The following is a 72,089-nucleotide window of genomic DNA, read 5'->3' as shown; positions in this document are numbered from 1 at the left end:
TTGGTTCTCCATTTTCCCAAAAATAAAAAAAAAATAATATAATAATAAATAATATATACAAATGAATTAAAAAAATTCAAAATGTTCTTACCTTGATTAGAATGTGGATTATTGCCGGAAAAATACGTGCCGCCAATGAACACAACACTCACTTCTCACTTTAATATTATTATATAATATGATATATTAAAAAAATATATATGTGTATATATATATATATTTTTTTTTTATATTAAAAAGGAAAATATTTTTTTTTTTTTAAAACGCACTTTTTCACTTCAAATAAAATATTTTTTTTTAACACTAACTATCACTGTTACTGCACTCGCGTGTTTCAAAAACTACGGGGTCACCACTGATAAAAATAAGACGCGTTTGGTTCGGATTTAAAAATGTACTCAGCCCTGGTTGCCCAGAGCTCCTTTATTTATAAAATTTCTTATCCTAATTTGTGTATGCACCACATGCAGAGTACATACACCAATCTTAATACTAATCTATTGTACATACCGAAGTATGTACACATATCTTAAACATAAGTGTTCTCAACGGCATACACACTATTTCTTATCTTTTAATAGTTTAGGATCATTTCCGTTCCCTTACATTGAGTGCATTAAATATTGCAGTCTCTAATCAATATGCCTGATCAAATATATTGAACAGATACATATACATATAATACATTTATATGTGGCACGTATGCATTTATATGCAATACGTATGCACTCAACAATTAACAACAAAGATATTTACTTATGATAACATATTGACTTAAGATATGTATTTAGGCAATTGAATACAAATGTGCATGTGCACTTGAAAACAACCCTATACCATGTAACATAAACAATACCCGAAATGGGTATTTGTACATATTTATATTTATGACTGTATTTTTATGTGTTAGCTATAATGCATACAAATATTTGACATATGAGATCCGTTTCTATACAGATTTATCTCATTTACAATTGTAGCCGTTAAGAACTGTTCAGAAATCTGAACACTTCTCCGATGTTATGTGGTTTGCCTTTTTGAGCAATTAACAAAGAGATATTGTACGAAGCTCGAAGTCCGTCGTCATCTTGCTTAGCAGCCGCCGAAAATAGTTTTGCTACACTTGGCTGAGTATTATGCTTCTTCTCTAGGTCTTGAAAATATGCTACATTCTTGTCTCTTATCTGGATGCATTTTATTCAAATGATCTTGCAGTCTTGAAGGCTTCATTGCTTCATTCGAAAATACACACAGATACATAGAAGAAACAAAGGCGAGGATGGGTTTGTGGGATTTTCAATGAATCCGAATTTAATGTATTCCGCACAGTATTGCCGTATCTTCTTTTTTACTTCCGACATTGTTTTGCTTTGAGAAATACGTTTAACTTCGCGAGTATTGTAAAGGAGGCGTAAGTAATGCTCATCTATTGCGCGCAAAACCACAAATGAATAAAAAAATAAATATTACATTGTTTATATAGGAATGCTTAAGCACAATTATTATACAGTAGTCCAAAAATATGAATTCTTATTTTTCCTAGAAATACATTTGTAAAAAAAAGGATCTTTCTCCTTTTCGAATTATCTTATTTTTCCCAGAAATACCTTTGTAAGAAACGATAAAGATCCTTTTTTTATTTTCCACATAAAAGATTTAAGGAGTTCAAAAGCTCAAAACGTGCCCTACATCAGCTACTTACCCGACGTCATTTCGCAAGTGATAAAATAAATTATTCAAGAGCTCAAAGCATGCGCTACATCAGCTCGAACCTACCTACCCTAAACCTTTGCGCAAATGATTATATTATGAATACAAATGCCCACATACAGATTTGGCAATGGCAATAGCAATACGTTTGACAGTTAGTATTCTATAAATTCTATCCTGTCGAGATGCCCCGTTATGAAACGGAGCGACCGATTGACATGATTTTCATTTTTTCTATATTCAGTAAAATAGGACAGATATATGAACTACGCGGAGAGAAATATAGAACCGAGTTTGAGCAATCTTTTAATTCATATTAGTTGATGTTCACAAGTTGTTGTTGAGAGTCGAGTGCTCATGTAGTCGTTGTCAAGAGGCCTAACAAGCTAAATAAAATTATAAATAAACCCCAGACCTCTACACAACGAACCCATTTGCTTTCTGGGTCTCTTACCGCCCCGCTTGACACCTGCAGCGCACACAAGGGGGCGTTATCGCCCACTTTGGGAAACACTGGCTTAGAAGGTCATGAAAAGTTGTTCTTTTCAATCTGCGCCTGCTATTTTTAGTCCCTCCTAGTTGTCGGGCTTCAGCGTTTACGTGGTTTTGCAACCTTGTGGCATGTTTCGATGCCGTTTCGCGAATGACTTCCCGCACTATTTTTATGTGAAGATCACGATGTAGATCTGAATTCCGTATGTACCACGGGGCATTTACAATTTTTCACAGAACTTTATTTTGAAATCTTCGCACCATTTCGATGTATAACGGTGCAGCGCATCCCTATAGTTGAATTCCGTATGTCCAAATCGGCTTTAATGTTTGATTGTAGACTAAAACCTAGGTTGTTAGGTGTGATTTCTTGCCGATTAACCAATTTATTTTGTTGTATTTTAGTTTCAGTTCTGCAACTTTTCTTTGTATAGTATATGCTCCTTCCACTTTATCTTTGCATCCAGCGTCAAACCAAGATATTTCGCCGAGGTGGAGTAAGGAATTACTTCATTCCCAATATATAAGGGGATATACATAGCAGTTTTGTTAGTGAACTTTATATGTATAGGCTTCAACTCGCTGAGAATAATGTTCCATTTTTGTGTCCATTCTACAATTAGGTTGATTGAAGACTGCATTCTGTTCGACGACTCTATTTCATTTTTACCAGTAGTAATGATGTAGGAATCATCTGCAAATGTGGCGATTGTGCTGTTTGGCGCCGTAGGCATATCGCTAGTAAACAAAATGTATAAGAGTGGTCCCAGGACACTTTCTTGGGGTACACTTGCTTTTATTCGCTGTAACATAGTATATGATTGTCCCTGTTTGATTCTGAAATAGCGATTGCTCAGGTAAGAGGCAAGTAGTTCAGTTAGAAGCTCTGAAAAGAGAAGTCTTAATTTATGTAGTAAGCCATGGTGCCATACTCTATCGAACGCCAGGGATACGTCAAGAAAAACCGCTGTGCAAATTTGCATCGCATCCTCAATTATATCTGTTATTCGATGAACTTGATCGATTGTGGAATGTTGCGATCTAAATCCAAATTGATGAATTGGTATAAGGCCACTTTCTTCAATTATGTTCTGAAATCTTCCTATAATTACAACTTCAAGTAGTTTGGACAAAAGATTGGACGATATGATGATGCTTCCTGTGCGCTTTTCCCGGGTTTTTGTACCATAATGATTTCAGATACCTTCCATGACAATGGATGTAAATTTTTCTAATGCTTTTCACGTTAGATTTTTTAGTACATCAGCTGTCACCAAGTCGTTTAGATCAACTTTTAATTATATTTTCCACTTCTTTAATTGTTGCTGGCTGAATTTCTTCTACGCATTGCGATCCTTCCAGATGCGGTAAAGTTTCATAGAACAGAAGAGGACTAAACGTTTGGGTGAGTTTCTCTGAAAAAACTTCCGCTTTTTCTTCTTCGCTTTTGTCCCGGGATCCGTTTGGCTTTCTGAGAGGTGTATTCGACAATATTGGTTTCCTAGCATTTTTTACAGCTTCCCAAGAAGAATAATCCGTATGTTTGTTTGGCGTTAATTTCTGAATGTAATTAGAAAAATTTTGATTTGTAAATAATTTTATTTTAGTGCTGAGAATCTTAGTTAAATTGTTCAGTTCTGTTTTATATTGGGGAAATCGCGTGATTTGCCATTTTTTACGTAGCTTTCTCTTTTTCTTTATGAGATCTAAAATGTCTGATGGATATTTAGTATAAAAGTTTTTTTGTTTAGGAACAGGAGTACTTTTCCAAGCCGATTCCTGAATAGCTTTCGTAAATGTATGAACTTCATCTTTTAACATATGTTGTGTTGTTATATTTACTTCAAAATCAATATTTTTGTCGAGCATAACTTTGAAATACTCCCAATCCGTATGTCTATTAGAATGATAAGGTGGTATGTCCATTTCAATTAGATGGGCATTTAAGATTAGATATATTGGCGATTGGTCCGAATTTAAGTCCAATCCATTTTCCATGGTAATGAAGGTCTTGGATATTTGGCGAGTGATGAAAAAGTCGATCAAGTCAGGTAATTTTCTTGTGTCGGAAAGCCAGTAAGTCGGCTTGCCAGTAGACCTTAAGTCGCATCCAGTGGTTATAGCAGCTTTAAATAGCTCTCTCCCCTTCGGTGTCGTACCTCTTGAACCCTATTGTGAGTATTTTGCGTTAAAATCACCATTCATGATGAATTTCCCATGGTGTTTTTGTATAAGTTCTGTGTACAAGTCCATTTTGATATTGTGTCTAGGTGGGCTATATATTGCTGTAATGCTTATTTTTTTGAAACTAGATTCAACCAATATGGTCGTGGTTGGGAATTCTGGGACACTTATATTAATTTTTTCGTAGTGGGGAATATTATCTCTGATAATTATGGCACTCCCCGCTCTCGCATTGTTATTTGGGTGGTTCGTGCTATACGTCTTGTAATTTTTGAATCTAACGAAAGTCTCATTTGTAAAATGAGTTTCTGATATAAGACTAATTTCAATTTTTTTAACATGGATTAATGTCTCTAATTCTTTACTACGTTTGAGCAAGCCATTTGCATTTCAGGTCATAATTTTCATCGGTTTGATTTTTGCGCCCTATTTTCGTTGTGCTGTCGCTCTAGTTTAGTAAGACGTTCGTGGGTAAGTCTATTTTGCTCTTCTGGCTTGTTAAGCTTGTTGAGGATTAACGAAAAATTACCGGTAATATCACCAGTGGCAATCGTATTTGTTTGATTTTCAGACATATTTTATTGAACTTTATTAGCACCTTTAGTTATGCTGGCATATGAGGGCTTTCCAGATTGATGATTTATATTAGAGACTTCCTTCGGAGGAGAGGCGGAAGCGGTTGTACTTAAGCGGTTTGGTTCATATTTATGCTGTTTATTTTTCTCAGTCGCGTTATTAATTTTTTGAAGTTGCTTTGCAACTTCACATCTCCTATAGTTCGCATGGTGATTTTGACTACGGTTACAGCATTTGGGCGGTAGTTCGGCAGGTTTTGTGCTGCTTGGTGTTGTATGATTTCCGGCGCACTTACATGTTAGCCTACTGATAAATTTAAAAAACAATGAACGTGAAATACACTCTTTACTTCAAACAAGCAAGCAGAACCGGTCTAAACCGGATAAATCCCTGATCGTATAAAAATAATATTGGGTTGTCGAAAAAGTCTTTTCGTATTTTTAATAAGCTTCAACTTATTTTTTTTATATTTATAATAATAAATAAATAAATAAATATGTACCATTTTGGTCGACCACTTTTTCAATTTTTCCGCTACAGACATTATTCCATCTGTGTAAATCGAAATTTCCTGAACGGAAGCGAGCGAACCATTGTTGAGCTATACGAACTGAGCAACGTCTCCGTAAACTTCACACATGTCATTGGTGGCTTGGGTGGCATTCTTCCCTTTCTTATACAAAAATGTCAAAATATAACGAATTTTTCATTATTTTCTTTTATTATCGAACAGCTGTAACTTTTTTTCAACTTCCCCGAATTTAATTTTTTTTCGGTTAAATGAAGCTTAAAATCTCACCTTACCAACACTATATGGTATGACACAATGTGATTGGTAGCACTGGAGATATGCGACTGCAACATCTATTGACAAAATACAGAAAGACTACCCAGCCTACATATGCACATATGTCCAATCGTATAACACAACTTTCATTATTTTCTTTTATTATCGAACAGCTGTAAATTTTTTTCAACTTCCCCGAATTAAATTTTTTCGGTTAAATGAAGCTTAAAATCTCACCTTACCAACACTACATGGTATACAAAATACGGAAAGATTACCCAGTATAAATATGTACATACATATGTATGTCCAATCGTATAACACAACTTTTATGGGATAGTTTTACTACAATCTCCTGTTATGCTAATCTAATCAAACCATTAAGGTCCATTCAAACAGAGTTTTAGAGAAATAACATCGTGTATAGTCCTGCCGCTAAGGGAAACATGCCCTGTACAAAATATTTTGTCTTAATGAATATTTTATGACAGTTGATACCTTTTCATTGGGGGCGTTTTTTATGTGGCGGGTCCCAAACCCAGTGCTCAACCTTGTGTAGGGGATATTTCGCCTTCTCACTTTAGCTCGCCTTCGGACGGATGTTCTTAGGCTACCCAGAGGATACTTGGTCTAAAACCGGAAGTCGTGAATGGCGATCAGAGAACTTTCCTCACTTGCGTAAACTTCTACACATGACTCCATCCTCCAATATCAACTACCTCGGATGAGAGAACCCCCTTTTGATGACGACCACAGCAAACGAAATAAGGATTATGAATTGAGGGCATGCACCTGGAAAGTCCGGTCCCTTAATTGGGAAGGTGACGCTGCCCAGCTGGTTGATGTCCTCGTTAAAGTGAAGGCTAACATCACCACGGTCCAAGAAATGCGATGGACGGGACAAGGACTGAGACGAGTAAGTCCTTGTGGCGTTTACTAAAGTGGCCATATAAAGGAGCGCAGGTTTGGTGTGGGATTCGTGGTAGGAGAGAGACTCCGTCGCCGAGTACTATCATTCACTCCGGTGGATGAACGTCTAGCATCAAAGCGAAGTTCTTCAACATATCGCTGATTTGCACCCACGCTCCGACGGCCAGGGTGGGCAAAGAAGGTATCTTTGCGCTACGGTCGGTAAATTCATCCTCCACGACGAAACAACCCCAAATGTGTCGAGGCTGATCGACTTCGCCGGCACCCGAAATATGGTTATCTGTAGTACTAGATTCCAGCATAAGAAAGTTCATCAAGCCACCTGGCTGTCTCCGGATCGAAAAACCACCAACCAGATCGATCATGTTGTGATAGACGGAAGACACGTCTCCAGTGTTTTAGATATGCGTGCCCTCCGAGGTCCTAACATCGACTCGGACCACTACCTTGTTGCAGCCAAGATTTGCACCCGCCTCTGTGAAGCAAAAACGCACGTCAACAAACACAAGGAAGGTTTGACGTCGAGAAGCTGCAATCACAACAGGAGCTTGCACACCTGCACTTTGAGAGCACTCGACAACAACTCGGTATAAGGGAGCTGTGGGACGGCATTTCAAACTCCTTACGTACGGCTGCAACCGAAACTATTGGTTTTCGGAGAATGCAAAAGAACAGCTGGTATGACTGGGAGTGCCGTGTCGCAGCGGAGAGAAAACAGACTGCCTACCTCGAAACTTTACGATCGACCACAACACTTTCGAGATGGGATAGATTCCGAGAGTAGAAGAGGGAAGCGAGATGCATTTGCAGACAGAAAAAGGAAGAGGCCAAAATGCGTGAGTATGAAGAGCTTGACAAGCTGGCCGACATGGCTAATGTTCGAAAATTCTACGAAAAGATGCGGCGGCTAACAGAAGGTTTTAAGACCGGAGCATACTCGTTGTAGAACCCCCAAAGGTGATGTAGCGACCGATGCCTAAAGCATACTAAAATTATGGAAGGAACACTTCTCTAGCCTGCTGAATGGCAGTGAAAGTACAACGCTAGCAGAAGGCGAACCCGATTCCCCAATCGATGAAGATGGAGCAGACGTTTCATTGCCCGACCATGAAGAAGAATACCCGCCTGAAAAACAAAAAATCGGCGGGGGCGATGGATCGGCGAAAACCTGATAAGGAGCATGCATCAGCTTCTTTGTAAAATATGGTCGGACGAAAGCCTGCCCAACGATTAGAATTTAAGTGTGCTCTGCCTAATCCACAAAAAGGGAGACCCCACAATCTGCGCCAACTACCGTGGGATAAGCCTCTTCAACGTCGCGTATAAAGTTCTATCGAGCGTATTGTGTGAAAGATTAAAGCCCACCGTCAACAAACTGATTCGACAGCACGAAAAGGAGCTGCCTTTATACCGCGATGTCTGAATTTGATATCCCCGCAAAACTAATACGGCTGCGTAAACTGACGTTGAGCAACACCGAAAGCTCCGTCAGGATCGGGAAAAACCTCTCCGAGCCGTTCGATACCAAACGAAGTTTCAGACAAGGTGACTCCCTATCGTGCGACTTTGTTAGTCTGCTGCTGGAGAAAATAATTCGAGCTGCAGAACTTAATCAAGCAAGTACAACCTTTTATATGAGTGTACAGTTGCTGGCGTATGCCAATGATATTGATATCTCTCGACGAACAAAAACCAAACTCTATAAGTCAGTCATAATTCCCGTTCTGCCATATATGGTGCAGAGGCATGGTCGATGATGAGTCGACGTTGCGGGTTTTCGAGAGAAAAGTTCTGCGAAAGATTTATGGTCCTGCGCGTGTTGGCCACGGCGAATATTGCATTCGATAGAACGATGAGCTGTATGAGATATACGACGACATTGACATAGTTCAGCGAATTAAAAGACAGCGACTACGCTGGCTAGGTCATGTTGTCCGAATGGACGAAAACACTGCAGCTCTGAAAGTATTCGCCGCAGTACCCGCCGGGTTAAGCAGAGGAAGAGGAAGGACCTGACTTCGCTTGGAATATCCAATTGGCGCCACGTAGCGAAAAGAAGAAACGACTGGCGCGCTGTTGTTAACCTAATCGCGTAAGCAGTGTCTACGCCAATAACGAAGAAGAAGAATGTTTTATGGTGTTATGATTTACAATTTGTGTTTTAGGTTAGTTAAAGACAATAAAATTAAAGTGTTTGAGGTCCAATATATTTATTTTAATCGTACGATATATTTTATACTATTACTTCTTTAAACAAGAATTCGTCAAATTTAAGGTAACAGATATTACCTTTAATTTTGCGCTCACTTACACGAACGCAATTCCTCTCATGTCGCTTACTGCTTTCCACCTGAAATTTGTGCATGTTGCGTGTAAATACGTATTTCTGCGAATATTTGTTTTGTTATTGGGGCATTTGCCAGAGCGATAAAAATTACTATCTTAGATGTAATATCATGTTTTAAGAAATGTGAAATAAGTTTTTAATGTCAAAACCACTTGTTTTATAAATCTGGTCGGAAAAAGGTATTAACCAGATCATAGTTTTCAAATATTCTTCAAACGAGAGATATAAGTTCAGATTTTAAAAGTAATTGATACTGACGACACGTTGAAAATCGAAAATCAGTATCACAATAGAGAAGGAATTCGTACTTAAGCAAATTTTTAAAAAGGGTATGTCCCAGTGTTTTAAGGTTTAATGTACATATCTCACAACTTTTCTGAAACTGTCATGCTTTGTTGTAATTAGTGCATTAAAAAATATTTTAATTAACATTTGAATTAATTGTTTTTGTAAACCTATGAAAATACGGGATTAAAAATATAAAAAGAAAACAAATCACACATTGGGGCCTTCAAAGACTTACAAAATTAACTTTTATTCGTGCTTGGAGGAAAAGAATGTTACATTTAATTTCTTTTATAATTTAAATAAAAGAAAAAACGATACTAGTAATAAATAATTGAAATATAAACTAAAATTTCTAGAAAATAATTAAAAATATCTGGACAAAATAAAAGTTCATCAGGTATATGTAACTAAAAAAATGTACATGTTTCAGTCTCCTATGCCCTCTTTTATTTTGCTTACTTCTTACATCAGTGTCTAGTATATCCACCGTTATTTTTAAGGCAAATTAAGAGAACTCACACCGTTCTTCGAGAACCAATTTCTTACCTACTTCGAAGTATGTTATGGATCGAAGAAGATTGATTTTTGTTCCATCGTTAAACAAGATATTGTACCGCTTTTTTCCGCGAGCTGCGACAGAACAATTCCCATAATTTTTCGCTAATTGTAATCTTAGATTTAATTCTTTTTGCCGCAATAAAGGTATTTTTCACGCCAGGTAAATTAGCACGTTTTATCTTTTGTCGAAGCGTTCGGAAAGATATTATCTAATCGTTTGAGATATTAATGGGTCCTTTTTAGCAAGGCATGACAATACGGTTGTGTGTTGCACTTATGTTAAGGGGGTATCCTGATCTAGAAGCATGAATTTCAGGTAATTTTTAAAGTGTCGTAAAAAAAAGCCAATTAATATTTTTTCCATTTTTTTATTAGTTATTTGTTAATTTTAGAAGAGTACAGAAAAAAATTAAAAACTAAAATAAGTAAAAAATTTCAAAAATTATGAGCTCACGAAGTGGGGGGTCTCTAAAAATTTCCACGTGACCATACCCATGATTTTAACCCTCCTAGTTATCTGAAACCTAAAAACAAGATTATTAATCTAGAATAATGTCGCAATGGCCGGAACTACGGAAAAGTGGGAAAAAAATTGTTTCACAAAATGGCGACTGCCTAAAAAAAAAGTTTTTTTGGATCACTTTTTCTGACTATTTCGATTTTTTTTGAAATAATAAAAATAAAAATGTGGGGATGGGGCTAGTTCCAACTATAGACAAGCCTATAAAGAAGACTCTATAAAAATTTTATTTTTTGAGAAAAACGCGTATAAGGTTTCGCGTAAAGTCGTTTGTTCGATTAGTTCCGGCCGAACCAGTTTGGATGCCGGGTTAGAAAAATGCCTATGTATTTGAATTTTGAAAAATCCTCTTGTACACATATTCTTGAATAGTTAAACTTTGAAAATATAAAAAAATTTCAATTTTTTTAAATTTCTAGACCAGCAAAAAAACTTTATCCATAGGCCTTGTCTCATTGCTAGCCGCGTAAAATCAAAATTTCTTTCATTAAATGGAAAATCTATATATATAAAAATCAATGCCACTTTCAATTCAATTTCAATATAATTTCATCACTCATAAACGGCTGAACCGATTTGGCTGATTTTTTTTGTTGTATTTGTTATTATTAGGAGAAGGTTCTAATGTAAGAAAAAATTACGAAGGTTGCCGGAAAACCCCTAAAAACAGCCCTTTTCTTTTTCCCATACAAACGTTTTATTTTGTATGTATATACATATGTACATATGTACATATGTAAGTTAAAATGATTGTTTGTTAGTAACGCTAACGCTCGAGAACGGCGGAACCAATCTTCATGAAATCAGAAGTTGTTCGTTGTGGATCTGGAAAGGGTTAGATATAAAAAACCGTATATTTTTCATAAGGAAAAGTCGAAAAATTGGAAATTTCCAAAAAGTGACTTTTCATACAATTCTATTTTGTTTTGTTTTTCAATATTTTGATTTGTAAATTATTTTAATCGTTCAATTTCGGTCGCTTGCTTTATTATTCCGGCTATTTAAAAGAATAATTATTGAAATTTATTCAGTGAAAACTTTATGTGTGTTTCAAACGAAGTGATCATATAAGAAATTATTTTAAAGAAAATGCCGGCACGTCCAAAATCAAACATAGGTCGACGTACTCGAAATGCTCGGGGCGTGTTGTCACAAAGAGTCTCACAAAGTGCAGTGCGACGTCCACGAAATAGATTTGAAAAAGCTCATCATGCAAGAAATCGTGTTATTAAGTGTCAGTCTGAACATGGTATTAAGTAATAAATTGAGTGATTCAATACATCTATGGGTAGCTATAAGATTTTTTTCATACCTGCAATCTATTGGAGGGGGTATCTTGACAGGCAATTTAAAATTGCGAAAGATCTGGCATAAAAAAAAGCGGCATAACTGAAGTGTTGATAAAAAGGTCTATTAAAATTTGCGACATACATAAATCTTTTCGAAGCATTGCACAGAGCAATGTAATATTTAAACTGGAACGATGAAGTACATATACATGTGTACAATTTCAAACTGATCCTTCCTGAAATATAATAAAATTGCTAAATGTTGGGAATGGTAGAATAGAACTGCAATCAAATACACAGTGGAATAAATTAAAACTGGCTCATTTATCATTCGTTGAATAATATACCACGGGCATCCCAAAAGACTGATGCCATAACCTTGCCAGCCGATTTTTTGTCTTTCCACGCTTGAGAACCGTTTCTTAATATGCAGTCCACTAGGCTGACAATCGACTAGCGTTACCCGGCGCGTTTCTCTACGCAAAAAATTGATTGCTTAAAAGATTTGATTTCAATAATGAAAAAGAAAAGCAATGTTCAATTTAATACAATTGTATACACAATTTTTTTGTTTTATTTTGTGGTGCATAAATAAACAAATTTTTCGTGGCTCCAACTCTCGAACATGCAACGTACAGTTGACCGTGAGAAAAGCAAGCTTCCTCTAAATTAACTCCACACACCTGAAGCGTTTGCCCTTGGGCTTTGTTGACGGTCATAGCAAAAGATAGCCGAACAGGAAATTGAAGACGTTTAAATTCGAATGGCATGTCCGTTGGTATTAATGGGATGCGCGGTATTAGAACAATTTCACCTTTTGCTTTGCCAGTGAGAATTGTTGCTTGAATTAAATTTGGCATCAATTTCTTCACTGAAAGTCTCGTCCCATTACAAAGTTTCGGTGCATTAAGATTTCGAAGAAGTAAAGAAGTATAATCGATGAACCAACTTTCAAATTCAAATTATGCGGTGGCATGCCTGGTGGTTCCAAAGAATTTAAAAATTCAACCGGATAATTGACTGCGTCTTCATCATTCATAGCAGTATCAATGGATTTATACGTTTCCGAATTACCTGGCAATTTTTCCTGGATGTGGAAATTGAATTCATTGACATTGACATTTTTTGGTGCTAAAATTGCACGTTCTCGTAACCAATCATGGTTCTTATAATTTTGAGCAATATTTGGAAAAACGCGATCAATGAGTTCTTCTTTTGATGATACAATTATTGAAAAATTATTCGGTAACGTGATAAACCCATTTTGATCACTTGCCATTTTTCCATCGCCAATCTTCAGCAATTGCTTTGAAAACTCACGTGCTGAAGAATCATTTTGAAGACGCACACGCATATTGGTCGTCAACGAAAGCATTTGTACGTGTGCCCACAAAAATGAACTTTTCAAACATGCATTAATTTCATCAGCTGGTATTGATCTCGGAATAACAGGCAACGTTTGACGAAAATCACCAGATAACAATATTAATGCACCGCCAAACAGCTGTAAACTCCGTCTCAAATCTTGTAATGTTCAATTTAAGGCTTCCAAAGATTTTTTATGGGCCATTGGACATTCGTCCCATAAAATAATGGATGTTTGTTGCAAGACTTTAGCCATTCCAGAACTCCTTGAAATATTGCATGCTGGTGTTTCAATTGCTTGCATGTTCAATGGCAATTTCAAGGCGGAATGTGCTGTGCGGCCGCCATCAAGTAATGTAGCTGCAATTCCGGAAGAAGCAAGTGCCAATGCGATTTTTTGTTCCGACCGAATCGTTGCCAGTATTAATGAAATCAAAAATGCTTTTCCAGTGCCGCCAGGTGCATCCAAAAAATACAATCCACCAGTGTTGTCATTGTCAGCTTGCATCACTGTGTCATATACATACTTTTGTTGATCATTTAATTGTGGAGTATACGTTTGTACGAACGCACGCAATTCATTACGATCGAATTGCAGTTCGCGTTGCAATTCTCGTTCAAATAAATCATGCATCAAACGATTTGGTGGATTGCCCTAATTGCCCTAATGCCTTATTTGCAATCGTAAGGCACAAATCTTCGATCATTATCAAGGCTTCATTATACATTTCCAATGTCAGCAGCAATGCAGGATCATTGGAACGATGTCGAAGTCGAATCAAAATGTCTTCAGCCATGAACTCTTTGTATTTATTCCACAATTCCAGTGGATTTGATGGAAAACATGTTGATATTATGATCGCAAATAACATACGAATTTGAATTGGTGGAGAAACAATTGATGCATCACGAAGCGTAGCATCCCAATGCGTATCATCTTACAGCAAATGCAAGTGTTGACATGCTTCACGGTATGTTGCGCACAATTGACCATTAACAGTTCGTAAATGTTGGAATGATTGAGGTCCATGTACATTCACCAACAAAAGTCGCAAGTAAAAACATTCAACATTAGCTGGACTAACTGTATAAATGCGTCCCAAAGCATCTGTTCGAAAAATACCTGGATAACCATCAACAGGTGTGCCTTGTTTGCGACGTTGAAATTTTTTTGTTGATGCAAAGTCCTGGAAAATTCATCAGTTTCACATAACTGGAAATAAGCTGTCAGTGTAGTTACTGGTGGCTCTACTACTCTTTGCTCGGCATTTGCCGCAGTGTAGTAAACACGTTGGCAGTTTTCAAATGAACTGCCAAATGTACAACAACCGGATGTCTGTCATGAATTGAAAACGATAAAATACGCCATACAGCTTCATTCGTACTAATATAGCGCCCCATTTGGTACTGCAAAATTTCGTCATGATTATTCTCAGGAGCCACTCCAAAAACAGCCATATCGCTGCCCTTATTCACATACTTGCAAATATATTTGATTGATTTTACAGAACTGCAATATTCTACATTGATGTGAGCGTTGAACATTTTTGACAGCATCGGTGAGTACGGAACTATCCACCGGTTATCGATTTCAACATCTTGATTTTTAATTTTAATTACAGTTGATTTACCGTTGTCTTCAGTTGATCGTCGACGATACTGTGGATATCCATCACCTCCTGTAATTGTTTCAGCAATCAATTGCTTTGGAAAATCGGTACGATTAAAAATTCATCGCACTGACTTTTTTGTTGATTATTGACCTGTATTGCAAAAATTAATTAGCGAATGAAAATGATTTATAAATCATATTTACCACATTCGCGTAAATTGCGGAATTCCCGTCATTCATGTTTCCTTCAATAAAACAATTGCGGGAATTCCCGCGCTATTTGAATAGGGCTTTTCTACCGCTGCACATTTTTAGTGTTGGTAAAGTCGTGAACTACCATCCCTGACAGGCCAACCGCAATTCAAACAAATTTAATTTGGGGAATCCCCGTTCAAAGTTAACGTGCCAGTCATTTATGGTTTGTTGAGGGGAAGTTTCAATAAAACGAAATGCGGGAAATCCCGACAAAAGTGCATAGGAAATACATGTGGTAATGGCGGGAATTCCCTAATTTGTTCAGACTATTTAAAAAAATTAACCTGCAGAAAAAAAGCGAGAATTCCCGCTCTTCAATTTTGTATGGAAAAATTAAGTGATTATTTGGCAGCCACCCGCTAAATTCAAATGAACGCGAACGTGTTAAACAAAATAAAATGTATAATGTACCAGTTGTTGGATTTATCATTGGTATGTTGATGTGATAGCCATCGTCCCCTCTTCAAAACAAAATGGGGTATTGCAATGCATCATAACAGCGATGGAGTTCTGAAATACGTTGTAAATTCTCATTTCTACGATACAAAACAATGTCTCGTGACTGAAACTGTTCGCCAACCACAACAATGGCTACTTCATCAATCGTTGGTGCATTGAATCGTCTGGTGTGCTTCCCAATTGGTGTTTTATCGGCTTTTATTATGATTTTGTGGCCATCGGAGGGCATCCGTTCGAGTGCCACTTTAAACAATTTCACCAATTCATTGTGTTGATGAAAAAATGTTTGCAATTCATTCACGATTGATCTTCTCGTATTCGTCGAAATTGCACAGCGCTTATTTAATTCTCGATTCTCACCATCAATGAAATATATTTGCAAAAATTTATGATCACCATCTGGGAATGGTAGCAAAGACCCAGCTCTATGGTATATTTGACCTTGAATCTGTAACGGTCGAAAAATATATATAGATGATAACGGATCTTAATTTCTAAAAACATCGAACACAGGGACGGCACATAAATTAAAAATGATATTGCTAATTCACACGAAGAAATCACCTTAAACGTCGGCATAAATCCATCTTTTATAATATTTGTAGCTCCAAAAGATGTCATTTGAAAGCATGAATTGTATTTTTGAATATTTAAGAGGAAATGCTTTGACGTTGGCGAATTACCAAAAACCAATGAATGCAAAGGTTCTGGCGGAAGTTCTAGCACCGGTAATTTGACTTTCCCACCAGCACAACACATGCCAGGCGTTTCGTTTTTAAATTTAAATGCTTTGCAATGTATACATTCTATATTCATCTGGCCAATGTAGGCATACATGCTGTAATCAATGGTGGCATCGTAATTGAAAGCCGCTTGTTCCATTTGACGTATATCATAAACGGACGTACGCCCACGACGGTTTCTTGGTGCTTCACTATTATCCAAGTGAGTTCTCCGTCTGTGTCGTTGTGTTTCCATTTCATTTCGTCGAACACGATCTTCTTCACTTTGTGATCTTCGATTTAACGCTGTAGCATTTGATTGACGTGAACGTCTGCCAACGTCTTGAACGTGACATTCTTTCAGTTGTATGACTAATTGAATGTGCAATACATTGAAAATTATTTCTAGAAAAAATTTACATTTAATTCAAACAATGTGTGTGCGTGTATGACATAACTCACACTGGACATAACCTCAATTGTGCAAATAAAGACAGACGAAATTAAGTAACGCTTGAATTGAACTTTGATAATAAAATACACAGCGTACAAATTGTTGGAATTAACGCATTTCTCCAAAATATAATCCAAAAAAATTTTTTAAAACGTGAAATATGTATCTTATTTTTCGTTTTTACAGTAAATAAACAGTTTAAACAATAGAAGAAATATATATTTTAATTTATGACATAATTGAATGTAAAAGAGATACATTGAAAACTTTGATAATAAAATATCACAAAGAAAATAAAAATTATTTAAAAGTTTTGAAAAAAATACAAAAGATCGTTTAATTCAGTCGCGCTCCGGTCGCCCACGGGTCTTCAGTCATAGGGAAAACTTAATTGTGTAAGAACAAATCCCAAAATTAGTGCCCCCAAATTAAAATCTGAAATGGAAAATGAGATTGGAAAACATTGTAGTACCCAAACTATTCGACGTATATTGTATAACGCTGGCTATCATGGGCGTAGTATTAGGAAAAAGTTCGTGAGTACCGTCAACCGACATAAACGGATCGTATTTACAAAAGATTACGAAAAGCATGACCAAATATTCTGGAACCAAGTCATATTTTCAGACGAATGCAAATTTAGTATATGTGGATCCGATGATCGTGAAAAGGTATGGAGAAAAGTTAAAAGTTAGATCCTATGAATATGACTGGCACTGTTAAGCATGGTGGGGGTTCGGTCATGGTTTGGGGGTGCATGGCGTCAAAAGGGGTGGGTAATTTGGTTTTTGTTGAGAAACTATGGACCGATATATTTAAACATTTTAAAAAATAATTTAAAACAAAATTAAATTGAACATGGAGGGGTCATTCATCTTCCAGCAAGACAATGACCCCAAGCATACATCGAATATTGTGCGAGAATGGCTTTTATATAACGTGCCAAAACAATTGAAAACACCGCCACAATCTCCGGATACAAACCCTATCGAGCATTTTGTCAAGTACGTAAACATTCGAGGATCAGCTAAAAAATATCCTTGAAGATATAAAAAGAACTTGGTGAAATCAATGTCAACGACTTAATGCTATTATTAAGTCTAAAGGTTAAACCAAGTATTAGAATATAACTTTAATACAGCCTTTTTCTAACTTTTTCTACCACTTAATCTATCGTATACTTACTTTTGTGATATAAATTTATATCAGATTTTGTATAAAATTCAAAAAAACACTTATTTTAGTCATTCTGTAAATGTTTCTGTACTGGAGATGATCCCTATGTTTCTTTCGAGTAAATAAAGCATTATTTTATTTTATTTTGTGTTATTTAACAAAACTGTTAGGTAAATCCCGTCATACCTAGTGCATAAATGTGAATATAAAAATGAAGCAATTAAAATACAATTAAAAAAGAAACACATGGTATCACCAATGTTCAAAATGAGAGCAAGATATAAAAGAACTCAAAGCACATAAGAAAACTGTCAACTGAATTCCAATGACAGAAAATTAATATTCTGTTCGCAATGAGAGCACGATGTAAAATTGATAAATCGTATTGCAAATACTTGATTTTGGTACAGTGTATTTACTCACAAAAAATGTCAAACTCAGGAACGGCTGCACCGATTCCAAACAAACTTTACACAAACCACCTCCTTATAAGTAAGAACGAACTCTCAAATTTTTGTGTCAATCGATTTGGCGGTTCTTGAGTTATAAGATTACCAAGGAAATGTAACTTCTTTTTATATATATAGATTTCATCATATACCTTTAAATTTCACAAATTTATTTAATTTTCATTGTTTTGCATTTTTGATAAGAGGTCTTGAACGATGCAACAAATCCCTCCGTTTATATATTTTTTTGGTAAGATTTCAATCGCTCGTTTCCAATTGCTAAACGCTAAAACCTCCCCAATCCAGTCAACTGTCAAAGTTTAGGTGGTTTTGACGTTTAGCAATTGTTCTCTCTTTTCCAGTGAGAGAGGAGTTGGGCATCCCATTATTCCTGCAAGTTGCTTCACCAAAAATGCGATTATTCCTTAACTAATACTTATAATCTAACTAATAGAAATCATATAGATGGTATTAGTAGTACTACCACAGTAAAGCGTGGGCGGGTCCTCTATTTTTTTATATATTCTACAACAAATTACGACATTTTCTTGTAATATATAACGATGTGAGTTTTTGAATGTCGAAATCTCTAACGGCAGTGAGGACATTTTAGATTAGTGAATAAATTAAATGTAATCTCATCAAATTATCTAAATTAAAAATTAAATTATCTTATATACAGGGCTATTGCAGAATCTTAAAGTGGTATATTGATAGCGATCAAAACATTTGGTATATAAAATTGTTTTGATGTTCGAAACAAAAATTGTAACAGTTTTGGATAGTATCGTATCCAACTTTATCAGAAACAAGGCTAGAACATAGTCGCTGATAAATCTGAATATAGCGTTCTTATTCAGCTCGTCGTGACGTTTAAAATAAGTCAAGTTAAATTTTTGTTTCCTTTTACGAATTAACTTATCTTTTCTTCTATATGGTAAAACATACTATATGTACAGAACGGAAAATGACATTATTATAGTTTAAGGAGATAAATGAAGATATTTTAAAAGGATTTACAATACGTTATAAGCCGCTTTTAAGATACGTTATGGCGGAAGTTGACAGAATCCCTTTAGCCTGCAGAGCCTCCATATAAATGATTCTATATTCTTCCGCCCATACCCATTTTATCCCCGAACTTGGTGGATGGTATACAAAAGTTTTGCAACCAAATATACTACTACAAAACCCATGTTAACTTTCGTGCCACGAGTTCTTACAAAATTATTTTAACAGACTGCGACCTCACTGTCGATACGGTACAAGTGCGCAAGAGATGCTCCATTGTCCACTTTATCAAAGATAACCTCCATATATATAGTATATATTACATATATGTATATTGACTGGATACTATTCAGAATATAGGCGCTGCGGCCCTAAGAAGCGCGTCTAAGATCTTGTCTAGCGTTTTAAGCAGGAAGGAAGGTAAGCTTATAGACCTTTACTGTTTTGAGTAGGTTATGTTGTTTCCACCAGCCTTCGGTATGAAAGCTACCCTTCTCTCTCCATGAGTGTGATACATAGCTGAACTTCATACATCCTCTAAAATCTCATTTAGACAGGGCACGGATAGACAGAGTCCATTCTGTAGCATTGCTGGAATGATTCCGTCGACACCGCGAGATTTGTATGGGTCGCCCATGGAGTGCCCATTCTATTTTTTATTAGTTTATCCGACGAGTGTTATTTTACCGTGCGATTCTGTACTGTGATACAGTCTCAAGTCTCTAAATTTGAGATTTTAAGTTAGAGACAATTTTTGAGACTTGAGACGATTTTCCTATTCTGTAAGTGTCAATCACAAAATCTATTACATTTAATTATTCAGGGATGTTTCTACACTTGGATGAAAATAAATATGTCGATAACAAATATTAAATTTTCTATAACATAGTCGAAAACATAATTATCAATAAAAATATATGTTGACTCTGTTTCATAATATTTACGAAATTTATGTAAAATTTATTTATTTTTAACCTTTTCGTGTTTGAGTTTCTAACAAAATATAAAAAAACGACAATCGATTAATATCTATGATGATCTCTATGCAGTACATTCAAAATTGCAGACCAGAGTTCTTTTTAGGTTTGTCACCTGCCAACTATCAGATCTCAAATTTGAGGCAATATTTTGAGACTAACGCTAGAGACTGTTTAGTGAGTAGTAACTAGTCACAAATTAAGACTTTGCCTCAAAATGTCTTAAATAGAGACTAGAGACTGGTTACAGAATCCCGCTATTAATAGGGGATGCTATTCGAAATCCCAGCCAAATATGGTGTTGCAAGGCTCTTGTATATTTAACCGTGCGATTCTGTAACTTGAGACAGTCTCAAGTCTCTAAATTTGAGATTTTAAGTTAGAGACAATTTTTGAGACTTGAGATGATAATGCTATTCTGTAAGTGACAGTCACAAAATCTATTACATTTCATTATTCAGAGATGTTTTTACACTTGAATGAAAATAAATATGTCGATAACAAATATTAAATTTTCTATAACATAGTCAAAAAACATAATTATCAATGAAAATAAAAATATATGTTGACTTTGTTTCATAATATTTACGAAATTTATGTAAAATTGATTTATTTTTAACCTTTCGTGTTTGAGTTGCTTACAAAATATAAAGAAACGACAATCGATTAATATCTATGATGATCTCTATTCAGTATATTCAAAAAGGCAGACAAGAGTTCTTTTTAGTTTTGTGACCTGCTAACTACCTGGTCTCAATATTTTGAGACTAACGCTAGAGACTGTTTAGTGAATAGTAACTAGTCTCAAATTGAGACTTTGCCTCAAAATGTCTCAAATAGAGACTAGAGACTGGTTACAGAATCCCGCTATTAGTATAACATTGCATATCTTACAATCCCGTAATATTGCTAGCCAATATGATAAATTCTCTCTGGAATTGTCATAAATGTTGTAAACGTGGCATAACGCTATAGTGAATGATATGATTCTGGCAACAGTGTTATGTGTGATGAAGTATAATAGAGTCCACATGTTGCCGCCATATTTATACGAAGTGTTTTCTACTGTACTTGATCCGAAAAGCTCATAGTTCGTGTTTTTTTTTTGTGTTTTTTTGTTACGCTTTGAGGCAGATTTGTTTTTCTTCACTCATTAATTCACCGCATATTTCCCAATAAATGAGAGATTTAATAATAATGTGTTTACCATATAACAATACTCAAATTGTGATGTGTCGCCTTATTTCATTTTAGGGGATTATTATCCTATTATCGCTGTTACAATGAAGTACATCGTCGCGTCGTTTCTTTAAGTAAAATTTTTATTGATCATAGCCGGCGTCATATTGTTTAATATATAAAATAACCGGATTTTTTACCCTAACCCTATATATGAGCCATACGAAACAATGGATTGAAGAAATTTCTACTATGTAAGCAAATGGTAATATTGTGTACTAATTTTCGCACGTAAATTGTTGAAAAAAAATAGATAAGCATATCAAAAGTTCATTAAGTATTTCTGTTAGTTTAAGTAAACTAGAGAAAAATGCAACTGTTAAACTGGGCGATTCTTCTCAGATTAGCTGTGATTTGAGTACTACGATTAGATTAAAGATGTGTGTTTACTACAAAACACAACACGCAAAAGGGCTGCAATTTAGAATAGTATCCCTCATTTTTGAGGTCAAAATGGGTATGTACGGATGTTGAAGGTCCTCCAGATAAAATGCTTGTTTCGGCTGATATTTAGAATAGCATCCCCCGATTTCGGGGTTAAAATGGGTATGTATGGAAAGGGGAGGTCCTCCATATCAAGAAAATATATAGTTGCCGCTCACTTATGGTTTTTGAAATATTTGCATTTAAAGTTCAAAAAATCAACTATTTAAAATGCGTGTTTCTCCGATTTATATTCCATTTTAAATTTATATTTTTAACTTTTGTATCCACTAACACTTCATTAATTCGTTCCTAATCATTTATTTTATATTAAATAGTGTAAAAATAACGGCTGCCATTTAGAATAGCATCCCCTAATTTCGGGGGTAAAATGGGTATCAATGGAAAGGTGACGTTCTCCAGATCACAAAAATATATATATTTGCCGCTGACTTATAGTTTTTAAGATATTTGCGTTCAAAGTTAAAAAAACCACAACTTTTAAATTGATAATTTGTATATTGTGAATGACTTTTTCACTTATATCGGGTGATTTTTTAAGAGCTTGATAACTTTTTTTTTAAAAAAAAACGCATAAAATTTAAAAAATCTCATCGGTTCTTTATTTGAAACGTTAGATTGGTTCATGACATTTACTTTTTGAAGATAATTTCATTTAAATGTTGACCGCGGCTGCGTCTTAGGTGGTCCATTCGGAAAGTCCAATTTTGGGCAACTTTTTCGAGCATTTCGGCCGGAATAGCCCGAATTTCTTCGGAAATGTTGTCTTCCAAAGCTGGAATAGTTGCTGGCTTATTTCTGTAGACTTTAGACTTGACGTAGCCCCACAAAAAATAGTCTAAAGGCGTTAAATCGCATGATCTTGGTGGCCAACTTACGGGTCCATTTCTTGAGATGAATTGTTCTCCGAAGTTTTCCCTCAAAATGGCCATAGAATCGCGAGCTGTGTGGCATGTAGCGCCATCTTGTTGAAACCACATGAGGCAACATTTAAATGAAATTATCTTCAAAAAGTAAATGTCATGAACCAATCTAACGTTTCAAATAAAGAACCGATGAGATTTTGCAAATTTTATGCGTTTTTTTTTTAAAAAAAGTTCTCAAGCTCTTAAAAAATCACCCGATATTATGCTCTTTTCACTTAGTAACACTTCACTATAACGTTTCTGTATATTAATTTTTTTAATATTTATTGTAAATAAAGCTTTATTTTAATTATTTTATATTAGTTAAATTCTCTGCATTTGCACAATAAGAAAAGGGTTGCATACTAGCAAATAAATGGTATTGCCATATCTGCCTATTTATCAACGAAAGAAAATAAGCAAAAACTTTATACCCCAAATACATAAATGAAAAACGCAAAAATTTTTAGCAATTTTTTATAAAAGAAAAAAAGTTGCAGAAAGAAGTTCTACGCGAAAGAATTCTGAACACCCCGGTGTTGGATCGATTGAAGGTACCGTTGGAAAGAGGAAGTCCTCCTGATTAAAAAATATATGGGGTTATAGGTACCGCAAACGCTTAGTTTACGAGATATTTGACCTTAAAGTTCAAAAATTCGAACATTTCAAGAAGCTATTTCACCACGTTAAACCCACTTTATTCACATTTTTCTCTTCAAATTAATTAAATTACACTATAATCTTTTAAAGAAATCCACATTTTACACTTTTAGCAGGTTTTATATTTAAAAAATCTTTATTTTAAAAATTACATTTTACACTCGTTTGAACCTCATTTGTTTACCAAAAATTACGAAGAAATGGAGCGCTGCCATGTGATGACAAGGCAATTCGCTGAAATTCCTCTTTTTCGCAAAAATTCCTCTATTCATGCATATGGATATTTTCTGTTTTAAATTTATTAAGCAAATAAGTAATATTATATACATGTATTAGTAATATTATATAATAATGTTACGTAATAAATTGTAAGGTTACAGTACAGTACGAAAACTCAAATTTTGTTTCAATATGTATGAGTACATGATAGTACAATTAGTTATATTTTTTGGTTATTATGCACTCAAACTCATATTTTGAATATAATATATATATATATATCGTCACCTAATATACAAACCTATGTATCATAAAAAATAAATGGAAATCGCTGACAGAAATAATAATCAAAATTTATCAATTTTATAACGAAAACTTAAATTTTGTTTGAATATGAGTGCATAATAACCAAAGAATATAACCACTTTAACCACTTTATAACAAAAAGCCAATATTTTTTTTTTTTAACGCAGAAAGGAGTACTACGCGATAGTACCTCAGTTACCTCGGGTATTCGCTTGGCCAGGGTTATTTTTTTAGAGCGCGGCCGAAGGCCGCCAACGCAGAAAGGAGTACTACGCGAAAGCACTTCAGTCACCCCGGGTATTCGCTCGGCCAGAGTTATTTGTTTAGAGCGCGGCCGAAGGCCGCCAACGCAGAAAGGAGTACTACGCGATAGTACTTCAGTCACCCCGGGTATTGGCTCGGCCAGAGTTATTTCTTTAGAGCGCGGCCGAAGGCCGCCAACGCAGAAAGGAGTACTACGCGAAAGTACTTCAGTCACCCTGGGTATTCGCTCGGCTAGAGTTATTTTTTTAAAGCACGGCCGAAGGCCGCCAACGCAGAAAGGAGTACTACGCAAAAGTACTTCAGTCACCCCGGGTATTCGCTCAGCCAGGGTTATTTTTTAGAGCGCGGCCGAAGGACGCCAACGCAGAAAGGAGTAGTACGCGAAAGTACTTCAGTCACCCCGGGTATTCGCTCGGCCAGAGTTATTTGTTTAGAGCGCGGCCGAAGGCCGCCAACGCAGAAAGGAGTACTTCACGAAAGTACTTCAGTCACATAAATTACGTGTTACACATATCCATTTGTAGAAAGTATTTTTTTCATAGTTAAGAAAAAAGAATCACGCGATAAAACAAACCAAGAAAAATTGTTAAAAATCCTACATATGTATTTACTGTTTAAAATGTGGCAAGGCTCGTTTTCCTCATAATTGTAAACAATCTAACCTTTTCAACGATGAGTGTGCTAAGGGATTTTTAAATTAATAAATTTAGGTAAAATATAGCAAAATAAAAGTGAAATGTAAGCTTATTTCAAAGCTTAGGGTGTGTATTTAAATATACAAAGTAAAAAATGTGAAAAAATTTTGTGAAACATAGAGAAATAACATGTTTTCTTAGTGCAAACTTTTAAACTTTTAATCGTGAATATTTTAAAAAATATTAATTATTTTTACATTATTTTTGGATATTCCTCCTCTGGAGAAGCTCCCCTATCCGTACATACCCCATTTATACGGAAATTCGGTTTTTTTTACCCCTCCGCCAAAGTAATCGGAATCGTGCCAAAAAATTAATATACATAAACATAATTTAATTTTTTAACTTTAAATGCAAATATCTGAAAAACTATAAGTTAGCGGCAAATATATATTTTCGTGATCTGGAGAACGTCACCTTTCCATTGATACCCATTTTATGCCCGAAATCCGGGGATACTATTCTAAATTTACCCAAAATAACTTTAATTCCATATTAAAATTTAGTTGAAATCCATTTATTCATACAATAAGAAAATGGTTGCAAACAAGCAAAAAATTTATGTTACCATATTTTGTAAAGGAATAAAAATAAGACAATAGAATGATTGTTACATCAGTACAAAAAACATTATCGTGTAATGAGTAATAAAAATTGTTCAGAATTTTTATTATCTTGATAAATCCCAGTTTTGGATCGGTCAGGGTTATTGTTTTTGAAGCGCGCCCGAAGGCCGCCAACACAAAAAGGAGTTCTACGCGAATGAACTGACACTCCCAGGTGCTGGTCCGCCCAGGGTTATTTCTATGAGCGCAGCCAAAGGCCGCCAACTCATAAAGGAGTACTACGCGAAAGTACTTCAGTCACCCTGTGTATTAGCTCGCCTAGGATTATTTTTCTAAAGCGCGGCCGATAACCGTCAACGCAGAAAGGAGTACTAACCGAAAGTAATTTAGTCACCCTGGGTATTAGCTCGACCGGGTAACTTTTTTAAAGAGCGGAAAGAGCAGAAAGGAGTACTACGCGAAAATACTTTTGTCACCTCGATATGATATAAATTTTATAATATTGTCGTAGAGTTTTACTTATTTGTGCATATTAAATATAAATCACATATTATACATATACATATGTATAAGGAAAAATGTACACCTCTGTACGGATAGAGGAGGTCCTCCAGATCAAGAAAATATATATATATGTATGTATATAGGGTGCCGCTGACTTATGGTTTTTGAGATATTTGCATTTAAAGTTCAAAATTCAACTGTTTAAAACGCGTGTTTCTCTAATTTATAAATACTTTTACACTTATATTTTTAATTTTTGATATCCACTAACACTTCACTAATTTGTTTCTAACTATTTATTTTATATTAAATAGTGAAAAGATAACTTTAATTCCTTATTAAACTTTAGTTGAAATCCATTTATTTATACAATAAGAAAATGGCAACAAACAGCAAAAAATTAGTGTTATTATTATATATATATCATTATTTGTAATGGAATAAAAATAAGACAACAGAGTGATTATGACGTCAATACAAACTTCATTGTCGTGTAATGAGTAATGTAAAATTTTTCAGAATTTTTATTATCTTAATAAATCCCGGGGCACGATTCCAATTACTTTGGCGAGGGGTAAAAAAACCGAATTTCCGTATAAATGGGGTATGTGCGGATAGGGGAGCTTCTCCAGAGAAGAAATATCCAAAAATAACTTTTATTTTTTAAAATATTCACGATTAAAAGTTTAAAAATTTGCACTAATAACACATGTTATTTCTCTATGTTTCACTAAATTTTTTCACGTTTTTCACTCTGTATATTTAAATATACACTCTAAACATTAAAATAAGTTCACATTTCACTTTTATTTTGTTATATTTTACCTAAATTGTTTAATTTAAAAATCACTTAGCACACTCATCGTTGAAAAGGTTAGATTGTTTACAATTATGAGGAAAACGAGCCTTGCCACATCTTAACCGTCCGGTCAATGACCGCGTACCCGTGTATCCATTTCAATCTACATGCCAATTTTTCTTAACTTCTCAAAAAAATTTTATGGCCGCCTGGATCCCCAAAATTAAAATTATTTGTCACCCATTTTTCGTCAAAATTTTTTAGAATCAATTATTTAATAAAAGTTATTAACTATCAAACTTGATACCTCCTCCGTTCAATAACCAGGTACCCGGGTACCCACTGAGATCTATATATATGAATGACAGGTTTACACACACTTAAGAGATTGTTTATCAAAGTATTCAGATAATTATATTTTTAAATTAATAGTAGACAATATACATAGTTCACAATTTCTTTTATTTTAACAATATACTTATTATAAAAAATAACAGAAATAGTTAGTAAGAAAAAAATAACTCCGTTTTTATTTATTTTAGTAATATTATTTTCTATTTTTTTACTTTGTTTATTTATATTGTTTTATTTATTATGATACAGTGCTATATAAGAATTAAAATATATTAAATTATTTTGTACATCCTTCACATGTCGTGGTTGTAATACAGTGTTCATCACAAATAGGTTTCTCACATACTGAGCATATTTTTCTAGTTTTGCGACGTTTTTTGAATTCACTTTGAAGACATTCATAGCATACACCAGTAATATTTTTCCTTCCAGTTGAATCACGCTGCTTCTGAGGTCCCAATGATACAGATCATGTTGGCTGCGCATTTGGATTGACAGCTCGACCAAGACAATATTCAATCGCCACTTTTGTTGAGAAATGCCTCATAATTTGTGCATTATTCGCACGGTTTTCAAAGAATGGAGTATATAGTTCTCTGCCCAATTGCCGATATAATAAGTTCATACGATTTTTTAACAAGCATTTTATTATTCTCATAATACAGAATATATGCTGCAAGACAGGCAATATCGAGAATATTGTAAAAAATCGTTGAGTTGACCTTTTTTTAGTATATCTACTAAGCATTTTATTTTTTTCTGTGCACTACCACTAATTTTTGCTTCGTGATGCATTGATGATAGCATAATTACTACTTTGTTTTTTTTTGGCACATAACTACATAGGGTTACTTTTTCATGAAAGCCAAACACAGTGGATAATTCTTCTCGAGTTTTTGAAACAGCCATTGCGGGTGGAAAGTATGCTTTATTTTTCTTCAGAGTACCAACAATCGTCAAGTTCCAGGATAGTAAAAATTTTGCTAGTGGAAGAGTTGTGAAGAAATTATCCATTGTAATGTTTCTACCGGATCCTTTGTATGGTGCCACCAAGTCTTTAACAACTCTTTCACCAACATTTTTCTCACGACCATCTTTCGATTTCCCAGTGTAAAGCTGTCCAGTAAGTGGATACGAATTTTCAGCATCACATATCCACCATACTTTAATTCCATATTTAGCTGGCTTTGATGGAATGTATTGAGTGAATCTAGTTCGACCTCGGTATGGATAAAGTGGCTCGTCGATTGTTTGGTATTCTGTTGGTTTGTAAATGTCTCGTATTGGAGCAGCTTTATCACTTTCTACGCGCTGAGCTCTAGTATTGGCATCGTCAAATCGAATAAAACGAAAAATATTCCAGAAGCGATTCATACTCATTGCTGCTCGATATAAAGGATATGAATACAGCTGCCACATTTTCCTTCATTGTCAGTATTTGAATTATTTGCGCCAGAAGTAATCAAAATAGCCAAAATGCATAAAATTCCTGCAGCTCGAGATTTTTCCACTCCAATTTGTTTTTTCTGGATTTTTTTCAGTATATGCTGTATACGTTGACATTGCCTTTTTATTAGTATGACGTATAATAATAATATTTATTTTGTATATTTTTTTTACTTATCTCTGTATACTTTCTACGCTGATCACTACGCTTGTAGAACTCCAACTGAACTGAACTGAACTGAAAGGGGAGAGGGACGGCTTAGGTACCTAAATATCCATCGACCTTGGCACTCCGCTTTCGTTATTTCTACAAGAACTATAGACTATGTCCCCATATATAGTTATTTCCTATGCCATGTAGCCAACTTACACAGAAAAAAACATTTTTATTCAGTATACTAATGACTTCTACATCTGCTCAACCTGGGTACCCGGGTACCCGGTCATTGAAGGAATGGTGAAAGTTTGGTCATTGATCGGCAAATATGTAGGATTTTTAACAATTTTTCTTTGTTTGTTTTTTCGCGTGATTCTTTTTTCTATATTAACTATAAAACAAAAATACTTTCTACATATGTATAAGTATGTGTAATACGTAATTTATGTGACTGAAGTACTTTCGCGTAGTACTAGTTTCTGCGTTAAAATAAAAAATATATATTGAGTTTCGTTAAAAAGTGGTTATATTTTTTGGTTATCTTGCACGGATTTTGAAACAAAATTTGAGTTTTCGTTATAAAATCGTTAAATTTTGGTTATTATATCTGTCAGCGCTTTCCATTTATTTTTGATAATACGTTGTTTTGTATATTAGGTGACAATACTATTTTAATTGTAACGGGAAGGTTCTCCTACATACAGTTTTCTATTTTTTCTTATTATCAGATAGAAAAATTTATATCTCGCTTCCAACTACTTGAAAAAATATCTTGTTCCTTGGATTTTGTAGGAAATTGATTGCTCGACAAAAAAGGTCTATTTTTGGGAAAATTTTTTATTATGAATTTTATAACTCAATGAAGAAAAATTATTATGAATGATAAAACTCATAATTTTGTAGGAAATTTACTGCTCTATAAAAATGGTCTCATATGATTTTTCGATTAAGTTAAGCGTTTACGAGATATTCATCGTCAAACATCAATGCATATTAAGGTGGATCTAAAAAAAAAAAATTTTTTTTTGAATCACTTTAATATATATACATATACATATATTATTATATAATATATATATATACATATATATAATTATATAATATTACTTATTTGTTTATTAAATTAAATAAAGAACATATCCATATGAATGGATAGAGGAATTTTTGGGAAAAAAGGCATTTCAGCGAATTTCCTTATTATCACATGGCAGCGCTCCATTTTGTCGTAATTTTTAGCACACACATGATGTTCATTACGAGTGTAAAATGTAATTTTTAAAATAAAGATTTCTTCGGTGAAAAAACTGATAAAAGGGTAAAATGTGGATTTATTTAAAAGTTTATAGACTACTTTAATTAATTTGAAGTGAAAAATGTAAGTAAAGTGTGTTTAATGTGGTAAAATCGCGTGTTGAAATGTTCGAATTTTGGGAATTTTTAAACTTTAAGGTCGAATATCTCGTAAACTAATTTTTTAATCAGGAGGACTTCCTCTTACCTTCGGTACCTTCAAATCGCGGCGCCAAAGAAATCCGAATTGTGCCAATCCCGAGGTTGGATCGGCCAGGATTATTTTTTTTTTGAAGCGCGTCCGAAGGCCCCAAACGCAAAAAGAAGCTCAACGCGAAAGAATTGATCACGTCCAGGTGTTGGTCCGACCAGTGATATTTTTTTGAAGCGCGGCCGTTTAATATTCAATAAAAGTTATTTTTGCACTATATAATATAAAATAAATGGTTAGAAACGAATTAGTGAAGTGTAAGTGTATATAAAAGTTAAAAATTTAAGCGTAAAATTCATTATAAATCAGAGAAACACTCGTTTAAAATAGTTGAATTTTTGAACTTTAAATGCAAATATCTCAAAAACCATAAGTCAGCAGAAACTATATGTATATATTTTGTTGATCTGGAGGACCTCTTCTATCCGTATATACCCATTTACCCTGACATAGGGGGTTGTTATTCTAAAATTTACCCGTATCTTTTATTATAGTTAAAGAAAGAACAAGGAAGATGAAAAAGAATCACGCGAAAATACAAACAAAGAAAAATCTGTGAAAATTGTACATATTTGGCGTTTAAGATCTGGCAACGCTCGTTTTCCGCATAATTGTAAACAATCTAACCTTTTTCAACGAAGAGTGCGTTAAATTTATAAATTTACAAATATAGGTAAAATATAGCAAAATAAAAGTGAAATATGAACTTATTTCAATGTTTAGAGTGTATATTTATTTTATTTTGTACAATGTGAAAAATGTGAAAAAATTTAGGGAAATATTGTGAAATACTAAGTGTTATTAATACTTCTTCTTCTTAATTGGCGTAGACACCGCTTACGCGATTATAGCCCAGTTATCAACAGCGCGCCAGTCGTTTCTTCTTTTCGCTACGTGGCGCCAATTGGATATTCCAAGCGTAGCCAGGTCCTTCTCCACCTGGTCCTTCCAACAGAGTGGATGTCTTCCTCTTCCTCTGCTTCCCCCGGCGGGTACAGCGTCGAATACTTTCAGAGCTGGAGTGTTTTCGTCCATTCGGACCACATGACCTAGCCAGCGTAGCCGCTGTCTTTTAATTCGCTGAACTATGTCAATGTCATCGTATTTCTCGTACAGCTCATCGTTCCATCGAATGCGATATTCGCCGTACTTTTCTCTCGAAAACTCGCAACGTCGACTCATCAGTTGTTGACATCGTCCAAGCCTCTGCACCATATAGCAGGAAGGGAATTATGAGTGACTTATAGAGTTTGGTTTTTGTTTGTTGAGAGGACTTTGCTTCTCAATTGCCTACTCAGTCCGAAGTAGCACCTGTTGGCAACAGTTATCCTGCGTTGGATTTCTATTGTTGGTGGTGTTTACACTGGTTCCAAGATAGACGAAATTATCTACAACTTCAAAGTTATGACTGTCAACAGTGACGTGAGTGCCAAGTCGCGAGTGCGACGACTGTTTGTTTGATGACAGGAGATATTTCGTCTTGCCCTCGTTCACTGCCTGACTCATTTCTTTTGCTTCCTTGTCCAGTCTGGAGAAAGCAAAACTAACGGCGCGGGTGTTGAGGCCGATGATATCAATATCATCGGCAAACGCCAGCAGCTGTACACTCTTATAAAAGATGGTACCTTCTCTATTAAGTTCTGCAGCTCGAACTATTTTCTCCAGAAGGAGGTTGAAGAAATCGCACGATAGGGAATCACCTTGTCTGAATCCTCGTTTGGTATCGAACGGCTCGGAGAGGTCCTTCCCGATTCTAACGGAGCTTTTCGTGTTACTCAACGTCAGTTTACACAGCCGTATTAGTTTTGCGGGGATACCAAATTCAGACATCACGGCATAAAGGCAGCTCCTTTTCGTGCTGTCTAAAGCAGCTTTGAAATTGACGAAGAGGTGGTGTGTGACGATTCTTCTTTCACGGGTCTTTTCCAAGATTTGGCGCATGGTGAATATCTGGTCGGTTGTTGATTTTCCAGGTCTAAAGCCACACTGATAAGGTCCAATCAGCTTGTTGACGGTGGGCTTTAATCTTTCACAAAATACGCTCGATAGAACCTTATATGCGATGTTGAGGAGGCTAATCCCACGGTAGTTGGCGCAGATTGTGGGGTCTCCTTTTTATGGATTGGGCATAGCACACTTAAATTGCAATCGTTGGGCATGCTTTCGTCCGACCATATTTTACAAAGAAGCTGATGCATGCTCCCTATCAGTTCTTCGTCGCCGTGTTTGAATAGCTCGGCCGGCAATCCGTCGGTCCCTGCCGCCTTGTTGTTCTTCAGGCGGGCAATTGCTATTCGAACTTCTTCATGGTCGGGTAATGGAACGTCTGCTCCATCGTCATCGATTGGGGAATCGGGTTCTCCTTCTCCTGGTGTTGTGCGTTCACTGCCATTCAGCAGGCTGGAGAAGTGTTCCCTCCATAATTTAACTGTGCTCTGGGCATCGGTAACTAGATCACCTTTGGGGGTTCTACAAGAGGATGCTCCGGTCTTGAAACCTGTAAGCCGCCGAATTTTTTCGTAGAATTTTCGAGCATTACCCCTGTCGGCCAGCTTATCAAGCTCTTCGTACTCACGCATTTCGCAGCCGTCTTTCTTCTTCTGTCTGCAAATGTGTCCCGCTTCCCTCTTCAACTCTCGGTATCTATCCCATCCCGCACGTGTAGTGGTCCATCGTAACGTTGCGAGGTGGGCAGCCTGTTTTCTCTCCGCTGCGAGACGGCACTCCTCGTCGTACCAGCTGTTCTTTTGCACTTTACGAAAACCAATGGTTTCGGTTGCAGCTGTACGTAAGGAGTTTGAATAGCCGTCCCACAGTTCCCTTATACCGAGTTGTTGACGAGTGCTCTCAGAGAGCAGGAGTGCAAGCCGAGTAGAAAATCGTTCGGCTGTCTGTTGTGATTGCAGCTTTTCGACGTCTAACCTTCCTTGTGTTTGTTGGCGTGCGTTTTTTGCTACACAGAGGCGGGTGCGAATCTTAGTTGCAACAAGATAGTGGTCCGAGTCGATGTTAGGACCTCGGAGCGCACGCACATCTAAAACACTGTAGACGTGTCTTCCGTCTATCACAACATGTTCGATCTGGTTGGTAGTTTTTCGATCCGGAGACAGCCAGGTAGCTTGATGAATCTTCTTATGCTGGAATCTAGTACTACAGATAACCATATTTCGGGCCCCGGCGAAGTCAATCAGCCTCAACCCATTAGGGGATGTTTCGTCGTGGAGGCCGAATTTACCGACCGTAGTGCCAAAGACACCTTCTTTGCCCACCCTGGCGTTAAAGTCGCCAAGCACGATTTTGACATCGTGGCGGGGGCAGCTCTCATAAGTGCGCTCTAAGCACTCATAAAAGCCATCTTTGGTCACATCGTCCTTCTCTTCCGTCGAGGCGTGGGCGCAAATCAGCGGTATGTTGAAGAACCTCGCTTTGATGCGGATTATGGCTAGACGTTCATCCACCAGAGTGAATGACAGTACTCGGAGACGGAGTCTCTCTCCCACCACCATTCCCACACCAACTTGCGCTCCTTTATATGGCCACTGTAGTAAATGCCACGAGGACCTACTCGTCTCTGTCCATCGCATTTCTTGGACGGCGGTGATGTCAGCCTTTAATTTTGCGAGGACATCAACCAGCTGGGCTGCTGCACCTTCCCAATTAAAGGACCGGACATTCCAGGTGGATGCCCTTAAATCATAGTCCTTAATTCGTTTGACATGGTCGTCATGAAAAGAGGGGTCACTCATCCGAGGCTTGCTGTTTCCTTTAATGGGGTTTGTTTTTTTACGTGGCGGGTGCCAAACCCAGCGCTCAACCTTGTGTAGGGGATGTTTCGCTTTCTCACTTTAGCTCGCCTTCAACGGATGTTCCTAGGCTACCAGAGGATACTTGGTCAAAGACCGGAAGTCGTGAGCTGCATATGTAAAAGCATCGTTTCTGGCCACTCCCTAGTGAATGGCGATCAGAGAACTTTCCTCACTTGCGTGAACTTCTACACATGACTCCATCCTCCATGTGTTCTTAATACACATTTTTGGATTTTGGCTGCGATTTAGAATAGCATCCCCGGATTTCGGGGTTAAAATGGGTATGTACGGATAGAAGAGGTGCTCCAGATCAAGAATATACATATAGTTGCCGCTGACTTATGTTTTTGAGGTATTTGCATTTAAAGTTCAAAAAATCAATTATTTAAAATGCGTGTTTCTCCGATTTATAATGCTTTTTACATTCATATTTTATACTTTTATATCCACTAACACTACACTAATTCGTTTCTAATCATTTATTTTCTATTAAATAGTGCAAAAATAACTTTAATTCCATATCAAACTTTAGTTAAAATACATTTATTCATAAAATAAGAATGTGGTTGTAAACAAGCAAAAAATTAGTGTTACCATATTTTGTAATGGAATAAAAATAAGAAAAAAGAAAGATTATGACGTCATAACTATCGTGTGATGAGTAATGTAAAATCTTTCAGAATTCTTATTATCTTGATAAATCTCGGGGATCGGGTAAAAAAGAGTTCAACGCAAAAACACTGAGCACGCACAGGTGTTGGTCCAACCAAGGGTTTTTTTTAAAGCGCGGCCCGGCCGAAGGCCGCCAACACAAAAAGGAGTTCAGCGCAAAACGATTAAGCACGCCCAGGAGTTGGTCCGACCGACAGTAATGTGTTATATATTTCCTGTCATTGGGGTATTATTTGCTTTCCTTATTTCTTTTGGTTATTCTGTAAAATATGAACGTAAGGTAGCACTGATTATTAGTTAGAATGCAACCCTTTTGCTATTGTACGAACAAAAATTAATGAACAAAAGTTAAATGTTGATTAAAAGTTATTTTTGCACTATTTAATATAAAATAAATGGTTAGAAACGATTTAGTGAAGCGTTAGTGGATATAAAAGCTAAAAATATAACCATAAAATTTATTATAAATGGGAAAAACACGCATTTTAAGTAGTTGAATTTTTGAACTTTAAATACAAATATCTCAAAAACCATAAATCAGCGGCAAATATATATATATTTTCTTAATCAAGAGGACCTCCTCTATCCGTACATACCCATTTCAACCCCGAATCCGGGGATGCTATTCTAAAATTTACCCTGAACTTTTATTCGGAAATAGTTTCAAAAATATAAGTGTTAGCAACGTTATTTTTGCATATTCCTCCTCTGGAGAAGCTCCTCTATCCGTCCGTTCCCCTGTTCGTGTTTTTACCCGACCGCCAAAGTAATCGGAATCGTGCCCTTAAATCATTCCGAATTTTCATTATTTCGATATATCCCGGTGTTGGATCGGTCAAGGTTATTTTTGTGAAGCGCGGCCGAAGACAGCCGTGACGGCCGGTTATACGCACAGGAATTGACCCGGATTTCATCTGGCCAAGGGCTGTTTTTTCGGCAACCTAAGCCCGTTTGAATAGGTAAGTGTTAATCTTTGTTTGTCGTCATTAGGGCAATGCCTTGCAGCAGGGTCCTCCTGACTCGTGCTGGCATTGAGTCCAACTCGGGCCCGGAGCAATTTTTCTGCTGCGTTGGCGCTAAAAGGTTCCATCAAAACTCCACCTCAAACAGCCCCCCACCTTCATCCCGCACCAATCACCAACTCGCACGGTCTGTTTCGTGTGTCAGACCGCCATCCGTCTGAACGTCACATCATTTAAGTGCAATTCATGCACTGGCTGGTGTTCCTTGCGTGTTCCGGCCTACGGACCACGCGTGAGTGCTGCAGGAGTCTTACCCCCGCAAGACCACAGTGCAACAAACGCCCCTGCGGGTTCTACAGCTGCAACAAAAACCACCTACACGCCACTCCCTCACCCGCGGAGATAGTTCCACTTATGAACCGGGAACGCGTATCGATAGCTGCGGTCCAAGAAACCAAGCTAAACAGCCGCTCAGATCTTCAGAATTGTGACGGTTTCAAAGTCATACGTAAGGATCGCGAGCGAGATAATGGTGGTGGTCTAGCCTTCATATTGCACAACACCGTGCAGTATCGTGTAATCGATGAAGACATTGACCGCAAGGGTACTACCCTAGAATGTCATGGTATAGCAATTCGGTTAGGCGATGTCGAGCTCGAAATTCAGTATAATATTGCCTTACAGGGTATCACCCGAATATAGGTGCGCTACTTCGTGGTGAAAACCGTTTGGTACTAGGCGACTTTACGCGCTCTACGATCTTTGGCATTCCTGTCTGTCAAACGATCGTAGGAGGATGGAGCTGGCGGAACAGATAGATGATTCGACATTCTGCGCAATGAATGACGAAGCCCCCACCTAAGTTATGGGCACCTGTAATAGCTCGTCCGATATTACCATTGCTAGCAGTGGTCTGATAAACAGTGTAAGCTAGTGACCTATGCTAATTCTTGCATCAGACCATCTGCCCATAGTTATCTTGATTAAGAAACCTCTCGACTTTATTTCTGTGGACAACCGCCCCTTCGTTAATTTTAACAAAGCTAACTGGGTCGACTTCACAGAATTTACCGAGAGCACCTTCAATGCTGTACCCATTCCTACGGGCGTATCCGTTGGCGAACGTCCTTTCCGCAAGGTGATCGCAGCAGTTACCGCTCGCTTCATCCCGGCTGGAAGAATAGCGGAAATCCGCCTCAATTTCCCAGCCGAAGCAGCCGTTTTAGCTAATGGGCGCGACACCTTACGCCATGCCGATCCCGGGGATCCCCGAATAAGGGATTTCAATTTGGAGATTCGGTGATTGGTAGACCTTTATAAGCGGACGAAATAGATAGAGCACCTGAAGTCCTGCAACCTCTCCACCGGTGTGAGTAAGCTTTAGGCTACTGTCAAGGCTTTGTCTAACCCGAAGAGACATGACGTCCGAGTTGAAGTTCAATTCATTGGTCATTCCTCTTCGGACCCGAAGAAGTGCGCGAGCTATTTTAACCGGCAATTTACATTGCACACTTCGGTAGACAAAGCTAAACGATGTGTTTACCGGCGGCTGCGCAAAATGCCAAACGACTTCTCGTCACTTACTTTCACCGATGGGGAGGTTCAGTATGTCATCAACAAATCGAAATCTTCCAAATTCATTGGCCCTGATAGAATCAACATGCTTATGCTTAACTCTTTATAACTCAACTAAGTAAAAACGGAAAAACTGTATCGTTTCTAATAGATTTAAGATAGAAATGAAATACGTGTTTTATAGTTTAAACAATTTTTTTTTATTTGGGTGAAAAACAACAAAAAAGGGTATGTGACAGATATGTCACGTTATGTAACAACGTCTCTAAGCTCATTAAATAATAATATTTGTATTTCGTGAATATTTACATTTTTTTTTTAAGAAGTGTGAAATTTTTTGAAGCAGTTGTTTTGCTTGTTGTAGCATAAAGCCACACCATATTTTTCACATACCGTTTGTGATACTCCAATACATCCTGGACGCTTGCAACGAATTCGTTTTTCGGCCCATACCGGCCAGTGTCCAACTTGATCTTGCCTAACTGCCATAGGAGGAACATGTTGGGCTGGGCCCTATGCTTTTTAGATTGTATCTCCGCTTCAATTCCTCTTCGTTTCATTGGGGACTTTGTACCCAATTTGCATAACACCATGGCAACTTCTAAACGAAAATCAGCAGATGACAACTGATTGCCTTCTAATTTTTTTTCTTTATGAGCTCTTTTGTATAAGAGGCAAGCATTAGACATTGCAAGGTCTAAAAAGTGATAAAATAGACGAATGTGCCATCGCTTGCTTCTTAGCAATATCTTATAGGGGCCCATGATGCTGTCAATGAGATCAACCCCACCCATATGCCGATTATACTCGGCTACAATATAAGGTCTTTCAATATCTATGTACCTTTTGTTTGCTTTATCATAGCGGCGTATTGTGGACTTTGGTAGCTCACCAGCGAAATTAGAAGCAAGAGTTACACTTTTGTTGTCTTTCCAGACAACGGTGGCTATATCTATTCCTCGCACATTTCCAACATATTCTTCGCTGTGACCACGGCTCTCATCGAAATATCCTTATCTGTTGGCAGTTTACAGTCAGGTATCCTATTTCGTCGTATTGTTCCTAAACTAAGAATTCCTTCCTTGGCAAGTATTCTATAAGTGACAATGACGTGAAATAGTTGTCGAAATAAAGTTTATAGTTTTGGTTCTTTGGAATATTTCTGGCCAGTCTCATGACAACATTTGAAGCAGCAAATGTTTCGTCACTCTCGGGAGGTGCACCAAAGACATCATGTATGTTATCCCAATAAATTGTTGAACGTCGATTTCGGATACATGGAAACTATTGTTGGGATCCTTTTCCCTTATGTATAGGTTAGTTTGTTGCGCAATATCTTTGATTCATTCAAGAGGAAATATTTTTAGGAAAAACTGTATGGGTGTTTCACATCGACTCACTTGCTCCCAGCAAACTACTAGAATTTATCGATTTGCTGGGGCTTGGTGAGTCCCTGTGAGTTAGAAGAGGGCACAATAGACCCAAGGTCGCAGTGCATACCTCAATTAAATTCTATTCTATTCTATGGGTGGCTTTCCAGTGAAACGTATTTGATGTTCATTTAGTTCAATATTCTTTTTCTTCCAGACTACATTCATTTTTGGTTTAGGGCGATGTGACGATCCTTTCTGAGTGGCATTTGTAGGCATGGCTGATTCCTCTAAGCGAACGTAAATATCTTCCCTTTCGTTTTCCAAAAGAGCGTCATTTTGCTCACAATCGAGTTCAAAGTCTGAACTTATATCGCCCTCAGGATCAAAATCGGGATCTGTAACGCTATTATCGTCAGTGTCGAACCCATCTTCACTACTTTCATAATTCATCAACTCTTCAAGAATTTTATCAGCAGATAAGTTACGAGACGCCATTCTGGTGAAGTATATAAGAAATCAACACAAACAAATTTTTAGTGACCCTTATTACTCAATGTTACAGAAATGGTACAAACCTAAACTTCACTATATATTGTATTAGTGAACATTTTTCGTATTATCTTATAGAAATTAAACATAATAGTGAACTTACCTGGACTTTTCCACTAAATATTTTATTAAAACACTGAAAATTTTCTTATTTTTATCTTTTCGGTAATTGCAAGCACGTGCATTCACTAACTTTACCACAGCGAAAAAGAAAGTACCGTTTTATAAGTGATGCCAATACATAAAAAACCAAAGAATTTTAAAATTGAAAAATACGGAGTGTGACAGTGCTGCTACATCATACTAAAAATGGAAAAATTAATTTTCCTATGTTTTGTACCCTCTAAAAGGGTTTGTAACATATCTTTCAAATGATGCTATAAAGGGTTAAGCATCTAAGCTCGACGGGAGTAAGCTGTCTTACCAAGGTCCTCAACCTGTCGCTGACCACTCTTCAAATATCCGATGAGTGGAAAGTCGGAAGATTGATCCCACTACGGAAACCTGGGAAACCCGCCAACAACGGGGAGTCCTATTGTCCGATAACTGACCTCTCCCCAGTAGTGAAGACACTTGAGGCCTTGCTATTCCCGACCTTCACTCACCACCTGAGCCTGGCCAGCCACCAGCATGGATTCAGAAAAGTGCACAGCACCACTACAGCACTTAGCATCATAAACGCTCAGATAGTTCGTGGTCTCAACCAGAAACCACCCTGTGAGAGAACGATCCTCGTAGCGTTGGACTTGTCAAAAATTTTTGATACAGTCAACTACCCCACGCTACTGCAGGACAAGGAGAAAACTACGCTTCCTCCAGGACTAAAGAGGTGGACCATGAACAACCTGAACGGTCGCCAATCATCCGCACTATTTCGAGGCGAAAGATCTAAACGGAGAAGAAACAGGAGGTTCCGTAGAGTGGTGTACTCACCTCCATACTGTTTAACTTCTACATCTCGAAACTCCCACAACCACCTGAGGGGATTTTCATAAACTCGTACGTAGATGATTGCATGATATTGCAATGGAATCAATGGTATGTGTTCAAAAGTAAACAACTACCTTTCCGACCTTTCTAGTTTCCTCACTGATCGGAACCTCAGACTTTCCCCCACCAAATCTACAGCGACCATTTTTAGGAACTGAACGAAGGAGTATAGACCTGAGCTTAATATTGCAGTCGATGGCGTCAAAATTGCGACTGTCAATAATCCTAAGATTTTAGGTGTAAGTTTTGATAGTCTATACTCCTTTGCTCCCCATTCGACCGCGATTATCGCCAAGGTACAAAGCCGCAACAAAATCCTCAAGTCGCTAGCCGGCAGAACATGGGGATAAGACAAAGAAGCGTTGTTGGCAACACACAAGACAATCGGCCGGCCGGTAATAAATTACGCCGCACCAATATATTTTTTATTTACACTGTACACATTGAAATATATCTAAATTTTACATTTATTGTACATTTAAAAAAATAAATAAATATACTTTAAAAACTATTTAGCGCACCTACAGTTTCAAAAGATTTGTGACCTTACATTTATGAGAAATATTGGTGTTGCCACATTTGTGTAGTCAAAAAGCATCAACAGTTTTCTATTTATTATCTTTATTATTATTTAGTACAGAAAGTATTTCGACACAAACGAACTCTGAACACCCCAGTTTTGGACCCACCAGAGTTATTTTTTTGAACCGCGGCCAGTGAAGAAAGAAGTTCGACAAGAAAGAACTCTGAACACCCCCGTGTTAGACCGACTAGGGTTAATTCTTTTTTTTTTTTTTTTTTTTTGAAGTGCGGCCGCGGTCGCAGAAAGAAGTTCGACATAAAAAACGGGTAAATTTTAGAATAGCATCCCCCGATTTCGGGGATAAAATGGATATGTACAGATAGAGAAGGTCCTCCAGATCAAGAAAATATATAAGTATACATAGTTGCCGCTTAACTTATGGTTTTTGAGATATTTGCATTTAAAGTTCAAAAATTTAACTATTTAAAATGCGTGTTTCTCCCATTTATAATTTATTTATTTATTTATTTAATAAACCATACGCCAATCGGCTTTATACATCGAATAGTTAGTAAATATACAAAATTAAAAATGATATAGAGGTAAGAATGTGGAAAGTGTTATATATACACAATCGGTTGAATGTAAGTAACGAGTTAGTGGTAGATAAACAGTACATTTTTGGTGTGCGAGATGAAGGCTTGATATGTTCCTCCGTAAAAATCAATGTCTGCGTGTAGTGAGTTTACGAGATTAGCAATCCTATTATTTGGTCCGTGGTATATGTACTTTCGTTGAGTCTTTGTTGTTTTTAACAGTCTGTTATGACTGAGTGAGAGGCTAGTAGGAGCAAGCTCAAAACTGCTGAGTGCTTCTGAGGAATCAATCAGACCGTTGACAATTTTGTAGAAAAATGCCGCATCAGAATCCCTTCGACGCGATGTTAAGCTGTTGAGTCTGAAACTGGAGCGAATGTCCTCAGTGGAGAGTCCCTGCATGCTTAACGATTGATGGAAAAACAATGTCTTGCAGAATTTGGTTTGCATTCTCTCAACTCTGTTGATAAGTGTATCAGTAAATGGAGACCAGATTACACAGACATACTCTAGTATTGGTAGTACAAGTGAGCGGTATAGACTGACCAGAGAATTTGGGTTGTTGAAATCCCTTCCTGTTCTGATGATGAGTCCTAGCATTTTAAAAGATTGCTCAGTTATTTTGTCAATATGCTTTGCAAATGTGAGTTTGTTATCTATTATAATTCCTAGATCCTTGATTTCGGTTAATTCCTGTAGATACTCGTTGTTGAGTTTGTAGTAGGTGACAATGTTGTTATGAGAGCGTGAAAAGGATACGACAAAGGATATTGTTTACAATGTCATTGATAAAAATATTAAAGAGTAGTGGTCCTAAATGTGATCCCTGAGGAACTCCAGATGTGACCTCATATTCTCTAGACAGATATCCGTCAACCCTGACTTGTAGGAAACCTGTCAGTTTAATATGAGTTGAGTCAATCCAGTGCGGTGCCATTGACGCCATAGTTATTGAGTTTTGAGACGAGTATCACACGGTCAACACGATCAAACGCTTTACTGAAGTCAGTGTAGATTGAATGTACCTTTTGTCCTTCATTCAGTGCATTGAGTATATAGTTGACATACAGGTAGAGATTTGACACGGTTGATCTAACACCCACAAATCCATGTTGTTTTGTAGTGATGATATCCTTGTTAAAGATAGTTGAGCAAGAACCAACTTTTCGAAGAGCTTGGCTAATGAAGATTGGATGCAGATAAGCCTGTAGTTAGTTACTTCAGATCTTGGGCCACTTTTATGTATTGGACTCACATATGACAGTTTCCAGGTACGAGGGAAACTACCTGATTGAAAAGAGTAGTTAAAAATATGTGTGAGAGGCTTACAAAGCTCGATGGCGCAGTTTTTTAAGAAAACGTTTGGTATACCATCGGGTCCGGCATCTTTGTTAGGATTTAATTTGAGTAGCTGCTCGAGAACATCATTGTATTGGACCTCTACGCTGTGTACGTTGCGTGACGATCCATTTGAGTTAGCATCAACGAGCTGATTGCCGTTAGTATGTGTGGAAAATGTTGTCTTGAAGTATGAGGCGAAAAGATTGCTAATATCCGGGCCGGTGTCGGTTATTTGGTCTTTCCAGGACATTGAGGATGGTATATCAATGTTATTTAGTTTTTTATCCTTTATAAACTTCCAAAAAGCCTTAGTGTCAGACTGGACCATGTTCTCAACTTTGTAACATTCCGCGAGTCTTTTGCAGTCCCACCTTAGAGTACTAAAACGGTTGTAATTGTGTTGGTTTTCCTTTTTCTTGTATTGAGTGTGTGCTGATTTTTTGAGTTTAATCTTGTTTATGACTTCATAGAAGAACCAGCAGGGTTAGGTACTGATAGATTTTTTGTGAACAGGTACATATTGTGATATTCCTTCTTCAATACTATTGTATAACCAATTGACTTTACTTTCAATGGTGTCCAGTTCATACAGTACCGTCCAATTGACTCGGGGGAAAAAGAAAGCGTTGAGACTGACGTAATCAGCTTTCTTGAATGATTAAGTGGCTGGATTCAAATGTTCTAAGTTGAGTTGAAATTTTAGATTTATGATGATGGCGGGATGATATTTGTCTTCATGAACGAGAGGTAAAGTTTTAACCACGTAAGCCTCAACATTGCTGAAACAGAGGTCCAGAAGATTGTTCTGGAGGTTGTTTATGTTGTTTATTTGGATGCATTCCAGTAAAGCAAGTCCATCGTATACAAATTTGTCGCAATCGGCTCGGAGGATTCTGCTTGGCAAGTTGAAGTCACCTACGATTATTAGCTTTGAGTTATTGAATTTTTCGTTGATGTAGTTTAGAGTTGTAAGTAGTTCACGATAAGTTTCTAGTGTTGTTAGAGGCGGCATGTATACACATCCAACAATAATATCATGTACAGTATCTTTGATTTTTACAAAGACCAATTCCAAACCTCTTTCATTTATAGTAATTAAATCAGCATGGATATGACAGTGAAAATTAATTTTCATATGTTTTGTACCCTCTAAAAGGGTTTGTAACATATCATTCACATGATGCTATAAAGGGTTAAGCATCTAAGCTCGACGGGAGTAAGCTGTCTTACCAAGGTCCTCAACCTGTCGCTGACCAAATATCCGATGAGTGAAAAGTCGGAAGATTGGTCCCACTACGGAAACCTGGGAAACCCGCCAACATCGCGGATATCGTCCGATAACTGACCTCTCCCCAGTAGTGAAGACACTTGAGGCCTTGCTATTCCCGACCTTCCTTCACCACCTGAGCCTGGCCAGCCACCAGCATGGATTCAGAAAAGTGCACAGCACCACTACAGCACTTAGCATCATAAACGCTCAGATAGTTCGTGGCCTCAACCAGAAACCACCCTGTGAGAGAACGATCCTCGTAGCGTTGGACCTGTGAAAAGCTTTTGACACGGTCAACCACACAACGCTAATGCAGGACATTGAAAAAACTACGCTCCCTCCAGGGTTAAAGAGGTGGACCATGAACTATCTGTGCGGTCGGCAGTCATCCGTACTATTTCGAGGTGAAACAGCTGAACTGAGAAGAATTAAACAGGGGGTTCCGCAGGGTGGTGTCCTCTCCCCGCTACTGTTTAATTTCTACATCTCGAAACTCCCACAACCACCAGAGGGAGTTTCCATAACCTCGTACGCTGATGACTGCACGATATTGGCGTCGAGCAATGGAAACGATAACATGTGTTCGAAGGTAAACAGCTACCTCTCGGACCTTTCTCGTTTCCTCACTGCACGAAATCTCACACTTTCCCCCACCAAATCCACACCGACCATATTTACAAACTGGACGGAGGAGTATAGACTTGAGCTTAATATTGCAGTCGACGGCGTCAAAATTCCGACTGTCAATAATCCTAAGATTTTAGGTGTAACTTTCGACAGTCTATGCTCCTTTGCTCCTCATACGACCGCGTCTATCACCAAGGTACAGAGCCGCAACAAAATCCTCAAGTCGCTAGCCGGCAGTACATGGGGAAAAGACAAAGAAACGTTGGCAACATACAAGGCAATCGGCCGGCCGGCGGCCTCTCGATGTCTCCCATTGAACATCTCCACAATGAGATGCTTATGCTCCCTGTTAAGGAGCATAATGAACTCCCCTCCAAGCAGTTCCTGCTGGGATGCTTTCGCAGCAATCAGCGCTGCAGCCATCTGCTTTCAAAAGGTCATTTCTCAACTACGACGACGACGTCGTACAGTACGCCGACCGGACTTCGGACACAACTAACTTCCGACAGGTACTGACCGCCATTCACAGCGGAGCCATCAACACCTTCACCGACTCCCTTCCCATGAATGGCGTTCTTGGAGTCAAACCATCACCCATAGCAGACGAAGAGCTCCAGCTGCCGCGAGAAACGTGTGTGACCCTTGCGCAACTTCGTTCTGGATACTGTAGCAGGTTAAACTCCTACTTATCCAGAACAGACCCTGACATACCGAATGTATGTTCTGCATGCAACGAGTCTCCGCATGACACCGACCACCTTTGCATGCCCCACGAACCCTACTCATCTAACACCCTCTTCCCTTTGGTCCGACCCCGTCGAAACAGCATGTTTCTTGGGCCTCCCGTTAGATGACATCGACGACAACACAAATGACACTTACCATCCCAACGGGGATTGAATTTCCGTTAAAACAACAACAACATGCACCTTTATTCCATGTTTTACGGTCCGCTGAACAAGCCTATTAGTGGAAGTTGACAGGCTCGAGTGAGAACAAAACGTGCCCATATAGACATTCATCAGTGAAAACAACATTTTCAAAATCTCGTATCAATATTCTCATGCGCCCAAGCGAGTGCTTTGTCACAAGTTTTTCAGTCAACAGAGGCTTCTTCATTGTGTTGAAGGGTTCGGATAGTTTCGTAGGATATATCTAAACCTTTTGCCATTCGCCGCAGGGTTCCGCGAAAACAGATTCACTATTCTGTTTTCATCTTTTTTGTTCACTTTTCCTATCGGGTGGATGCAAAGAAACACAGCTGCGCGACGCGTACTTAGCACTCATAGCGTTTAACGTGATTCTCTTTCAAAAGATCAACGACAACTGAACCTACGTCGACAATGCATCAAGGACAAAGCTTCCCTCTATCGGCTCGCGAAGGAATTACAGCGAATCTTTCAATAACTGTCGGTAAAGTCGACCACGCTCTTACTTGGCAGACTGTAGTTTTACGAGGATACCAAAATTCAGACATCGCGGCATAAAGGCAGCTTCATTTCGTGCTGTCGAAAGCAGCTTTGAAATCGACGAAGAGGTGGTGTGTTTCGATTCTTTTTTCACGGCTCTTTTCCAAGACTTGGCGCATGGTGAATCTAGTCGGTTGTTGATTTTCCAGGTCTAAAGCCCCACTGATAAGGATCAATCAGTTTGTTGACGGTGGGCTTTATTTTTTCACAAAATACGCTCGATAGAACATTATATGCGATGTTTAGAAGACTTTCCCCACGGTAGTTAGCGCAGATTGTGGGGTCTCCCTTCTTATGGATGGGGCAGAGCACACTTAAATTCCAATTGTACGTAAGGAGCTTGAAATGCCGTCCCACAGTTCCCTTATACCGAATTGTTGACGAGAGTAGGCGTGTAAGTCGAGTAGAAAATTGTTCTGCTGTCTGTTGTGTTTGCAGTTTCTCGACGTCGAACCTTTCTTGTGTTTATTGACGTGCGTTTTTTGCTGCATAGAGACGAGTGCGAATCTTGGCTGCAACAAGATAGTGGTCCGAGTCGATGTTAGGACCTCGGAGGGTACGCATGTCTAGAACACTGAAGACGTGTCTTCTGTCTATCGCAACATGGTGGATCTGGTTGGTGGTAGTTAATGTTATAAATGTTATTAATGTGTTATAATGTTAAAGCCAAGAAATTAGCTTTATTATATAGGGTTAGTCTTTATGTATTAAATAAATTGAAAATGGTTTTGAATAAATTCCAGCCCAGAGCCCCAATTTTCGACCAATTTTTTAAGCAATTGTTGCCGTATATTCTCTTTCAAAGCGGTCAACACACGGAATTATCTGCGTAGACAAGTGACTTCAACTAACCCCACAAAAAGTAGTACAGGGATATTAAATCGCGCAATCTTAGAGGCCACGCCTCCGGCCTTATTTCGTTGGCTATATACGGCATGCAGCGCCATTTTTTTGAAAGCCAAGGTCATCCACGTCAACATCTTCCATTTATTGTGAAAACCGGGAACGGTGGCCATCTTAATTTGGGCCCATTCACCGGCCCACTCGATGGCCGTTCGGATTCAGTTTTTGCACGAGTTAGATTTTGTAAGCTTCATTCGTAACGGTCGAGAGAACCACGATTTTATAGTTTTGAATTATATCGGTTCGTGGGTGTGACTATCACGAAAATTATATTACTACATCACTAAGGAACATGTGAACTGAGCATCAACAAAACATCTCGAAATTACACTACCTTCATTATCGCTTGATTTAACAAAATCTATGATCATTTCCTAGAGATTCGAAAGTTATGTCTGCTAAATAAAAATATTTAAACGTTTCGTATTTCCTCTGAAGCTAATTGCTGTACAAAACCTAAAGCAACTCAAATAACAAGTAAAGAAGAAGGGCTAAGTTCGGGTGTCACCGAACATTTTATACTCTCGCATGATAAAGTGATAATCGATATATTTCATTATCCGTCATTTACATATTTTTTTATTTTGCTGTAAAATTAATTAGATTAGTAGTTCCTGAGATATGGTTTTTGGTCCATAAGTGGGCGACGCCACACTTCACTTTCAATTTAAAAAAAAAGCCTGGGTGCAGCTTCCTTCTGCCATTTCTTCCGTCAAATTTAGTGTTTTTGACGTTTTTTGTTAGTCGGTTAACGCACTTTTAGTATATATAACCCTACATCTGACTCTTTTAGTTTTATTACTTACAAACAACCGTTATGTGAACAAAACTATAATACTCTTAGTTAGCAACTTTGTTGCGAGAGTATAAAGACTGTTGAAAATCTTGTAATTATCCTGTATGCAGATTCATATAGGGTAGGATATGTATGTTATACCGGATATCACGCCAATTTTATTTGATGTGAAGAATTCGTCACTCAGAACGTCAACTTTTTTTTTGCTAACTTTAAGAACGTTTTGCTGTGTACGTTTGACACCTCGTCCAGTTCTTTGAACTCTAAAGTTCTTAGAAACGGGAGACGAGTTCTAGATAGTGCTGAATATAGGCATAGGCTGAGTTCCAGCGTCTTTCTCATTGCAATTTCTCTGCACTTATGTATCCTTATGACTTATGCCCATCCGGCTGGCATATGATGCCAGTAGGTTTTGACCTGACAGGGAGCTAACAGCCGTCCGGCAATCCTTTCGAGACTGTGTGAGTAAGAAGCAAGCGATTTTTCCTAAGGGCCGCTTGCACATGATCTTGGCGATCCTGCATGTACTTAAGGAATTCAATCCGCCTGTCGGCCGTTTCGGAAATTTCGTTGTATATCGTTCTTATTGACTTCCGTATTTTCCTTACTTGTTAGACGGATGGCACTTTAGGCAATCTCATCAGCTGTTTCATTTCTCGGAACTCCTTTGTGGCCTGGAACCCAGTATACATATATTCAGTCACTATCCGGCAGACGTTACATCTACTGCTTCTATGGGCATTCTCTGTCGTAATCCGATGTGATATTGATTCCTATCGACGTATATTTTTATCCTTTTATGTTATTTCCTGCATTGTTAGCTATCTCGGCCGCTGAAAATGCTTACGCCTGGAAGATACTGCAGTACTCCGGAACCTTGATGGGTCGCCTAAGGTTCAGCTCCCAGAAATAGATCCCGGCCTCCGCTCCATTAGCCATTTTGGATTCTCTGATGTGTCGCAGGCTTCTGTGCCTTTCATTTTCCTTTAGTGTGGCTTGGAACCTTCTCTCCCAAATAAAGCGTATGTGTATGTTTGTCCACCAGCCCCCCGGTTATTGAGCTATGCCCGAAGGTACTTGTAGAGAGCTCACCCAATGCCGTCAATCTTGCATTTTGCCACAGAGCTTTATATTGCAATCTCGATTGGTGGTAGGTTGACTAACCTTTCCGCCGTTGGAGTGGTTCTAAACGCTCCCGTTTTGTAGAAAATAGCAGGTAGCTGTATGTGTTCTATCGGTTTTCTTTATGAAATTTTGATCATAGCGGTCCACCCCACCAGAGCACCATAAAATAAGATTTATTTGACTACCGTTGTGTAACACCAATGCATGAGGCGAGGTGATAGGTCTCAAGTAAACCCTCGCCCCACTGGCCTTGTTCACTCTCTCCTCAGCATGGAGTTACCACCTCAGCTTGCTGTCCAAAATTATAGTATATATGTATGCTCCTTAATTGTCAATTCAACTCCATTGAGTCTCGGGAGTTTCCATGGCGGAATTTTGAAAAGAGTGGCCCTATCTCTTACAGGTTGGAGTATTATATCGTCTGTGCACCCTGGAAAATAATTGTTGGCTAGGCCGTTTCCTCGACAGTCGGGTCAACGTAACCGGAACGGACTCGGATTTTTATCCTGCTCAGGACTGTCAACTCGGTAGAACTCTGCCACTACAACAACAAAAGTGTTGGCCAGGTCTACCAACGATTCCTTATTGCATCGAGTCCACTCTCATCTCACATCTGAAGAGAAATTAAGATCAATATATAACTGCATACTTTTATTTTGTTGTATTTGGGTAGTACGTATAGTATATTGGTGACTTTGGTCCAGCTATCAAATTTTTAGAGGCTATCCCTGAACTAAAACAAATCCTCTCTAGATTGAGGAGGAGTTCGGCAGAGGCCACCTTGATTTTATGCTCTCTTCTTCGGGTTTCTTCACACAGTCGCGTTGAGTCTCGGCTCACCTTTATCTGCTTCTTGTAGCTTTAATGTGGCTTCTATGATCTTTCCTAGATTCTTTTCCACCACACGCTCATCTACCGTGGTTTTGTTTTTTTTTTAGGCTGGGTTGCTCTACGCCTTACGCCATCTTCCCGAACCGTTCGTATAATATATCCTCGGCCGACTAATTAGGAGGGCGTAATTTTGGATTCTATCCTCTTTTCCAGAGTTGGTAACCTTCAGCGTCCTCCAATTCCTTTCGTGCACTTTCACCGTTACTTTGCAGGTAGGTTTTGCTTTCGACCCCTCCTTACTGTGTTTAACCCTGGGCCTAGTCTATATCGCCGACTTAACACCTTTAGCATCTCCCAGAGAGCAGAGCAGAGCTTCCTCTTCCATTGTATTCACGCTTTAAACGCTTTCGAGGTCTGATTCTTCACGGAATGTAACCACCTCTACGCTGCAAATCGGGGTTTGCAGTAGCACTGCAACTACTGTTAACTGCTACCTTCACAGCACAGCTTGGTGTGCTCCCCGGTGGTAGCAGCCATTTCTCCCACCGACGCACATAGGAGCATTTGGTCTCAAAATCCGGACAAAATTATTTAAAAGGATTTTATGAATAAAAATGCATGATTGAATATAATAATGCAATATATTAAAAAAAAAAAGTTGCGTGGAGTCCCTACGCGCGAATGAAGTTATACTTCTTAGTGATATTCCAAGAAATGCATATCATTTTGTATGAAAGAAAACTAGAAAACTTAAATTCACATTTTATAAATTTATTATCCACATCAAATGAAGAATAAAGCAAAGTCTAAATGAAGGAACTTTGACTAGAAAAGTAGTTCTGTCTCTTCGTTGCGGAAGTGAATATGCAGCGTAATCATCTCTCTTTTGTAATCCATCAACACGCGTTGAAGGCTCAGCAGTTATCGGTGAATTGACGGCCGTTGATTCATCAGTAGTTATAAATGCTCCCGCAGAGATTGATGGAGCAGCAAACGTTGAATCTTTTTTTACGCGCTCTCTGATATTCCGCAGCTGTTTTCCTCTTCTTCGTTTGACTGCCAGCTATCATTTCCAATTTCTCCTTTTCCCGCTCTGCTTTCTTTCGTGCTCGGTATTCACGATAATATTGTGCTGTTTTCCCTCTTGAAACACGGGCTACACTGTCTTTTTCCGCTGTAAAATCAATTTAAAATCAAAACATTAAAATTTTTGCCAATCCAATTGTTATTAGTCAACAATATTATGTATATGTATATTATGTATATTGCTGTGATAAATTTAATTTCTATTACTAAGAAAAATATTTTTTTGTATAGTATACGATGTTAAAAGGCATACATCTTCTATCCTATCTTGTGTATCTGCACATGCTCATATGAGTGTATGTATACGCATGTGCGCGTTCAGAAATTGAAATCATATTTTTATCACTTATCAATATACTTATTACATGTGCGCGCATTGACTTGCATGTTCATACATTCATGTATACTTATATGTACATATATTTGCATACATTGCAAATTCCACAAGCGATCCAAACAAATAATGCAACATACGTATAAACAAACATATGTGTACGAAGCTGCTACAGCGGCAAGGGGTGACATTCATGCCGAATATGGAAATGACAATCGCTTCATTCATAAAAACAAGGCCGTAACATCTCCCCGAGCATGCCTTTGCCAACAAGTCGTCTTTTCGCGACGATGGCAAAGGCCAAAAATCATAAATTGCACAACTCTCTGGTGCTTCTCGCAAAAATCTGCGTCGATATGTATTCACGATCATACGTATACATACATACATATTTACGCATGTTTGTACCTACAGCGCGGTGACAATCGATTTCCATAGAAATTCTAAAAATGTGACAACGAAAAATGAAGATTTCTAACTACAGAAATGATCCATTTGTAAAGTATAGCCTTAATTTTTTCAAACAAAATTAGGCCAACGCAGAGTATTTCATGACCAAAAGATACGCAAAATAGTTGAGAATTCGCAGATATGAAAGACAAACGAAAGAAAAAGAAGCATAACTTCAATAATGCACAAGCATACAAACATACATATGCGCACACATGTGAATATGTCACCAACCAAAAATTGAAACATTGTTCTAAAAAAACAACAACAGCATAAGCATGGCTACATTGTGTTGTTGGTAGAAAAGCCGAGCTGTGCCGAAAGAAACGAACAAACGATCGCCGATTGTCACCGCTTCGCTTGCTGCTCGAACATCTTCGCAGACAAGGTTGCGTTAGATTCATATTGAGCAAGGTTGCGCAACCTGAATCTATTGCAACCTTTTCCGAACTCGTATAAGAAGTATAACTTCAACAAGTAAGGAAGCACTAAGTTCGGGTGCAACCGAACATTTTATATAGAATATATTTTAGTAGAGGGTAGTGCCGAGCAGATTTAATCTATTTTTGCTCATCCCACATACTACTCATATGCCACTTACTCAAAAAAATTATCCCTCGGTTTCATTTAGGTACCTTACGTACAATCACCGATCATATGGAGCAAGGTCAAGTGGATGTCCGAAAATCTTTGTAATAGTTATGTATATGGGGGGAGGGTTCAAGTTTTGGCGCAATTGTATCTATTATAAGCGCAAAGATACACTGTTATGAATAAAACTTGTTCTGCAATTTTCATTGAGATTACTCAAATATTGGCGGATATATACAGCATAAAGTGACCTAGAAGTTCTAAAATTTTTATATTAGGTATATGGGGGCCCAGGAAAGTATTGACCCGATTCAACCCATTTTTGACACATTGAAATATTATTGCCAGAAAAGGATTCTGTGTGAATTTCAATTCAATTCATATCTCACACATTGAACAATATTTTCGGTCAAAAGTCAACTATTGGTATCGGATCCACATATTCGGTACCTAGGGGCTTGAACAGTTTTGTTTGGATTTGGACAATTATTGGTCAAAAGGTGGCTTACTTTAAGGGAATTATTACAGAAAAATTTTATTCCGTTATATTAATTAATTCTTTATTTGTATACTGGAAAGTGAAAGAATCAAATGGAATTTTAAATTGTGTTATATGGGAAGTAGGCGCGGTTGTAGTCCGATTCTGCTTATTTTCACAGAGTGATATAGGAATATGAAAAGAATGTTACGTTCCAAACTTTGTCAAAATCGGTCAGTCGGGTCCCGAAATATGGGATTTCACACCGGCTCCGATTGAGCTCCCTTATATCATCTATATACCACCCGTATAGAATAATTTAGCAGGACTTGAGTATTTAATTAAAAAAATAAATAAACCTGTACTCTTTTTATGCAAGTGACCAACCTAATTTAACGCCCTTTTTTTGAGGAGTTTTTTGGGAAGGAAAGAAATAATTGGTTAAATCGAAATTTTTAGGGTTTATAATTATATGTTTAAGCATCATTCATAAATTTTTTGTATACGAAATCTTTTATATTCTTCCTTTGGGAAGCAATTGCCCGATACATCTCGCATGTGCATTTGTCGAATGGCGGGCAGAATGCAGGTCGCAATTTATGTCGGAAACAAAAAATTAAAAAAGAGATTCATATTTTTTAATAATTTATCTTCTAGTTAAACTAAAAAAATCCACAAAAAAGAGTGTAAAATTTTAAAATTTTTTATAAATTGAAAAAAAAGGTGTTTTTGACGAAAAAAATTTAACTTTATGTTTAAAAATATGTTGAAACTTGATTTTTCTTAGTTTTTTTAGTTTAAATAAAAGATAATTTAATGCCAAAGATAATAAAGTTTGCCCCAATTCCATACGACGTTAAGTTTGTTTTCTATCCTGCCCGCCAATTAAGAAAAATCGTAAAAATGAAAAACTGAGAAATCGCGCGCCAAAGTTTGCGCTTTCTGCCCAAGCGCTCATACATATATCTGCTAGACACTCAGTCACTATTTTTCTTCTAGCTTCGAAAATATTTCGAGTTCCCATCTATAACTTTGGGTACATATTCTTAGATTATTTTTAAAGAGATTTAAGCAAAAAAAATCAAATTTTTGAAGCTTCTAAAGCAAGCTCCCCACTTAAAGGGGGGAAAAACTGGGAAAATGTTTAAGCTTATCTGTTAAGTAGAAACTCTGTGGGTTAGTAAAAAAAATAATTTATAGCTCGACCTCCCCCGACACTTTAACAAAAACACTAATTTTTAAAAAATTAAAAAAATTGTGTTTTAGTTTTTTTGATGATTCATCGTTTTACCAAAAAAAAAAACAAAATAAATAAAGATCAATAGAGAGTATCGCGAATAAGGACTTGCATACTGAACAAAGTCTTTCTTCCGACTACTTGTGTGGCAATATAGCGGACCGAAGGTTATTCATTCAATCGGTTCATTGTATTATGGTTACTTACGTACTAAAAAAAATCAATTTTGAGTAGCATTGCTGAAGTTTGTAATTCTCACTTTTGTCTGGGTTTTAAAGGAAAATGCTCCTATGTGCGACGTGTAGGCTGATATCCCAGACCGCTTTCCATCTGTTTAGTCCTCCATGTTGAGTTTATTTATAGGTAAAGCTCTAACTCTGGCGTTTTAAACCTACCGCCAGGTACCTCATTAGTAATGGCAGGAGTAGATATGCACCCTCTCCCCCAGTGTTATATGCAAAACATGTTACCAGGAAGAGGAGATTGTATATGCACCTCTGTTTTAGCTAGACTAGAGGTTTTTTCTCAAATTCATATAAGACGAATCATAATTAGTAATTGGCTACTGTTTGCTTGTTTCTTTTATTCTTGTGAAAGGTTTTTAAAGGATAAATATTTAAAACGATGTTTAGTAAATAAATTTCTGAGAAATATAAATTTAAATATTAAATTTAAGAAATATTGTTATATTTTTATAGCTTTTAATAAACTCTTATTTAAGTTAATTACCCGTTTTAAAAATATTCACATTAAAATGAAAAAATTACTTAAATTTTATTCTTTTAGTAGCAAAACTTAATGGAACCACAGAAATATTCATCAATTCAAAATGATCGTCTAAATTAGTCAAGCTCCAGAACTCAGGAATTTCATTTGATTAAAAAGGAGGATAATCAAATTTTACATCAAACTTATGTATACAACTTGTGGTTCTTTGAAGATTGTTGTTAAAAAATTAAACTTAAAATAGTCAAAAAATACTATCAGGATGTCCCAGTCAAACATACTCTGTGAGGTGGAGCAGACCGATTCAATGGAGGAAGTAATCGATCGTGAACACTTCACTAATATTAATGTAAATGCAGTTAGTGTTGGATACCCACAATTTGGAATTCTAGTCAGAAGTGATCAATATGAAGAAGAAGTTGCTTCAAAAAATGAAGATCCTCAGGATATTGTGATGCAAAATATCGAAGACGGTAAATAACACATTTTAACTAGACTAATTTATTACAAGCTCAGCCTACTGCTAATGTGAAATACCACCTTTTGAATTGTTGTCTTATAAAATTATTGAAATTAATATCTATATTAAGAATCGTGTAATATGTACATATATAAAATATATATATATAGTTATTTATTGATTATATGTATATATATATTTATTTTATATATATTTATATATATATATATATATATCTATATATATATATTTTTTTATATATTATATATATATATATTCAGAGATATTTTCAACATCTAACATTTCAAAAAAAAAGTTGGATTCAAAGAAAAACGAGTACTTAGCGGAAACAAGTTGGCGAGCGCTTAATGTTCGCATTTAATAACTTTCATTTATAGCCCTCTCGATACAAAGGTAAATATGTATAGCATTTCAAGTTTGTTTACAGCAAAGCGGACCTTAATTAATTAATTAAATTATATATGTACTTGCCGTATCGCTTTTTTGTAAATGGCGTTTTGTGCCGATCGGCAGGATAACTTGTCTGTTATGTGATGTTTATATGTTGAATTCTACCCTCTACAAATCATATCCACTGCATTCTTGATAACTACGTCATACGCATACGCCAGCAGCTGTACACTCTTATAAAAGATTGTACCTGCTCCATTAAGTTCTGCAGCTTGAATTATTTTATTCAGCAGCTGTTTGAAGAAGTCGCAAGAGTAGCTTTGTTTGAAACCTCGTTTGGTCTCAAACGGCTCGGACAGGTCATTGCCGATCCTGACGGAGCTTTTGGTGTTACTCAACGTCAGTTTACACAGCCGTCCGAGTGGATGAACCTCAACCCACTTGGAGATGTTTCCTCGTGGAGACTGAATTTACCGACTGCTGAATATACCTTCCTTGCCCACCCTGGCGTTAAAGTCGCCAAGCCCGATTTTGACTTTGATGCTGATTGTGGCTAGACTTTCACCCTCCAGGGTGAATGTCAGTACTCGGCGATGGAGTTTCTCTCCCACTACGAATCCCACACCGAATTTGAGCTGCTTTATATGGCAACTGTAGCAAATGCCACAAGGGCCTTCTCGCTTCAGTCCTTGTTCCGTCCATCGGATATCAACCAGCTGGGCAGCGGCACCTTCCCAACTAAGGGACCGGACATTCCAGTTGCATGCCCTTTAATCGTTATCTTTAATTCCTTTGCCATCGTCGTCATCAAAAGTTCTTTTCCGAGGCTTTATATTCCTTTTCATTCAGCGCACTGATATATATTCCTTTCCACTGTGGAAGAAATGTTTCGCCTTTTCGCTTAAGCTCGTCTTCAAACGGATTTTCTTTGGCTACCCAGAGGATACTTATGTGGCTGACCGGAAGTCGTGAGCTGCTTGAGCCTTATGTAAAAGAATACTTTCTGGCCACTCCCAAGTGAACTTCCTCACTTGCGTGAACTTCTACATATGACTCCATCATCCCAGCTTATATTTCGTGTCAGAGATGAAGATACAAGGAGATCCCCGTAGAAGTCCAGTTTTGTTGTTTAGTTAATTGGCTATGATAGTGAAGCGATTGTGCGGTCCGTTCGCCTCATTGTTTTTGGACGATTCGATTGTCGTAAGTAGGCGTTTGCGTCTCAACGATATATATAACGATATGTATAAACTCAAAACTACAGTGGATCTCAGGCGAATCAATATTCACTCACTTCTTTCTAGAAGAAGGCTAGGTTAGCAATTTGACGGCGAGATCTATTACTATTATCGATTTTCCACCGTTCAGTTGTCTTGTGCTGGTTGAACGCGGTGATAAGTTAGGGCCTTGCACATTTTTTTTGTACATTTTCAACACAATTTATCAGAGTATCTGTATATGGATACCAAATGGCCGAGTCATATTCCGGTATGGGCTGGACAAGTGAGTAATACAGACTAATTAGCGGTCGAGCGTTGGGAAAATCCCTGCAGGTTCCGGTAACGAAGCCTCTCATTGAATGGATTGAGTATGAGTTATCTGTGATCGTTCTAAAAATTTTCGGATCCCCAGCATAGATTATGTAATCTGAGATAAAGTTGGATCCACTAACTCTATCGCATGCTTTACTAAAGTGGATATAGACGGTCCATTATTCACCTTCTCACTTTAGCTCGCCTTCAAACAGATGTTCTTTGACTACCCAGATAATACTTGGTCTAGGACTGGAAGTCGTGAGCTGCTTTAGCCATATGTAAAAGAATCGTTTCCGGCCACTCCCAAGTGAATGGCAATCATAGAACTTTTCCCACTTGCGTGACTAAGTTCTTTACATTCACATCCGAGATGGAAAAATGTTTTATGTTAAATAAGCTTTTTTTTCAATTTGACTTTATGTATTGGTTCACTGGAGAACCAACATGGATAATTACTCAACTTATTTGTATATAAAGGAACATATAGAGAGATACCATCAAGTATTTATTATCTTGTGTAAGTATTTGATTTTATCAACAATAGAGTCGACAGTATATAATTGGTTATTAAGAGTATTTTAAGTCTTGTGTAGTCTGAATGCTGATGTCTAGAATGAAGAAGCAGAGGTTTTGTAGTCCTTTATGGTCTGCTTGGTATATTGTAATTACCTGTGACGACGAGTCTGGCAATTTAAATTTTTTTCTCAGGTAAGATAGCTAGTGGAAATGAGGACCTTATGCCTTATATGCACATTGTGGTGGTGGATAGATACATCCTATAATTGAATCAAAGTTATAACAATTTATAAGATAAGGTCAGCTTCAATCACTCGTTCTATCGCAATAAAGACTCCTCCACCAGGTGTACAATCACAAGTTGTTTAATTTCTATCTTTCCTGAAAATTAAGTTAAATTCTCACGCTGTAATAGACACGTATAGCTAATATTCAGACCGAATGAAGTAAACTTACCAAACAACAGGAAATACAATTGAAGTAATAGAAAAATGCCCTTATATATGATGGAGAAAAATTGTGGCTATTCATAAAAATTTTTACTTTCAAAATTACACTTGACGGGTGTCATGTTCCAACGTATTCTGGGTGGACTCACGCGCCAAGTGCATGATGTCAATTTTATTGTTGTTTGAGTTACTTAATGTATATAGAAATTGTTATAATGTAATTTAACGTGGTTAAAATTCCATTTGCAAACAGCATCATCAGGACTCGACGCTTAAAACAATTTTCAAGTTCACACCACCTCAGTGCAGTTTGATTTACAAAGACTATTTTCGCGTAGTGTGGAATAAAAATGTTAATATTACATCTAACCCGGTTATAATTAAACGTTGCCAGGCGTCCCTTTTATTAGCTTTTTGCCATTTTTCCGTTAGAGATATTCCATCAGCTTGAAACTTTCATCAGTGTAAATCGAAATTTCCAGAACGGAAGCGACCGAACCATTGTTGCGTTACACGAACTGATACCACATCGTCGTAAATTTCACAAATTTCATTGGTGGCTTGCGTGGAGTTCTTCCCTTTTTTATTCAAAAATTTCAAAATATAGCGAATTTTTTCATTCTCATTCATTTTTGAACAGCTGTAACTTTTATTCAACTTACCTTCCTTTTTTTTGGTTAAATGAAGCTAAAAATCTCACCTTTGCCACAAGATATACGATCCAACGAGTCCAAATTATTAAAATTTACTGCCGAAATTCGGAGTCAGTGGTCTCAACTTTAAGAGCGCTACATCCAACTTATAGTCATAGTCGTCCGATCAGATCAACTATTGAGCGTCTAGTGGAACAATTGATATCCACAGACACAGTACAAAATGTTCACATGCCAGTGAGACAAAGAAGTGCCCGTAGAATCGAGAAGACCCAAATCGGTTTCTCACACATCGTTCTCAAGCGTTGGGCACCTCTGTAACGTCGTTGTGGCGAATTTTACGAAAAGATCTTGGCCTACATCCTTACAAGATCACATTGACGGTAGAAACAGCTTGGCCAACAGAATGAGTCATCGTATGTTCATGAATAGGGCTGAGCAACAGCTGGAAAATTATCCAAATTTTCGTCGAAAAATCATCTCATCATGAGGCTCATTTCTGGCTGAACGGCTTCGTCAATAATCAAAGTATGCGTTATTGGTCAGGCAGCAGTCCACAAGTACTCCATGAGTCACCATTGCATTCCGAAAATTACAGTTTGGGCGGCGTCATTGGGCCGCACTTCTTCCATGACGATAAATACCGGCAAGTTACTGTGAATGGGAATTGCTACTGCTCAATGATTCCGAATATTTTTGGCTTGAATTAGATGATATGGACTTGAACAATATGTGGTTCCTTCCCACTAGACGGCCCCACAAGCCACACAGCGAATGTCACAATCGATTTATTGAAAACCAAGTTAAGCTGAACTTGTTATCTCACGAAATAGCCCAGTCAATTGGCCGCCTTGGCCGTGCGATTTGACACCGCTAGACTATTTCGTGTGGGGCTACGTCAAGTCTATGGTCTACGCTAACAAGCCAGCGACGATTATCGAACGTGAAATTGCAGCAGTATCAACCGAAAATTAGTGTCTGGACTTCTGCAAGCGTGCTCGTAGTGGCCATGCAAAAGAAATTGAGTTCCATTCATAATGACATCGAATATACTTTCACAGGAATAAAGAATTTCATTAATATCCCAAAGCGTTTTTCTTTTGTACCACTGATTTATAAAGATAGTTAAATCTAGGCAACCGTAATGTATCTGAATTGAATTTAATTTTAACATTTTAATTACAAGCATGTATTTTATTTTAAAAATGTGGTTAAATTAATGATGTTTTTATTTTAATTTTCTAGTATTTAAAAGTGAAAGTATAGTGATACATTCTGATTCCCACCTGCCCAATAATCATAAGATAACTGCAAACGACCACTCTTTAAATAGTAATCTGTTTGTGGAATCAACTGTACCAATGCTTGCAACTCCTAGCCCACTAACAGTAATATCTACACGGTAAGATTGTTTTATAACCATAGATTTTTTGTTAAATAATAGCAAGTACATTTTTAGGAAACGAGGGCCTGTAATTAAGCAACTCAACCCACTTACATTGAGCAGTAATGTAGGTGATCAAATGAGTTCGATAGGTGCACAACATGATGATCAAAATCATAGAGGTGAATTTAGGAACAATGTGGCATTATTTAATCAACGTCAAAAGTACATTAATAAATATGAACTGCCACAATTGCATTCCGCTGGCGGGGTAACCACAAGTACGTGTAATACTATATGCTACAAACCTGTAGAAATAATGGAGGAACCTGCTAAACCACGTCGTTGGGAGCAGAAGCAAGTGCAAATAAAAACGATGGAAGGAGAATTTAGTGTAACCATGTGGGCTTCCGGTAATTCCGACGACGACATTTCCAATCCAGATCAAGAGGCAGATTATCAAGATTTTATATCTTGTGAGGAACAAAAAGTGGATGAAGACTGTAACATTCCTGATCCTGTACAGGGATTTGTGTCTACTATCAATAGTAATGACTTCCAACAAGAGCACTTATTGCATAGGCAACTAATCATACAGCAACACGAGCTGCACTCCTCCCAAGTTTTGGTTCGGAATACAGTCGATTCTGGAGATGCGTCAAATCCTACAGATGATAGATGTGACACAAATGCATCTACAATAATAGGGTTAGATATATCTCCTCATCCGCAGTTATCGGAATATGCTGGACCTAGCAACGTAGACAATAAATTAAGATTTAAAAAGACTGTAGCAAATAATAAGACGGACACTTATGTAACGTCAGATGAAGAAAATGCCAAAAATGTAGTTTTGCCAGTTTCGCGAACTGCTGTATTGGCCGCACCACTTATTCATCCTGCTAATACCGCTGTTATTACTGTGGCTAGTATGGATAGTGGTAGCTTATCAAACGCTTTGCCAGTAAGTGTTGTCGTGCAACAAAATCCACAAGTTGTTTCAACTTCACCACCGCCCTTAAGCTATAGTAACAAAATAAATACGGCGGCATCAGAAAGTAATTGCAACGGCCCTGGCGAAAAACGTATTGCTTGCCCTCAAAAAGGATGCTACAAGTTTTTTCGTGATAATTCAGCAATGCGTAAACATTTGCATACACACGGCCCGCGGGTTCATGTCTGTGCCGAGTGTGGAAAAGCTTTTGTTGAAAGTTCAAAACTGAAGCGCCATCAGCTGGTACATACTGGAGAAAAGCCATTTCAGTGCACATTTGAAGGTTGTGGAAAGCGTTTCTCGTTGGATTTTAATTTAAGGTAAACAGTGATTTTGCAAAAATATTATTTTTTCAATATGTTGTTCAATATTGTAATAGTTTTGTTAACATAAGGGTTGTTCATAATAATCAATATAATTCAGCTAGGTGATAATTAAGGTATCGAACCGAATTGGTCAGCTAAAATGAAGCCAAGAAAAATCGTTCAGCATTACGGCTTCGAGTTTTTTGAGACGATTTAACATACCTCCAGAGAAAATAATCTAGAGGCGTTAAATTCACAGATCTTGGTCTTTATTCACCAAACTTTGCCCACAAAGTGTCCATGTATAGACGTGAAATATTAAGCTGCGCACCGTCGTGTTTAAATTAGAGATGGTTCGCGTCGATTTCATCAAATGTTAACGGCATTTCCTGCCTCAAGGTCGTCAGACCCGATGATGCTGCCATACCACAATTCGCACCAAACGGTCAATTTTTGAGAATACAAATTTCGGAGAACGTAAATTTGCGAAATATTCTTGGACCATTTCCAATCATTTTACCAAAGAGAAACAACATAATGAAATGGTAAACCTTACTAAATGCACTGACAAAATTTGACACATACTATATGCGTAAACAAACATGACCGCAACGAGACTTCGTCATCCCTATGGGTAAACGATGTACAAGAGATTGTTTACAAGAACTTAGTGTTCACCGGTCAGTTGGTGTGGAAGCTATATGTTATAGTGCTATGATTTCTTCGAAACCGTAGGCTCGGGCAATAATCTGTCTGATTTTCGTGAAGATATTTTGTCAACTATAAAAATTGTACAAACAAGTACTGAATTTTTATCGGTCAATTGGTATATGAACTATCTTATATATAAAAATGAAGCGCCAGAACCACAGCACGGAAAGACGAAAATATGTACCGGTATTCCTTTAGTCCTGAAGAAGGTCTTTACGATGGCCTTTTTTTGCAAAATCACCCTCTATTTCGCAATTTCGGTCTGTATTTATAACTCATTTCGCTGAAAATTGGTGATGAGGTAGCTTGGAACCTCGGGACGGGCATAGCTTACTTTCTATCGTTTTATGTTAAAAGTCACAACAATTCATAAATAAAAAAATTGTATTTCAAAGCATAAGCATGTGTCCAATATTCATGTAAGAATCATTTTAATTTTTGTTTTTAATACAAAATAAAATCACACAGCTACTGGCAGGGTACAGGGGTTTTTGTTTACCTACACATACTATATACTATATATGAATTATAGTGATAGTTGTAACTGAATAAGAAAAGGTTGAATCATAACTTGAGATAATATGATAATAGCTGACAAATATTGTTGAAGCATTGCACAGAACAATGCAATATTTAAAAGGAACGATGAAGTCTGTGTTTTCTTACGTGTACTGTCTGGGTTTTAGCCGTCGATTTTGCAATTACATTTGATGAATTTTGGACAAAACATTACCATAAGATTAGATATAGGGCGTGAGACGCGCCCTCCTTTGCCCTACTCCTGCACTATTATTCACTATAACAAGAAGCATATATATGTGTAACGATATACAATGCAGATGCAGAGGCTGTGAAGATGTTGTTACATCATACATATTTATGTACTATGTACTATTCCTTAAGTGATTTACGATGTCAATAAAAATGTAGATTGCCAATTTAACTATTCCATTATATTGTTATCACAATAAATGATATCCTTGACCACAAAGAGCGAACAGAGCCGCGGCTTTAGACTAGTATGCTATATTCATCCGATAGCAATGTATCCGACAAATTAGCAGCTGTTTAGGAGAAAAGGCCATTGCAAAATTTTAGATCGATATATCAAACACCGAGTGACTAGTTGGCATATATACACACAGACTGACAAACAAACTGACATGGCTAAATTGATTCAGTTCGTTGTGCTGATTATTTATATACAGTGGATCACAGCCAAAATGAGGCAGCCATCTGAGAAATTTTAAAGCATGCTTAATAAAAAATAAAAAGATAAGATGTATTTTTTTAAATATTATTTTTAAAACTCACATTTTACACTTATTTCATTTAATAAAAACAAAAAAATGAATTCAGCCTTAAATTTTACCTCACAGCGAAAATGATGCAATCTCTAAATAAGCAAATACATAAATAAATAAATAGATTTTGTTTTAACAAAACTTAAATTTTCGGTTGATCAATACTTCGTAGGATAACCTTTGTTATCTATGACAGCTTTCATGCGTCTAGGCATCGATTCTACCAATTTGTTTGTGTAGTTTGTGGATATTTTGTTCAATTCAACTTCCAAAGCAGTTTTCAGATCAGCCGGATTTCGAATTTCATATTTTCGAATCTCTCGCTCCAAAACTGACCACAGATTCTCAATAACATTTAAATCTGGAGATTGTGCTGGCGGTTGTACCACATGTGGGCAGTTCCAAATAAGCCAACTTTGGACAACGCCTGATTTATGCTTTGGATCGTTGTCCTGGTAGAATCGAAAACCTTCTCTAATATTTAATTTTGAGGCACTTTGTAACAAATTTGCTTTCAAGATATTCAAATACATAGTTTTATCCATAGTACTGTCAATGAAAGCCAAATTTCCAACACCAGCAGAGGACATGCAACCCCACACCATTACATGCCCTCCACCGTGTTTTACAGTGCTCCGCAAATTCTGTGGATGAAGCTCTGTATTTGGCTTTCTCCATACGTAGCTCTTACCATCTAATCGAAAAAGGTTGAATTTACTTTCATCTGCAAAAATTACGCTAGTCCAGAAGCTTTTATCCTTACATAAATGCTCTTTAGCAAATTTTAGTCGTGCACTTCGATTTTTTGCGCTGATATATGGCTTATTACGAGCTGTGCGTCCATTGAAGTCAGCTTCTCTAAGGATTCTTCGCACGGTTTCCGGGTGGCACTTCTTTCCGAGATATTTTTCCACATCATTTGTCAATGCTGGAGCACTTAAATGAGGGTTTTCCCGTATTTTCCGAACTATCCAACCAGAATAAACTTCAATAAAAATTTTATTATGGGCCTTTTTAGTTTTATTTTCTACACGATTTTCACGAATGTAGCGTTCAATGATATGTTGAACAGTTCCGTGGCTCAATTTCACTGCTTCTGCGATTTTTCGTTGGCTTTTGCCATCTTTATAATGTTTTAAAACTAATTCGCGCACTTCAACTGTTGTTTGACGACCCAGTTTGATCTGCACTGTGTAAATGTCGACACTTGAATGCAAAAACTATCAAATATTGTTTCTAATTCAGTTATTTTAATGTCACATAATAGCTGACATTCGGAAATTCCCGCCAAGCCGTCGCCACTAACGGTAAACTTCAGTGCATCACTTTTGCTGTGAGCTTGATTTTCTGCAAGTGTGTGAATTTTTGCTAACCGTTTCCGAAAAAAAAAAAAATAAATTTGAGTTGATTTTGTGTTTTACAAGAAAAAACATGCTTATATCAAATAACAAAATAGCTAAATTTTTCATTTTTTTTAAGATGAAATTGTTTTTTTTTTGTCAAGTGCTACTACATATCAGTGCTGCATCATTTTGGGCTGTGAGACACTGTACTATATAGTTTACAGACTGTAGTTTGTGTTGTGTTTGTAAGACACTTTCATTATGTTTTCAAACGGGCCCTACTTTTTCCTAGGAGGCCTATAAATGGTAAAATTTCGAGTATTTGAAAAAGCAATCTTTTTCCATACTTTAGTAAAAATAGGAGCGGGCATTCTGTTAACATGAATATGGACCAGAAGTAAATAAAACTATACATCATTCTATATTTTCTCACATTAATAAATAAATACATGTATTGTTTTTCGTTTTTGTTTTACAGAACTCATGTGCGAATTCATACGGGCGATCGACCATACGTTTGTCCTTTCGATGGTTGTAACAAAAAGTTTGCGCAGTCTACAAACTTGAAATCACATATTTTAACACACGCTAAAACTAAGTAAATATATTTTTTAGTATACCTTCATTTAATTATATCCTCATCATATTATAGACGAAGTTCTCTCGGTGGTAATTGCAGTAATATTAATAATGATTCCAGCAGCCCAGCGCAGTTAGCTACTCAAAATCTTATAAAAGTTGAAATGAACGAAATTGATTCCAACTCCTCGTACGTTGTTTACACTGATTAATATATTTTTAACATCATAAAAACAAGCAAACCAATACATACTGTTTTTTCTAACGGAAATCATTTAATGTAAACATCTTTACTAAATCTCTATGAAAGAAAGAGGGTTCCATAGAAGATGACGCTGTCTTATTTTAGTATTATTTATTTCAGCATGAACCATTTTTTGTATGAATGATTTGAATGAAATATTCAGCGCTTTGTTGATAACTTTATAAATTTATTTTAAATAGGTTAACTTACTAACTGTCTGAAATGATCATAATCACTCAATTGAATAATAATTTGTTTGTAATATTAACAAGCCAGTTTAAATTGTATTAATATGTCATAAATAACGGTCTCTTAAAATTTTAAAATTTATAAAGTTTTACTGATCATTTCTTTAATTACCTGGAATATTTACATATAAAGCAATTTTTCAACATGACTATGAATGAAAGAAAAATAGAAATTGTGAGTGAATTAAAAAGTTCTGTATTTTTTTTAGTTCAGTATTGCATTTATTTCCACCTGTATGTCTGTTATGGTTAAATATTTTATCAGTGCTCTGCAGAAAAATGAGAGAATCAGGAGTGTTGTGGAATCTGATAGTTGGCGGAATCCGATTTAAAACCGATCAAAAAAAGTAGTAGGTATCATGAATTCAAATATTATTGCTTTGATATTCGAAACAGAATTTGTTTTGGGTGTCACGGAAACAAATTTTATCGGTTTTGCTATCAGAAAGAAAGCAAGGAGATAGTCGCTCACAGATTTGAAATGTAAGTTAAGAAATCAAGGTATCTTATAATGTCGAATTGATTTATCTTTATTTCTATAGGGGAAAACATTGTAAGTATAAAACACAAAGGTTTTAATTATTGAGTTTTTGGAAAAAAAATCCAGATATTTATAGATATTAGATTTACAAAACGTAATATGATAAATCTTCTTCTTCTTAATTGGCGTAGACACCACTTACGCGATTATAGCCGAGTTAACAACAGCGCGCCAGTCGTTTCTTCTTTTCGCTACGTGGCGCCAATTGGATATTCCAAGCGAAGCCAGGTCCTTCTTGGTCCTTCCAACGGACTGGAGGTCTTCCTCTTCCTCTGCTTCCCCCGGCGGGTCCTGTGTCGAATACTTTCAGAGCTGGAGTGTTTTCGTCCATCCGGACAACATGACCTAGCCAGCGTAGCCGCTGTTTTTTAATTCGCTGAACTATGTCAATGTCGTCATATATCTCGTACAGCTCATCGTTCCATCGAATGCGATATTCGCCGTGGCCAACGCGCAAAGGACCATAAATCTTTCGCAGAACTTTTCTCTCGAAAACTCGCAACGTCGACTCATCAGTTGTTGACATCGTCCAAGACTCTGCACCATATAGCAGGACGGGAATTATGAGTGACTTATAGAATTTGGTTTTTGTTTGTCGAGAGAGGACTTTGCTTCTTAATTACCTACTCAGTCCGAAGTAGCACCTGTTGGCAACAGTTATCCTGCGTTGGATTTCTAGGCTGACATTGTTGGTGGTGTTTACGCTGGTTCCAAGATAGACGAAATTATCTACGACTTCAAAATTATGACTGTCAACAGTGACGTGAGTGCCAAGTCGCGAGTGCGACGACTGTTTGTTTGATGACAGTAGATATTTCGTCTTGCCCTCGTTCACTGCCAGACCCATTTTCTGTGCTTCCTTGTCCAGTCTGGAGAAAGCAGAACTAACGGCGCGGGTGATAAGGCCGATGATATCAATATCATCGGCATACGCCAGCAGCTGTACACTCTTATAGAAGATGGTACCTTCTCCATTTAGTTCTGCGGCTCGAACTATTTTCTCCAGAAGCAGGTTGAAAAAGTCGCACGGTAGGGAATCGCCTTGTCTGAAACCTCGTTTGGTATCGAACGGCTCGGAGAGGTCCTTCCCGATTCTGACGGAGCTTTTGGTGTTGCTCAACGTCAGCTTACACAGCCGTATTAGTTTTGCGGGGATACCAAATTCAGACATCGCGGCATAAAGGCAGCTCCTTTTCGTGCTGTCGAAAGCAGCTTTGAAATCGACGAAGAGGTGGTGTGTGTCGATTCTCCTTTCGCGGGTCTTTTCCAAGATTTGGCGCATGGTGAATATCTGGTCGGTTGTTGATTTTCCAGGTCTGAAGCCACACTGATAAGGTCCGATCAGTTTGTTGACGGGAGGCTTTAATCTTTCACACAATACGCTCGATAGAACCTTATATGCCATGTTGAGGAGGCTAATCCCACGGTAGTTGGCGCAGATTTTGGGGTCTCCTTTTTTATGGATTGGGCATAGCACACTTAAATTCCAATCATTGGGCATGCTTTCGTCCGACCATATTTTACAAAGAAGCTGATGCATGCCCCCTATCAGTTCTTCGCCGCCGTGTTTGAATAGCTCGGCCGGCAGTCCGTCGGCCCCTGCCGCTTTGTTGTTCTTGAGGCGGGCAATTGCTATTCGAACATCTTCATGGTCGGGTAATGGAACGTCTGCTCCATCGTCATCGATTGGGGAATCGGGTTCTCCTTCTCCTAGTGTTGTGCGTTCACTGCCATTCAGCAGGCTGGAGAAGTGTTCCCTCCATAATTTAACTGTGCTCTGGGCATCGGTCACTAGATCACCTTTGGGGGTTCTACAAGAGTATGCTCCGGTCTTGAAACCTTCTGTAAGCCGCTGCATTTTTTCGTAGAATTTTCGAGCATTACCTCTGTCGGCCAGCATATCAAGCTCTTCGTACTCACGCATTTCGCAGCCGTCTTTCTTCTTCTGTCTGCAAATGTGTCCCGCTTCCCTCTTCAACTCTCGGTATCTATCCCATCCCGCACGTGTAGTGGTCCATCGTAACGTTGCGAGGTGGGCAGCCTGTTTTCTCTCCGCTGCGACACGGCACTCCTCGTCGTACCAGCTGTTATTTTGCACCTTCCGAAAACCAATGGTTTCGGTTGCAGCTGTAGGTAAGGAATTTGAAATGCCGTCCCACAGTTCCCTTATACCGAGTTGTTGACGAGTGCTCTCAGAGAGTAGGCGTGTAAGTCGAGTAGAAAATTGTTCGGCTGTCTGTTGTGTTTGCAGTTTCTCGACGTCGAACCTTTCTTGTGTTTATTGACGTGCGTTTTTTGCTGCATAGAGACGAGTGCGAATCTTGGCTGCAACAAGATAGTGGTCCGAGTCTTCTTCTGTCTATCACAACATGGTGGATCTGGTTGGTGGTGTTTCGATCCGGAGCCAGCCTGGTGGCTTGATGTAATTTCTTATGCTGGAATCTAGTACTACAGATAACCATATTTCGGGCCCCGGCGAAGTCGATCAGCCTCAACCCATTTGGGGTTGTTTCGTCGTGGAGGCTTAATTTACCGACTGGTGCCCCAAAGATACCCACCTGTCGTTAAAGTCGCCAATCACGATTTTGATATCGTGGCGGGAGCAGCTCTCATAGGTGCGCTCCAAGCGCTCATAGAAGGCATGTTTGCTCACATCTCCTATATCTTCCGTCGGGGCGTGGGCGCAAATAAGCGATATGTTGAAGAACTTCGCTTTGATGCGGATTGTGGCTAGACGTTCATCCACCGGGGTGAATGATAGTACTGGGCGACAGAGCCTCTCTCCCATCACGAATCCCACACCAAATTTGCGCTCCGTTATATGGCCACTGTAGTAAATTTCACAAGCTCCTACTCGCCTCAGTCCTTGCCCCGTCCATCGCATTTCTTGGACGGCGGTGATATCAGCCATCACTCTAACGAGGACACCAACCACCTGAGCAGCGTCACCTTCCCAATTAAGGGACCCGACATTCCAGGTGCATGCCCTCAAATTGTAATCCTTAATTTGTACCGCTTTTAGCGAATTTCGTGACCCCAAGCAGTAAGCTTTTTTTAAATGTTCAAATATGGATCTCTGCACGGAAATCGTAGACATCGATTTGGCAAAAAAATGAGCAATATTGCCAAATATTTTGAATAGTACTTGCCAAAAATGTAAAGGGTTTTTATATGCGGCCTCAAGTAGACTGGCATCTGTTGTTTTTTGCAAATAAAGTAGTTGGAGTATACAACGCACATATAATGGCAACTTTAACTCATTACCCATCCGTAATTAGGGTGTATGATTCTCCCCATCAGGCAGCTGTATACTTTGTTGATTTGTTTCGACACAATGAACCTCTATGCGTATTTTTACCTAATGATAACTTTTACACTATCGCCGTCTATTTATCAATAAGTGATTTATACCATGTTCCCACCGACACTTAATCAGTCAAAATTTCGTCTTACAGAAATTAGACTTGAGGAGTTTGAATTTAATCTAATTGAAATCTTGCTGTGCTACTCTGATTTCTCGCAATATGTTTGTCAATAGTGAAATTTATTACAGCTGATTAAGACCCAATTCCCACGATAGCTGGTTCTACGCACCGGAATTGACCCGGATTTTATCCGGCAAAGGGCCGGCATTGAGTCCAACCCGGGCCCGGAGGAATTTTTTTTTGCTGCGTTTGCGCCAAAAGGCTCCACCCACACTTCATCTCGGTCATGGATGGAGTCATCTTAAGACCTGCTCAGGCCTTAAGACACATAGGGAGTGCACCACGAGTTACGTACCCCATGTTGCCAGCTCACTACTGCGACATTAGCCTCTACGGCTGTGCAATCTGCACCCAGTTCGCGCACTGCGCCGCCACTCATCCCGATTGGCCAACAGAGAACCTCCACGGTCCCCAGCAGCTTACACTAGCAATATAGCACCCATTCTGACTTGTTAACTCCCCTAATCGATGAAGACATCGACCGCAGGGATGTTTCCCTACGATGTCGAGCTCGAAATATTTAAAAAATACATCTGCCTAGTTACATGTTGCCCTACAGGATATCAACCGAATATAGGTGCGCTACTTCGTGGTGAAACCCGTTTGGTACTAGGCGACTTTACGCGCTCCACGATATTTGGCATTTATGCCTGTCAAATGATCGTAGGGGGATGTAGCTGGCGGATCAGATAAATGATTCGATATTCTGCGCAATGAATAAGGAAGCCCCCACCGGAGATATGGGCACCTGCAATAGCTCACCCGATATTACCATTGCTAACAGTGGTCTGATAAACAGTAGAAGCTGGTGACCTATGCTAATCAAACCATCTGCCCATAGTTATCTTGATTAAAGAACTTCTCGACTTTTTTCTGTGTACAACTGCACCTTCGTTAACTTTAAAAAAGTTAACTGTGTCGGCTTCACAGAATTTGCTGAGAACACCTTCACCGCTTTTTCCATTTCTATGGGTGTAATCCCTGGCGAACATTGATCCCGCAAGGTGATCGCTGCAGCTACCTCTCGCTTCATCCCGGCTGGAAGTATAGCGGAACTCCTCCCTAAGTTCCCAACCGAAGCAGCTGTTTTAGCTAACGAGCGCGACACCTTACGCCATGCCGATCCCTGTGATCCCCGAATAAGGAAATTTGAATTTGGAGATTCGGCAATTGCTATACCATCATAAGCGGACGAAACGGATAGAGTATCTGAAGTTCTGTAACATCTCCACCGGTGTGAGTAAGCTTTGGACTACTGTCAAGCCTATGTCTAATCCGAAGAGACATGATGATCGAGTTAAAGCTCAATTCGATGGACATGCCTCTTCCAACCCGAAGAAATGCGCGAGCCATTTTAGCCGGCAATTTACACTGCACCTTCGGTAGACAAAACCAAACGATGTGTTACCCGACGGCCAAAAATGCTAAAAGACTGCGCACCCTGATGGAATCAACATGGGGAATCTTATCGACCGATAACTCTCCTCTCCCCAGTAGTGACGACTCTTGAGGCCTTGCTACTCCCGACTTTCACTCACCACCTAAGCCTAGTCAACCACCAGCATGGATTCTGAAAAGTGCACAGTACCACCACAGCACTTAGCGTCATAAAGGCTCAGATAGTTCGTGGCTTCAACCATAAACCACCCTGTGAGAGGACGATCCTCGTAGCGTTGGACTTGTCAAAAGCTTTTGACACAGTCGGTCACAGAACGCTACTGCAGGAGATCGAACAAACTACGCTCCTCTTAGGACTGAAGAGGTGGACCATGAACTATGCCATAGAAACTCAAAGCTGAGAAGAATTAAACAAGGGGTTCTGTCGGGTGGTGTCCTCTCCCCGCTACTGTTTAACTTCTATATCTCAAAACTCTCACAGCCACCAGAGGGAGTTTCCATAACCTTGTACGCTGATTATTGCACGATATTGACGTCGGGCATTGGAATCGATGGCATGTATTCAAATATAAACGGTTATTTCTCCGACGTTTCTCGTTTCTTCCCTGCACGGAATCTAACACTCTCGCCCACCAAATCCACAGCGACAGACTTAAAATTGCCGTCGATGGCGTCAAGATTCCGACACAATAATCTTAAGATTTTAGGTGTAACTTTTGATAGTCTATGCTCCTTCACTCATACGTCCGCTATTATCGCAAAAGTACAAAGCCGCAACAAAATCCTAAAGTCGCTAGCCGGCAACACATGGGGAAAGGACAAAGAAACGTTGTTGGCAACTTACAAGGCAATCGGTTGAGCGGTTCTAAACTACGCCGCACGAATATGGTTGCCTAGATGCAGTGAAACGCAGACGAGGAAGCTGCAGACCTGTCAGAAAACTGCACTCCGGACCACGACAAGATGCCTCTTGATGTCTCCCATTGAACATCTACATAG

General features: G+C 37.8%; 2 protein-coding genes and 1 pseudogene across 7 annotated transcripts; 2 read left to right on the top strand and 1 right to left on the bottom strand.

Moving 5' to 3' along the window:
• Window positions 1-15,245: 15,245 nt before the first annotated feature.
• On the bottom strand, window positions 15,246-16,440 carry LOC126765950 (uncharacterized). Its single transcript, XM_050483698.1, has 2 exons — window positions 15,937-16,440; window positions 15,246-15,820 (listed from the first exon to the last, which is right to left on the bottom strand). Exons 1-2 carry the CDS (start codon window positions 16,348-16,350, stop codon window positions 15,377-15,379), a joined length of 858 nt encoding a protein of 285 aa, XP_050339655.1. The 5' UTR covers window positions 16,351-16,440; the 3' UTR covers window positions 15,246-15,376.
• A 4,733-nt stretch (window positions 16,441-21,173) lies between these two features.
• LOC126765918 (polycomb protein PHO) lies at window positions 21,174-65,420 on the top strand. 6 transcript variants are annotated; one of them, XM_050483614.1, is made up of 7 exons: window positions 21,174-21,251; window positions 21,416-21,605; window positions 54,591-55,003; window positions 59,800-59,956; window positions 60,014-61,252; window positions 65,074-65,193; window positions 65,248-65,420. In XM_050483614.1, the coding sequence occupies exons 3-7, from the start codon at window positions 54,793-54,795 to the stop codon at window positions 65,384-65,386; spliced, it is 1,866 nt and encodes a 621-aa protein (XP_050339571.1). In that variant the 5' UTR covers window positions 21,174-21,251; window positions 21,416-21,605; window positions 54,591-54,792; the 3' UTR covers window positions 65,387-65,420. The 6 variants fall into 6 exon arrangements, with proteins under 6 accessions (XP_050339571.1, XP_050339574.1, XP_050339575.1 ...); XM_050483617.1 differs by having other exon boundaries at window positions 21,211-21,228; XM_050483618.1 differs by having other exon boundaries at window positions 21,235-21,605; window positions 54,591-54,719; window positions 54,775-55,003.
• On the top strand, window positions 35,664-38,816 carry LOC126765958 (uncharacterized; annotated as a pseudogene).
• Window positions 65,421-72,089: the final 6,669 nt, after the last annotated feature.

Source organism: Bactrocera neohumeralis, unplaced genomic scaffold, assembly GCF_024586455.1.
Source record: "Bactrocera neohumeralis isolate Rockhampton unplaced genomic scaffold, APGP_CSIRO_Bneo_wtdbg2-racon-allhic-juicebox.fasta_v2 cluster11, whole genome shotgun sequence".
Lineage (NCBI taxonomy): Eukaryota > Metazoa > Arthropoda > Insecta > Diptera > Tephritidae > Bactrocera > Bactrocera neohumeralis.
The sequence above is the reverse complement of the archived record's forward strand: the minus strand, read 5'-3'. Positions and strand labels throughout refer to the sequence as shown.

Coding starts and splice junctions, on each gene's coding strand:
- LOC126765918 (XM_050483614.1), top strand. CDS start 54,793: ATGTCCCAGTCAAACATACTCTGTGAGGTGGAGCAGACCGATTCAATG. Junction 55,004..59,799: donor GATGCAAAATATCGAAGACG/GTAAATAACACA, acceptor TTAATTTTCTAG/TATTTAAAAGTGAAAGTATA. Junction 65,194..65,247: donor TTAACACACGCTAAAACTAA/GTAAATATATTT, acceptor ATCATATTATAG/ACGAAGTTCTCTCGGTGGTA.
- LOC126765950 (XM_050483698.1), bottom strand. CDS start 16,350: ATGGAAACACAACGACACAGACGGAGAACTCACTTGGATAATAGTGAA. Junction 15,821..15,936: donor GATTTATGCCGACGTTTAAG/GTGATTTCTTCG, acceptor CGACCGTTACAG/ATTCAAGGTCAAATATACCA.